Below are 51608 nucleotides of genomic sequence, written 5' to 3' on the forward strand. Positions count from 1 at the left end.
TACAATGATTACTAAACAACCACAACATTAAAATTCCATTTGCAAATACAGGTGCTACAGTAAAGAAATTTGCTGTGACGGGCGTATATTGTGACATTCTGGCACTCTTGTTTACTGTACTTTTAGGTTTTTGTTTATACAAAAACGTGTTAATATCTAAATCAGATAGCGTTGTCATCACTTAAATCGTTTTTGTGTGTTGTAAAAAAAAAACAACAAAAAAAAAAAAAAACACAATTAAATCCTGATTTCGAGACGCATAATCAAACTCTGTACATAGAGCGCCTACTTCATCCGATTTACATTCGGAACATTTTCACGCGTTTCGGGCTTTATCGTATGTTTAACATGGGACTGTTGAACCGTCCAAATACAGAACATACAGGATATTTTGTACGCGCGTGTGTCCAAATAAGAAAACACAAGATTTTTGTACGCACGTGCGTTCAAATACCATAATATATTGTACGGTCACATGTTGCAAATGAACGTTCGCGATTGGATAGATCAAATAGATATAGAATAAATCGCTATATATCAGTTATATCAGAGCACTGACAATTTTAAATTCCTAGTTCAGTTCAATTCGTTTTTTTCTTTCAGTTATAATGACATAACTGAGGTATAATAAATAACATACTCTACCGATCTATAATGAGGCTTATGCATTGACTAAATAATAAGTATGATATATGCTTTAAGCCCTAAAACATGTATCAAAGTTATATAGTTTTTAGCTCACCTGAGCACAAAGTGCTCAGTGAGAGCTATTGTGATCACCCTTGTATTTATCGGCCGTCGTCATTCGTTGTCAAAAATTTGGCTGTTAACACTCTAGAGGTGACAAGTTTTGCAAAAATCTTAATGAAACTTGCTCAAAAATATTACCCTCAATAAAATCTCGGATGAGTCCGATACTAGGTCATCTGGGGTCAAATACTAGGGTACTATGTCAATTAATAGGAAAACCTTATAAACACTCTAGAGGCTTTTTTATCACTTGTAAAGCTGTTTGTCTTATGGAATCTAGTTAAAATGGGTTACCTTGGGTCAAAAACTAAGTAGCTAGGTTAAATCATAGATAGACCTGGTTAACATTCTATAGGCCACATTTCAATTTGATCATCATAAATCGTTGTCAGAATGTTTGTTAAAAGATATAGATTCACGCCTGTGTTACCTGAGATCTTGAACTAGGTCAAATCATGTAAAAACCTTTTAAACACTCTAGAAGCCATATTTCCATTTCCAGCTTAATCACCATAAATCTTTGTCAGAATATTTCTCTCTACAAAATCTATGTCAATTTTAAAACGGGGTTACCCAAAGCGTACTAGGTCACTAGGTCGGATCATTGAAAAGCCTTGTTCACATTCTATAGAAAAAAAATAGAGAAAAGTGGAAACTTCACAGGTCGCTCAACACGACAAAAGCGAAAATGTTGCAAAGTATCAAACAGGGTATGCCACGCACCAAAAACGCAGCCTCCCCAAAACGAAATCTACAGCACACACACACACACACACACACACACACACGCACGCACGCACGCACGCACGCACAGACACACATGCGCGCGCACACACACAAAGCCAACACATGAGGACAAAACGAACAAACAAAGGAACACAGTGGGGCACCGCCTTGGAACGGTCAGTGGCAAAAACACCATTGGGGAGCTTAAACCGGTTTATGGTGCGCACCCAACCTCTCTCTTACCGCCACCATGTTCCAAAGCCACGGGACAGTGTAAATAAAAGTAATTCCCTCCAGGTGAATCTCTAACACACGTAATGGAAACAAAAAGGCATGGCATGTAAAACACAAAAATGCTCGTGTATAAATATATAAAAAGCAAACCTTAAGAACCAAAAACGTATGTACTCAATGCCTTTTCAGAAGACAGAGCAACAAGAGAAACACCCTTAAGGGCCCGATGAAACAGGCCAGAAGACAGATATCAAAACAGTTCAGTCCTGGTAGGATTTAAAAACTGCTTATCATAGAGTCCTCCCCCTCTTCCGTCAGACACAATCAAAGAGGGAAGCGTAGTGTACAACTGAAACGGGTTGAACACTAAACATGCGGTATGTCTCAAAACAGTTGGGTCGTAACCTCTTTTAATAAAACGTTATATAATTTTACCAAATACATTTGGAAAATTACCATGACCCAAGATCTTACGAAGTTTGTAAACCACATCCCCATAAAAACGGGTTTAGAAATACCTTCTCGCAGAAGTGTCTTTAAATAACTATTGAATTTTAAAACTAAATCAGAATTGCGATAGTAAAATTTAGCAAAATATTTACGCAATTTGTAATAACGGTAGCCTTGCTGAAGAAGTTTACTTGTAATATGTTGATTACGTTCATTGAAATGCTTGACATGGCTACACGTTCTGGTAAACCGAATTGATTGAGAAATATATACCCCATAAGATGTAGTTGAGGTACATCCCCATCCAAATGGGGAAAATTTACAATACTAAAATTAAAATCATCCCTCTTGTCATAAATTTTGGTATGTATAATATTGTCATAAATAGAGAGATGTAAATCTAAAAATGAAGCATCAGTATCCGAATTGTTAGTTTTAATTAACTGAAGCTCCATAGGATAAATAGTACCCACCAATTGACAAAAAAAACGGATTATCCATATTAAGAATATCATCCAGATAGCGTGATGTATTATTAAATGCAGTTATAATATCTGCCTGCGTATCTGGAGAAAGGCTCAACATAAAGTCTCTTTCATAACAATATAAAAACAAATCTGCGACAAGGGGTGCACAATTTGTTCCCATAGGAATACCAATTACTTGTCTAAAAACTGCATTCCCAAACCTGATGTAAATGTTGTTTAATAAAAAGTTAAGGGCTTTACAAACTTCGTCACAGGTCCACATTGTATAATGTTTAATAATATTGCTAGTAAAAAAGCTTTATCAAAATTGCAAGCGAGAAATGTAGCATTCTCTCTGGCCACATTTACGACTATAGGCCACATTTACGACTAAAGCTTCATAAAACTATCCATACAAAATCTATGACAGTTTCAAAACTTGTGTTACCCGAGGTCTTAAAGTAGGTCACTAGGTCGGAAAGACCACATTTACCAATTGATCTTCATAAACCTCTATTAGAATGATTGTCTCTTTGACAATTTTGTCAGGCTAAAATCTGGCTTTCCTGTTGTCTTGAATTAGGTCACTAGGTCGAATGTTAGACAAATCTTGTTAACACTGTAGAACCCAAATTTTCTACTTTATTTAATAAAACTGCCAGAATGTTTGTCTCTGTCAAATCTCGGTCATGTTCGATACTGGATTTTCTAGATCATAAACTAGGTCACTCGATCTATTGTTAACACTGAAAAGGCTACATGTTCTAGCAGATGTTCATGAGATTTGATCGGAATGTTTGTCTTAAAGATATAGATAAATTTGTAAGTGGGTCACTTGGGAAAATTTAGGTCATTAGCTCAAATCATAGAACCTTAGAGGCCACTTAGTTAACTTGATCATCATGTATCTTTGCCAGAATATGTGTCTGTGTGAAATCTAGATCAAGTTAAAAACTTGGTCAAATCCTTAAAAATGTTGTTAATAAACTACCTGATAAAATGTTTGACTCCATGAAATCTAGGAGATTAGATACTAGGATATCTGGGTTATAAATTAGGTCAGATGAGCGATATATGGCTATCATTTTTGTTTTAATGTTTGTGCATGCGAGCGAGCTACAATCTTGCAACAGTACACACTCAAATATGTCAAAATTATATGTTCAAATTTGTAACATTAAATTATACAAATATGACTTTTCGATAAGACTGAAATATTTCAACAATGTTCAAATATAATAATCTACTTGTAATTTCTGAAAGATACATTTTACAAGGATACTTACTTTTTATATTTTGCAGTATTACAATTCATATGCATGACATATTCTCATAGTGTAAGATATTTGGAAATCCGTGAGATTTTGATTTCATGTTCTTCGTTTATATTAGTAAAAAAGTCTTGAACGTTACCAAAAAAAACAACTAGTTTGATTAGTTTTAGAAACATATTTCAAAAGAGGCATTTTATTATAAAGTTAATTTAAAGGACACCACGTTCCAAACTTATCAAACTTCATTAATTCACGAATGTACGGTATTTTATCAGGTTATTTTAATATTATTTTTTATAATCATTTCATTTGAAACAAAATGATAAATATATAACTGATTATAAAAGTAAGCAATTGTAAACTATACAAGCATGCTCAGGTGAAGTTAATATAAAATATTATGTCTCATGTAGATGTTTGAGAGGTTTTGATTTCATACTTCATACTTATTAGAACCTGATGCCGGAGGTACATCTAGACAAGCTTGTTAGGGATTTTCTATGAAAACGGACCTCCTGTTTTTCCAGATTTCATAGGTTATATACCTCTTTAAACTAGTTGCAACTGAAATATAAGATAAGATTTCACAGATACCAGCGTTCACCCGATTTCGAAACGCAAGTATCCGAGGAACACCAAATAGATATACTGCTCCGTCCCGATTAATTTCTGTAGATTAAAGAAAAAAACAACACAAAAATGAATTTGTTACAAAAGTTACGATATGAAAAGGCACATGCACCGATTTATGTTGTCAATTTAACAATAACTTGATCGGCACAGAAAAATGTGTATTATAATCGAATTAACCGTCACGATCAAGCAATAAGAATTGTTTGTGAAATCTTCCCTTTTATCTGGGCCGGTGGTCTAGTGGTAACACGCTTGACTGCCAATCCAGAGGTCCAGGGTTCGAACCCCGGTCCAGGAACTGGAAATTTGTGAGATGCTCTTGAGTGTCTCCCACCTGACTAAGAGACCTGTACTTGTTCTTCCCAGGAAAGACGGCTTCGCGTGTATCGGTGCTATACATCGGGCACGTTAAAGAACCAGACTGTCTATTCGCAAAGAGCTAGGCTAAGTTAGCCGGACAAGCCTGAATCTCTCTCTGTTCTCTCTGTCTGTTCTGGGGGCTTTATCTCATTCTGTCCCTCTGGTCAGATCGCTCTGTGTCTGTACTAGTAGAGGATGAATTTCGCGCCCTGTGTGACTGCGTTTGATATATGTAAAGCGCCTTCGAACGTGTTTATCATGAAAAGGGCGCAATATAAATCTGATATAATAATAAAAATATCTCGTATTTAAAATGATCATCGAATGGAAAACAAATACTCCGATTTTTAAGAAAAACAAAACCTAACGTCACAACACACTTTAACATCATTTTGCCAGTTCTATTTGATGTTCAGCGGTTATTTACGTACGTTGCGAAAGAAAATGTAGACGCTTGTGACTGTGAACCATGCATTTAGATTCAAGTTTCAGGTGGATATTGATCAAATCTTATTCGCTATTTTATTAGCAAGAAAATTAAAGATGTAAAGCAGCTCGCAGTATCTGGAAAAAGAGTTCCCTACTCCTAGACAATCACTTACAGGCTTGTCAAAAGGTACGGACACGTACCTCAAGAATCAGATCAACATTAGATTTTTCCGTTTCCGGACTCTTAAGACACAAAGTATAACAGCTCTAGCTTTCAAATTTTACAGGGGCACTAAGCACTACTTTCAAAGAATCCCTATTGTTTTCGGGGTCAGTAAGTTAAACGTCAAGGTCACAGTGACCCGGAGGCTGAAAATAGTTTCCGAACTCTTACTCATAATGTATAACAGCTACGACTTTCAAACATCATACAATGATAAAGTACTACAAAAGAAAGATCTGCTTTACACACTGTCTCAATACAAATAAAGGAAGATCCGTACTGTTTTAGGAGTGTGTGGTTCGCAGGGACGCCACTTGCCCCATATTTATACTTTCACTTCAGTTTCTTTATACTGTATCTTATTATTTCTCATCTATCTCCTTCCACTCCCATTCCACCTCCCTGATCGTCACGCCTGTACACTGTATTTATCTTTACTCTACCATAATTCTTTTGATACTGTATCTTGGTATCCCCCATCCACATATCCCCACCCGTATCTGCCCTTGCGACATTTTTTTACTTTCATATAAGTTTCTAGACATTTTATCCTAGCATCCCTCATCCACATACCACACTCATCCCATATCAGCCAGATTACCGCCTCATATCCGTTTTCCTCTCTCTGCCTCATATGTTTACCCTTATTTCTTTCAGTTCTGTATATTGTATCCACATACCGCTACCTCATACATGTAAACGTAATGTTTTCAGCAAGGTACCCCTCGACTGGAGATGGGGTGGTACATATGACACCTGCCGCGGGTTCGACTGGTGTAAGAATCTTTTACTGTTGAAGGCGTGGAAGCCATCTGGCTCGAGGGTAACTGTTTAGGCGGTAAAAATGCGCTGTTTAGACTCTTTTTATTCCATATAGAGTTCTTCAATTAATAGAACAAATAAAATAGCACGATTTTAAGCAGCTTTAATGTAGTAGCATACGAATTTACGCATTCAATCCTGTCAGATATGTAAAATTTTCGTTCTGTTGCGTTGTTGCACATTGATATACATTAAAATCGTCGTACGATCGAGCATCCAATCACTAATTATTAAGTGTTTATAGGTTTATGTGTCATGAAACCATGCCATTTTGGTCAAAAAGTCTACTGTGCGTACGCTTACATTTAAAATGTACGGACACTTGAAAATATATAGGCGTACGCATAAATGTAAGTGCACGTGCATTATATGTTCACCTATATACTTCGTTACGCGTGCATAAACAATTTGTTTTTGTATACGTTTTTATTACGCGTACACACATATATATCATCGTTCTTCCATCTATACGTTTACACGTGACGCGCAAATATATACATCCGCGTGTTATGTTACACATGCACGCGTACATATGCACTTACAATGTTTACGCATGCAGGTATAAAATGCAAACGCGCATGTATATATTTACTATTGCATGCATATCTTCATACGTGCACATGAATCGAATGTCAGGCCCAAATTGTACAACATATGAATTGGTGAAATGTGCAAAACTACCGGTTTCTTTTTGACTGACTTCCTATACATGGTCTATTGCTATTTTTGATAAATTTATCGATCTAATTCTGTTTTATCATAACATATTTGAATTGACAAAATGATATGCGTTATGTCTGTACGTGTTGGACTTATATGTGTTATTGTACATTCGGTAACTTGTTCATGCGATAGATGTATCTTACCTTGAATTTGAATATGAATATATAAAGTTTACATGACAAGATTTTGAATGATTCTAACCCTTATCATGCTGGACACGATTAATTCTGCCTTTGCGACCAGTGCAGACCAAGATTAGCATGCACATCCATGCAGGCTGATCATGGTCTGCACTGTTCGCTATTCAGTCATTAAATTTTCAGTGAAAGACCCCTTGGAATAATAAATGGTATTGCACAAGTTGCATGATGGACCAGTCCATTGTAGAAATTTAGCAGGGTAAGGGCTAAGAAGAAAATGACGCTATACTTGCCAAACAATTTATTACATTTTATTACATTACATTAACCCGACTCGCAAGCTAGATCAGTTAGTTGTCTTTTAATAGTTTTAAGCAACGCAAAACTGTTCACCGTTACAACATGATGATTCGAAGCGATGTTGGCCAACTCCGCCTTGTCGACACCCGGTCCAATACCCACAGAGAGAACCTCCGCCTGTCTGTGTAGAAGTTGTGCTTCGTGTTTGGTTTGATCCTGGTCGTCGGATCGTCCGTCGGTGATGACTATAACAAACTTAGAGGAGTTTGTTCTAGCGCCATTCGTTGGAAGAAGAGTTTCCGTGCGCACAAAATTCAAAGCACCGGATGTATTCGTTCCTTGTCCTATATACTGAATGTTACGTATTGCATGAAGAACGGCGTTTCTGGAATTGTACTTGTTAAAGAAGAAATCATTACGGACATCAGAAGAGAAGGTGACGACGCTGAACTGGACGTTATTCGTACCAATTGAAAATTGGGCCGCAAAGTCATATACGAACTCTACCTCTGTCTTGAAGTTGTCAGCACCTTCACTGTCGGAAGAGTCCAAGACGAAGACGATGTCTGCTGGTTTAAGACCGCAAGCTGAAATACAACAAAGGAATGTCAGTAATATTTGCATTTTTCATGATATAGCTTTAGTGTACTTGTTATGTTAAAACACAACTTTCGAAACAGGAACACGATTAATTAGTATGCTTTTTCCCTATTTTCAATTTTGAAGAATAGACGGCTTTCATCAAATATGATATAATAGTTACTTTATTGTTGTGTTAAACGTTTTGAAGTAGAAATACATTTGTACAAACTGTCTGAAGTACTGATTGGTTGCCAACTGATTAGTCAATGTTAAAACTGACCTGCTTTTGTTGTGGTAGGAGGCAGTGTAGTGGTTGTTGTTGTAGTGGTTGTGGTGGATGATGTTGTTGTTACCCTGTTAGCAGCTGAATTAAAATAATATATGGTGATATTATATATAAAACAAAACATGTATCTAGTATTAGTATGGTATTCGTTAATGAGGTAACATAATATTTTAGCAATGACGATACTTCAAACAATTATAGCCTGAATGTCTAAATAAATGTAACTGTCATGAGTCGTACAAAAGTTTTACCTTAACGTTCAATTAATGCTGTAAAAAGTACTTTGATTCCTTTGCGATCATGGAGAATATCCATTTTACTATAATGGAATTCAGCCTAAGCCAGTGCTAGGGGTGTGAGGGGCGTTGCACATTTCATTACCTCTCATGAACAGACTCAGTCTGCTGTTATGTTTCCTTGGTTGCGGTTTATGCATCAAAAGGATCTTTTCAAAGATTTGTTAATAAGTAAACTCCAAGACGGGGAGACATTTAACAGCCACTATACAGTTCTTCAAGACCGCTTTTGTGATAGTTAATAAATTTTTGTGGGCGTCATGAAACAATAATATGCGTTTTAAATATATATTCAAATACATGTATTGATAAGAAAATCAAAGTCTGCAAAAAAGAAAAAAAACAACAGGTAAGGAATGATTGATGAAATCATTTATTTCTAACACTGTAATGCATTTTTATAGAAAATATGCTCAATCAAGCATAGTATGTATGCAAAATTATGGATTCGGGCTATTTCTGAGTTTATTAGAGGTGTACTGGTCAGGAACCCAGGCAATCCTTGCGTGTATCAGTGCTATACACTGGGCACGTTAAAGAACCAGGCTGTCTATTCGAAACTAGCTAGGCTAAGTTAGCCGGATAAGCCTGTATCTGATTTCTGATCTCTCTGTCGTGGGGGCTTTGTCTCACTCTGTCCCTCTGGTCAGATCGTTCTGTGTCTGTACTAGTAGAGGATGAATTATGCGCCCTGTGTGGCTGCGTTTGAACTATGTAAAGCGCATTGGGCGCTATATAAATCTGGTATAATTTAATGTACAACGCCAGTGAATATACTATGTGTAAAATTAGGCGTTTAATCAAATAAAGCAGTTTCAGTTTCAGTATTTCGTGTGAAAAGAATTAGATATCGGTAAGTCATGTATGACATTAGCCATTTTAATATGATTTACCAGTTAAACCCCCAACAGGAATATAAAAGGGAGGCAATGGCGGATGGGTTGTTTCCCTTACATTTTGAACATTTTTCAGTTCAGTGATGGTTTTTTATTAATTTTAACTTTAATCATGAATAAAAATTTTTTTTTTAAATTTGCACATAAACTTTAGCCTATTCTTATTCCTTTGTGAGTTATAAAATGACATTTTTTTGGAAAAAAGGTGCCTTTGAGTAAAAAAATATTGCACTGACAGTTTGAAATTTGAATTTTGTGGGAGGAGTCAGAATAATTAATGATCATGTGATCTGTGTTTGTAAACAGTAGCACATGGTATAGAGCAAAATGTAAACACAAGCACAAATCATGCAAAACTTACCAGTTTTAAGAGACAGCAAATTTTGTAAATCCATTTGATTAGTCAAAAGACATAAAATTCCATTTATACACTTCACATTATTCCAGTATATTGTATTACGTACATTATGATGTAACATTATTTTTGCAAGGCATTTATTCTTTATAGGATATATTATAGTAAGAACATAATCCTTTTCATTTTGCAGTATATATGTGTACAGATGTGAATAATATGAAAATATATTATAGTTATTTACACTATTACCTATACATGTATTAGTGCAGGAATGTCCAGTATATGGTACTCCTACAGGGTTTGGATATCGTGAGCGTACAAGTTCAAGAAAACAGTCTGGCATTATTTCACGTTGTACCCTTACAATGTCAACACTTAGATTGTCTTTTTTCATAACCTTTGCCTTGCTTAAAAATTATTTTTACTGCGCCAAGCATTACGACGATCCACGTTTGACAAAAAAAATTTAGAGCTGATTTTTCTTGCAATCCCTATTTTTTTTCATGAGGTGCTTTTCCCTTCCCCAGCCATGCTTGTTCATTTGTTGTCACACAGGGCAAGTAAAAACACTCCTTACACATTCCTTCTTCATCGGTATCATCATCCAAATCATCATATCATTTTCCTGAGAACTGGACATTCCTTGTGCACTGTTGTCTGCTCTATTTTTTTTGATGACCTTGAGCTAATTCACCACTGTTTTCACCTAACTCTCTTGATTGGTGTCTTTCAATAAATTCCCAGTTATTATGATTAAATAGTGCTTCAGTTGTTAATTTTTGTTCCTCAGTTACCAAAACTGATATACATTTTTTTTCTGGTTTTCCATTTTAATTTCACAATGAAAGCCTAAAGAATGCCAACCCGCCACTTTTTTTCTGGACATACTTCAAGGATTCCAAGTTAGGGGGATGTTACCTGTCGTAGACAGATTTTTTTTGTACATTAAACAGGGTCTGAAGTGCAATTTGTGCATTATACATTATTCTACTAAAGTTTTATTAAGTTTCTCTGTCAGAAATCTAAACATGAATCTGCAATTTTAGTGTGTTCGTTTTATTCTTTAGTTTGATTGCCCCTTCTGAAGAAATAAACTCAACCTTAGAAAACTGGTTCACTTGGTCAAGGATAAGGAAGGGCTATCGATTTAGGCCAAATAAACTTGTTTCCTCTTTATTTGAATAACAATAACTAGTAGTGGAAGTCTACATTCATTATATCAGAAAATAACAATAACATGGTATATAATTTAGCATCACCTCCAGTAAAAATATTATAAACTATCAATATTTTGCATTTCTTTTGTAGAACATCTGATTACCATTTATGAACACATATACACTGAGAAACAAACTGTAAATTTACTGTTACACTGCAGCTTCTGCCTCAGATCTTATCTAGATCTATCCATACTGTACTGTAATACCAGATGTTTACTTGCTATTTATTACTAATTGGTGCTGCTAAGTCAAAGATTAAAACAATATTATGCAATGGTCCATAAACTGGTCAAATTAGTTTACAGGGAGCTTGAATGGTGCATAAGATTTAAGAAATAATGATAATAAAATCTGTTAAAATGATAACATTAAATATAATTATATTGTTAAATTTTGCTGTTTCATAAACAACCTAAACATCAATATAAACCCCTATTTCAAACTGGGCTCTACAATTCAAGGTAAAACATGCTTGTGTTTACATCTTAGTTATAAATAGATAACCTCCACTGATTCAGCTGATAAGCACTGCCTACTTTATAGCTCATTTACATCCGATAGTCTGATCGGATGTTGGGGCTTTAAGCTCCTCTAATAAAATCCTTAAAGCAAAAACATATTTCGTTGATAAAATAATACATGCTATTCAGCGTGCTCCTCATTCAGCCGGGGTATGCGAAAAAACATAAGAAATTTACCTACGTAATAAAATTTTGGAACAGACCTGTAAACAGTCAGATATCACATTATTTGCTTTGCTCATAGATTCCTGGTACTGGGTAGATAAAATAGTATGTGCTATGTTTATAGACTGGTGTGTTCTTAGGCAAAGGTTTTGAACATACCTGCGCAGATTTTGTCGACAACATCTTGGTGGATTTGTGCAAGCTGATCGAATGTACTAACTTGAAAAACATGGTCGTTATCAGAAGCAATTACCTAAAAACATGAATATACCAATTTTAAACAAATGGTCGTTATCGGAAGCTATAATCTTAACACATGAATGTACCAACTTTAAACAAATTATCTATAAAAACATTTCGTTTATGATATTTGAATAAACACTCATCATCAAATATTAAGTTTTTTTTATCTTACAGCAGATATAGATGCCTTTTAATTGGCCTTAGAGAAAAATCTCGATCTCATTTCTCCAGCTTGTTATAAATTTATACTAAGGTCATGCGTTTAATCTTGAAACGTTTTAATATGTGCGTAGTGCCCGCGTACGGTCTGGTACGGCCTACGGGGCGATAGCCTGAATTTGCAATGCCTACAATACAAGTATCAAATTTAAGTTCATAAAATAACTTCAAATTATAAATTTCTGTACTAAATTGTTAATAAGTAAAATCAATTAAAACAAATTCTGGTTTTAAGATTGATATGATTCAAATGAACATCAGCACTGTATGCTCTTGTAGAGGAGTTAGAACTGAATGAATTGTAACATTAATAAAAATCTGAACATTAAGTTGGTGTCTGCTTCTGGGTAGAGCGTAGGAGAAACAACTGAAAAATACTTTTTAATTTACCTTTAATTCATTATTATCCACATGGTTACCAATCCCTACGACAAAGGTCTCAACGCCAGCTCTAAAATTATTCAAATAAAAGATGTAAACATAAATTGTTTAAAACATGAATTCTGCAGTTTATCGAATTTGTTTTAAGGAAGCTTTACTAGACAAACAAAATATATAGACCACCTGGAGATACACAAGCTTAACAACACATGAAGGGAATACCATGTTGATACTGTTGAACTAATTTTACGAATGTTGAGCGTCTATTTTGCTACAAATAGAAACGTTAAAAGGTTAAAGATTTTTTTTATACTTATGACATCAATGGAACCACATTAGGAATTACATTTAAGTGGCACAACTTTACTGTCATATAGGCAAGAACACTAAAACATCATATTATTAACGCTTTTCTTGAGACAAACTCTGTTGCTCTTACAGGACTTGTATCTGTCTTCATTCATCCTTCGTTTAACAAATGATGTTGATTATTATTATGCTAATATTAAAACTCTAATTCCATTATTTTGCAAATGTTTGAAAATGTTATGTTATGATATCCCCCAAAACTGAACGACTTATCAGCTCCTGACATCAAGTTGATAGGAGCTGCTATTTTGAAAAGTCGGCTCTAAACTCTCTATTTGTACCGAGATAAAGCATTAATGTACTAATGACCTTAAATAGAAAAAAGTGTTCGTAAAGAAAATATTCTAAAAGATGGTCTCCGTATTCTATTTGAAAAGCCTTCATGAGAGCGAGTACAACAGACCAAAATTGTTGCTCAATAGCAGCTCGCTAAAAGGTAATACTAAGATTTTTAAAAAGTCTATCATAACCCTGTTCACCTTAAAGTTTACTGTATTTATACACTATTCCCTACTTTAGAGAACCATGTAGGAGATTTGGAATGTTTGGTTAACGGGATATAACTTCTTGTAACTGCAAACATAAGGGCACAGGGGTCAACCCTAGCAGTAAGTCTGGTTCAAATGTACAATTTATTCCCATAAAAGTGAAAACTACTTCAGGTTTAGAGAAATGTATCTCATTTGCTGTTAATGTAATGTTTTCTGCAATTTCTATATTTAGATTTATTTTAGTTATATTGTGACTTAAGCTTATGTGTACCACTCTCGAGTCCATTTTCTGGAAAAAATCAGCACTTTTGTCATATGAGAAGGCATGGTCGTGACAAATGTAGGGGCCCTAACCCACGAGCCTTAGACTGAGCGGCCCGCATATATATAAATATATCCTATATTTGAATGAATGTAAGACTGTCCAACCTATGCAAACCATCTGCTGAGTGTTTTGTCCAATCTGGTTCAGTCGACCGTCCGTCTGTTAACACAATTGCTACTCTATTTCCATGACTGCGACGAAACTCAGATCGAGCAGCATCGAGACCAGTGTTTGTCATCGTTTCACCATTGCTACAAATTGAAATGGATCAACATTTACAGAAAAATATTTACATTCGCCCTATTATTTTCCATTGAAAATTATGACGTTCATTTTTGTAAGAATAGCAAAAAGAAAGGCGCCAAAATAACGACAAAGCTGCTTAGTGAGAACGGACCGCTGTTTAGACGACGTTCATATATAGTCAGAGATATTTGTTCCTCAGATGACGTCGCTGTTGTTCCGTCAGATGAAAAGAATGGCCGGGAAAGTGATTTTAATGTTACCAAAATGTGTGCAATTTATAATACAACATTGTTTACAAATGGAAAGGAAATAAAATGTACATATAAGAAGTGACTAAATATGTCATGCGAAATGAACGACAGAATAGGATCGGCAAATAGAATCGTGCTAATTAAACATGAATCGCTAGCGATTCATGATTTTCCGATCCTGTTCTGTCGTTCACTATGTGATATATTCTGTGACATTTTTCGTGATAGGGCAAATAAGTATAATCACAATTTACCAAACAAAACTTTAACGCGGGAAAGTCTACTTCTTTTACTACATGTATATTAGTTTTATGTATTTTAAACATTTTGGTACATTTAATAGACTCTTTAATTATTTGTTTTATATTTACAATGTATGTAAAGTCGATCCTTAACTACAAAGAGTGAATGTAACTACAAAAGATCATGTAAAGATACTTAAGGTATTGCAGTATAAGTTCCCAATCGTGGTTTATCGTAGAATAACTCGTGTTTTGAGTTCGTATACGTAAGAATACATCACGTGATATATTGTTTCGCATAAGAACGAAGAACTCGGGTTATTCTACGATAAATCACACTTGGGAACTTATTATTTCGATTCTAACACGACATACTAGTATCAACAGTGTTAGTTAAAATGGTAACTACTTTTTACGACCGTGCTACGCACCTGGATCGGATGACGTCATCGCACGTGCGTGGGTTATTGCAGAATAACCCGAAATAGATTTTGCCCTACATGTATGTAGGTTATTTGCTGGTCGTGTTAGAATTGTAGTTTATCAGCTCTGTTTTATATCAAATAGGATCTTATTTATGATCATGTCTAACATCCGAATATAACGTGTAGGCCTACGTCTTCTTCTTTCATTCATTAAGTAATTACCAAAAACGCTTTACTTACCTCCATGGTACTTTTAGAACATTTGCCATTATAGTTTCCTTGTCACGGTTGTTCTTCAGATGCAATTCATATCGTGCATTATTAGCAAATGTGATAAGGCAGACACGTGTCTGTGTGCCATCTTCGAACGAGAATTCATTGACAACCATATTTACAAACTCCAGCTGTTTGTGGAAATTAACAGCACCTTCACTACCAGAGGAGTCAAGGACGAAACAAACATCGGACTGGATGTTGTTACAAGCTGAAAATCAAAATGTGTCTCGTTGAATTTAGGGAAAATGTGAGGTTGAACAGGAATACATCGATAAAATGAAATTCTCTATTGGACTCAAACATGTATTTTCTTTTTCCGTGTGGAAATTAACAGCACCTTCACTACCAGAGGAGTCAAGGACGAAACAAACATCGGACTGGATGTTGTTACAAGCTGAAATAAAAGTGTGTCTCGTTGAATTTAGGAAAAATATGTAGTTGAACAGACATAAAACAATTTGAAAATTATATTCACTGTTTTAATAGCTGTCTAGCACTTAGGCAATACTTTTAAATAAGTATGTATGCGTGTTCAGCTGCAAGGACGGGTTAGTGTGTTTTATCCTACAGGAAGTAAGATCATCATATTGAATTCTCTGTCCCAGTTTCTGATTCAATTTAATTTATTTAGTTTATTTTCCTGTTCAAAACGTTATAATGATAAAAACTATAATTATGAAATGCAGAATATTTACCATTACATGCAGTGCTAGTGAGTTCGTTTTGAATGGTGTGGAGGGCATCGAACGAGCTGACTTGGAAGGTATGGTTTGAATCGCTAGCAATCATTCGTAGTTCCTTTGGATCTACTGAGCTTCCTATTCCAACGGCTATTGTAGTGACAAGTGGGTTTTTCTAAAATTAACATACATTTCTGGAGACATTTCACTTTTAAATTTTACGACTCTTTATATTCAAACAAAACTGATTGTGTCAAATGGATTTCTCAAAAAATAAGTTGCAATACACCTGTCTGTGTTCATATTCTAAAGTTGATTTTTTATATAAAAAAATGTATTTTAATTGTGGGTGACGATTCACCATGGTGTCATGTAAGCAATTTATATAGAGTCTCACTGTCGTTATACTTTTAAAATGGAAAATCGAACTTGTGAGTAATAAAATCTAAAATCTATAAGAATCCTGTTGAAGCATTAAACACAACTAAGCAAGGTAACATCAGATGCGGCTTGACTGAGTCAGAGAAACTCTATTATACAGATAAATTCCAAGGACTCGATGATCACAAAGGACCAGAAAATAAAATAATTCATGACATTCTTTAACTCTTAAGGAATCGTTAGTGAACTACTTAAATTCATTAGTCAATAACTTACATATTATCTCGTCGTAAAAACGTTTAAAATGTATATAAACCTTCAAATCACGGACAGAATGCTCGAGCCAGCTTGGTTCTAACGAATGTCCGTCTGTCAACACGATGACAAGCTTTGTCACATTTCGTTCAGCACCGTGTCTCGGAGACAGTGTATGACTACGCACATAACTGATTGCTGGAAGATTAACAGACATGCCAGATATGCTAAATGAGAAAATATAATTTTAATCCCGCGTATTGATATCAATTATCAGAATAAAAGTATGAAACGGGAAAGAATTTCACACATTAAATGGAGTCACAGGGGTTATTTTGTGTCAACCTAAACTTAATTATAGAAGTGCGGATCTATTGCATTATTGAACTAAACTTTCTAGTATACGGATATACACAATCTGCATTTATGTGGAATTCAACAAAATCAACACTGAAGATGCTTACACGAAAAACACATCATTTTGAACATCCAATAAGAACTTATTGATATCTGTATAGACATTAGACATTCGAATAGAAATTAAAAAATCGAGGCGAATGCCTATCTGTATAGACATTAGACATTCGTACCTGTAGACATTCAAAAATCGAGGCAAATGTCTATATAGATAGGCAGGATTCACAAATGCATAAACTTTAGAAAAAGTAATTTAATCCTTTAATATATGTAATATTAGCGCCCCGTCGAAATTGATCATCGCAGTCCTTTAAATCAATGTGCAAATGTTAATCTCTCCACAGGAGACATGAAAAATAATATAACATGTGCAGAAAACCAAAAATAGCGCTGTTGCGCATGTGATATAATACCACGGATCATATCATATGCGAAGAATTTTGCGCATAAGATATAAAATCCCTGGGGAATATGATATATTTTTCAAGTTAAACTAATGGGAAATTTGTATTAGGCAATTACGTGACGTATAATAAAACAAAGTATCGCACTGCAATGATAAATGGCATAACCTCTACTGTGAAGTTAAAACCGCTTTACTTGCGCCAAATCTCACGCCGAACCTAGCGTGATGAACACCTCACATACATAACACTCACCAAAGGACACATTGTAACTCGCAAACATTTAACAATCACTTAAAGTGACATTAACGTATGTACTCAATTGTTTTGCAAGTTCACTCTGCTACTTACCTAAATGTGTGTTTGTTTCCCCATTAGGATACCCTGCCTTTGCTATGTGTGAGAGAAGCTGTGTCTTATTGTAGTACCGGTTCAGGTCGAATACGTTATGAACTCTGGTAGCGAACGTGATCAACGAAACACGGGTATTATTCTCACCAATTTCAAACTGCTCGGTTATGTTTGAAACAAATTGAAGTTGTTTACTGAAATTTACTTGACCTTCACTGCCTGAACCGTCAAGAACGAAGACAATATCGACGGGCTTGAAAGGGCATGCTGCAATATGGAAAAAAAGAAAAGAAAAGGTGTTGTCTCACAAAACATTTGTCTATAGTAGGTATGCTTCAAATTCAAATTGATTTTATTTTTTCGTGTGAAGAAGCTGATGCAAAATGTTAAAATACTAATTAACCATTATTAACTGGCAACATTTTACGTTAATATGAAACAGATTTATTTCATTGCTTAAAATTAAAATAATTCTAGTGTAAATGTGTTTTATGAGATACCTCTCTCCGTTCGCACAGGTTTGTCCAGAAACAACCAACAGAGTGCAGCATGTTGTAAGAATCGTTATAAAAGTTGGAAGTGTTTACGACAAGACATATCAACACTTGCATACACAGATACTATTATTTCCTCACATGTTCAAATGCATAACATACATACCTTATAAGTGTACAAATTTAAAGTATATGTTGTATACAACTTACATATTAAAGGTATTACATAATATGAATTAAGGCACCGCCTAGCATGGGGATTTATCTTTTACATATATTCATTTACAAAGAAATATTCAACACTCAAAAGAAAGTGAAACTTCGCTCTAAACAGTTTACATTTAGAGTCATCATACCTTTTACAGCGAATATCATACTTTGCAAAATTTACGAGAAGCCGTGACGGTGACGTCATTCACCGCGTTCTCGCACTGGCTTTTGGAATTTTTATTTGTTTGTTTGCACTCCACGCAGAAACTTGACGGCCTTTTCACTTCCTTACTGTTTTAAAAGTGTTTTTCAGTTGCATGTATAGTTTTCATTACGAAAAAAGAAGCAAAATACTCATATTTGCGCGGTTTACGAATTTCTGTGACTGATTCGGGGTGCTCGGATGTTCATGCAGACAACCAGTCAGCGGTGTGTACATAAACCGGAACCGGAAAACATCGAAAAAATTGCCTCTGTATATGCAAACAACAAAGACGAATAACTATATACGGACGTTACCGTCTCGGGGATTTTCATCCCCTATAAATAGGTGAACTGACAATTATCACCTACAAACGATAACGCGAACTTCTGTTAAATCATCATCATGTTCAAAAAAGTATGATACACGGATTGCGCACATGTATTCATAGATTTGTAATTGGTAGCTGCTTGTTTACTCCAAAATTCGTATATTATTCCGTGACATAAAATTTCTTAAGTTTAAATGTGCAATCCTTAAGTGTATTTGGACATATAGATGAAAACAGTATAGACAGACGCAAACTTGGAAAGTAGTCACCTCATTGTACATTTTACCTTCGAGTAAATTAAGATATCTAGGTCAACAGAAGTGTTTTTCTTTCACATTTACAAGCTGTTCAGCTTTTAAGTCTTTAAGTGCAAGTTAACATTGTTGCAGTTCAATATGCAGAACAAAGATGACCGCCAACTGCAAATGAAAATAAAAAAAAACATAAACAATGTAAACGTTATATAGGCTTTGTATCAACTTGTATCAAATTTGTCGACCGGTACGGCCACATTTGTTTCCTACGAATACCAATTAAGTTGAGAATGAGGCATTCGATCCACTAGAAAAAAACGCGACAAACCTTTATCAATAGCATTGACACTGTAGCAAACTGTGCCAATGGCTAGAAAACACAGAAATATTCCATTCATTATTGTTGTATATGAGTTTTCATCCTCAAATTTGTCGACACTCTTTCAAATATCAAGTTCTACATGCCATTAACTGATAAGGAAATCTCACGACTGATTCCTTATAGAGACGTTTCATCTCCAAAATGACACTGTGCAAAAACTTCAAGTACAGTAATTGTTTAATATATGAATAGAGAAATTGGCTAAAACTACAAATAAAGAAACTTTTTAAATTTTAGAAAAGGGGAACATCTGAATAGTTATAACACTAAGAGCTAAGAAGGCAAATTGTTGTCACCAATATGAGTGTGTCATCAGTCATTAAATGCGCGATTATTATTTATCCTTGATCGTGTTGCTAGCACGAAGATAAAAGCGCCCTCTTCTGCCATAATGAGAGATGTACACTATGGTAACCTTATTTTGCATAGTGATGTGCTGCATTCTGCAGTCAGAAGGAGGATGCGTGGGCTCACATGTCTTAAACTTAAAATTTAAAATGGAGAATATTTCTGCCAACTGTTCATGCGTACGAGAGAGCACATTCACCCCTTCCAGGAACCACTTTTATTCATATCATCAATAAATATAATACATATATATAACAGACATGGTGAAGAATTGTAAGTTTACCACAGTGTAGCATAAAATCTGGAAAATAGATCCCTCGGAAGCACCGAGAACAAGGCAAACAGTGAAAATTGCAGACTCGGTTTCCGCTGTGGAGTTTCCACTTTTTCTATTTATTATCACAGCAGCGTTGTTTGTGCCGTGTGGCGGCCGTAAAAAGTCTCCCCGTACATTCAATTAGGGCTGTTATATTTCAATCTTCTCAGATCGTTCAGCACGACTTTTATGTCGTGTTATTGGTACTGTTTAGTTTCTGAACATGAGCATTTTGGCCTGGGTGGTTCCAATACTCCCGCTTTTATAGCTTTGGGTATTGTATAATCACCCCTTGGATATGGCGCCTGCTTTTTAATTTTGTCTTTTGGCAGTTCCTGTGATATGCAGGCTCCATAACCTTAGATCCCCTTTCTAAATTCCAGTTTGTTTAGTTCTGCTCATTGTTTTCTCGTTTAGGGCAAACCCATTATTTTAACTGGGGACCATACACCGCTTTTCATGGAATTACACACTAGTGTAGCATTGAAGGTTCCATGTGCACCACCGTATGAACACATCTGCAAACTAGCGAATGCACAATATGCATTAAGTAATGTACCGGACACAATTAGTAAATGTATATAACAAATTGTTTTATCTACATAACAAATTATCTACTGTTTTATCTTCATAACAAATTATGATATATACCAAACTTGTTGGGAAAAGCAAATGACGAGCTATTGATAGGACAGCATTAACTAGTAAATGTACAACACAAACTAAGAAATGTACCTGACATACAGGTAGATGTACATGACGAGCTATTAATTGGACAGCACAAACTAGCGAATGCACAACATATACTAAGAAGTAGTAAATGTATATAACAAATTGCTTTATCAAAAAGACAAATTATGGTTTTTACCAAATATATTGGAAAAAACATGACGAACTAATAATCATCATATCAAGACTGTCTAGGGGTTACATACCCTACACCAAAGACTCTTTTTGGAGGCCCGTGGGTAACCCCGCTTATTATTTGTTTATATATAAGTATGTTCAGAATTTTTTTATTATTTTCACTAAGTTAATTATAAGCAACAAATACAGTAACTTGTATTTCTTGTATGCCAGGCAGGGATTTCCCATGTTCTTGCTGGTGCTAGAAAAAAAGCGTCTTACACTCCGGGGTGTAAGATGACTCACGTGCTATAATTTACGAGTAAATATGTAAATTTATAAGCTACTATAATTGAATAGTGCTTAAAGACCCACCACAACCTAATGACCTATTGTGGGAACATGAACTTCGTGAATATCATTCTGGTAATACTGGTACAATACATATATATTGCATGATGACAATTTAAGCCATCCCTATATTAAAGTGCATTTACAATTTCATCTGCAAACCTGTTTAGTCAATCTCTTTTCAGTATAGATTCAAAAACATAGATAGATAACTACCTTACCCTGTAGAAACAAAGTGTGCTCATAATTCAGCTTAATTTATCAAATACTGTGCATATTGCTACACATTAAACATATTGTCTTGACCTAATATATGTCACTGTCAATTTGTTAGTGGTTACTTTTATCTCTCATTCTTTTCATGCAAATCATGTATAATTACCAGTATGGAAATACAATAGAATACAGTTATTCTGTGGCGTGTCTTTAAGGAAAAACGTTCATTTATTTTATTTCTTCCATTAATCGAAGAATACGACATACAAGAAAAAAGAATATATCACTTGTTTAGGTATTGGACCCCTAATAGTTATGTTTTAAAAATGGCATTTGCTTGGTATATTCTTAAAGTTGACCATGTTTTGCACTGTGTTGCAACTTTTAAAACACCTTTTACCGTGCCGTTTTTTTTGTGTATAAATTTTGTATAATTTATGGTATTTCCTCAAGCTCAAGTAGAGACAAATTTCTATGTGATTGCCACTATCTAAAACGTTTGCAGAGAATTTATTACAGCATTAATTTTGATAAAAGAAACATCGAACTATTGTTAAACAGTTATAAAACACAAAATAAAACTGCAGATATAATATTTTTTAGGGTGCCTCGAGTAAACAGATTTAATGAGACAAAATTCTAACTCCAACATTGAAAAATTAAGGTCTAATCCTGTGGGTCTGTTTTGAATGTTGCTCACTTCATTCAAAAATAACCTTGGGGCAGAAGTAAAACCTACCTGCATTTCTTCCACAATATGTAATCTAAAGAATGAAAGCAAAATAGAGAACGTTTACCGCATGCAACTCAGTATTTTAAAGATGTCTAACTCTCCTGATTCAGAGGTAAATTCACTTTGAACAGCAAGAAATCGGTTATAAAATGAAAAGTTTCCACTTTTGTATAATACATCCATAATAAGTCTTGAAAGAAGTAAAAACTTACTAGAAAAAAGGAAAATATGGAGAAAACAAATTGGTCCCAGTGGGGCTTGAACCTACGCCCCTCTGAAAATTGCAGTCAAAGTAGGTTTATGGTAGGAATTGAATACTCTTCAAAAAGGAGGTACTCTATTACCTTAAAGGTACGGATGGAAATAACCGGCTTTTAGGTAACTCTTTTGTGGTAACATGGCAGAGCCTTGGTACCGCTTACACAGTTACCTTCAAGTTAAATGTTTCTATACGTACCTTTCTCCAGTTGAATACTTTTATATCATGACGTTAACGAGCAACGAATATGGGGAATTACGAATATTTTTTGAAATATACCTTTTGAAGCGGACCTTATTTTTTTAAACTCATGGAAACTGAGACAAAAATGAAGAAAATGAAATGAAAAAAATGAAACAAGAGGTAGCATTCTCCTGCTATCACTAGATTTAACGGATCAGTTTTTTTAACAAATGCGGGTATTTTATATCAGTGATTTTAAATTAACAATTTTTTCAGGATTTAACTTTTTATATATCCATGATACAGACCATCGTTTCTTTTGCTTAAGTTTTATAATAATCTTGTAGAGCAAGTTCTTGTATCCATTACATATTATATCTTTGTTTTCATGCATTATAAATTGTAGAATATACGCCTTGCTATATTAGCTATTGTGAAAATATATGATACATTAATCGAAACTTTATAATTAAACGTCCGACAATAAAAATCATTATCATTATTTTAGCAAAGAAGAACTGTTAAATTTTGCATAAATGACCTTATGTACTTCTGTACATAATTTATGGTAATTAACATGGGACATTAATATAACAATTATTTTTCTAAATGACTGTATCTCTCTGATAACATTCCTTCTTAAACATCTCTTGTGGACTTATGAATGTCATTTTGCCCAGTAAGTCTAAACAACTTTCTGAAAGAAAAATAATTATCTGTTAAGAACGTTTAAGTAGTAATAGTGAGAGAATGATCTAATCGATACGAAACAAGTAATTTGCTGAAATACCATTGACTTGTCCGAAACGCGAAAGCTGGCAAGGATAAAAAAGAAACAAAACTGTATTTGTATTGAAACCGAGTACTTCTGAGTTGCGGGCCTTCGTTAGTTAAAACGTAATGTGATTATATTATATCCTGCACAAAAATGTTTTCGCGACTCTCTTGTCCTTTTCCATTTTTTTTTCCATTTATACTCAATTTGACCTTTTATTAATATTGAATACTTTTCTGGAAACGTATGCCATTGGCTGACATGTATCATTTTGTTTCCAATTATTGAGCCCATTCGTTGCAAAGATAACCATGTTCATCAGGCTGATGGTGTCAGAGTACACAGAAAGGCCAAAAAAAAACCCACAAAAAAATAATAAAATACAGCAAGTTTATAATAGTAGTATCTAACGTTGTAATATTGTTATTTAGTTTCTGTTCTGTATATTTCCAGATATTTCGTGCGAAGGTGCATTCTCTAAATAAGTGGACTAAGATTTATCTGTGTGATTTACAAATACATGTAGAATATTTCCCGTGAGATAGATTCATAAGATAATGTTTGTGTCAGTAGAAACAACATTGTGAACACATATCTATTGAAATCGTATTGCTTTAGAAGATGAAAATGATTGTTGAATTCAGCCTGTATTTGTGCATGGATCAGTTATGTTAAGTGCATTCTATCATTTGCTTGCCGTTTTATTCCAGACTTGAGATATTTGTTTCAATTTGATGTTTTCTGGTTTTATCACAGTTTGTGACCTTATCTTGAATACAATGCCTTCTAAGTAATTAATTGATTTTTTCCGCATTATACTTCAAAGTCTTTAATACGAGTATAATTATGTATTTTCGGCAATCAAATTCGGTTTTTCATTTTCGAATACAGTTTTGTTTGTTTAATTTTTTTTCATCAAAATGGCATTTTTGTCTATGTTTAAGAATCCCTATTGTTTTTGAGGCCAATAGGTTAAACGTTAAGGCTACAGTGACCCGGAGGGTGAAATGGTTTCCGAACTTTGACTCATCAAGGATAACAGCTACGGCTTTCAAACATATACAAGGATTAAGTACCACAAAAGGAAGGTCCCTATAGATTTAAGGGTAAAGGTTTATTTCTGGTATTTTATATTTCCTTGCTCTAAGAAAAAAATATAATAACTACGGCTTTATAGCTTTACACACTGACTCAGTACAACTTAATGAAGATCCTTATTGTATTATAAGTGTGTGGTTCTAACCAAGGTCACAGGGATGCTCCTTACCCCGTATTTATACTTTCACTTCAGTTTCTTTATATTGTTATTATATTCTTATTATTTCTCATTAATTTCCTGTCGCCCACATACCATCTTGGTATCCCTAATCCCCCTACCCGTCTCTTCCTTTGTAACTTTTTGTTTTACTTTCAAATACGTTTCTAGAGGATATATACCAATAAAAGAAACTGTTCTTTGTTTCATATAAAATTCAGCTACTTCAGAACAATTTTGTTACAGTTTCTAGATTTTCACTCCGTCGTAGACCTATTTTCCACAAGATATACATACATTTGCTTCAAGAAAACGAAAAGGAAAAGGGTTATTGAATCGTATGCAGTGAAATGCAAGTCAACTGAAGTCAGGTACCCTCATATTGCCGCATTTCAGAAAGCGGTCCGCAGAATAAACACCCTACTTTCGTTTTCAAGTAAACAACTCGAAAACATGCGAAAATTAGCATGAAAAGTGTCCTATTTTACGTAAAATTCATTCCACGAGTGAAATAATGCCCATTTGGCCCCGATTTACGCGCAAATGCGCGAAAAATGGAAAAATTAGAATCTATTTATTAGGGACTTCTATCGACTATACCACGGAAGCACATTTTTGACCGAATTACTACATTATAACCTATAAGAAATATTTTTTTTTATCAAATTTCATAACATTTTCATGTCTATTTTCAAGAAAGATGTAATACCGAACATGTTAACAAGTTTCATTGTGAAAATTCGAGATTTTAGAGAAATATAGACATTTAAGTGAGGCCACCCCTACCCATTTTCTGTGCTAAATTTAGGATCTATGATCGCTTCATTGTAAATTTTGGTAAAAGTTTCACCTGTATGCATTATTTTTCACTTTGATTCTGAAATATTATTCATTCCGTCATAAATATGACTCAAATGGATGCATTTTGTGCATTTTCACACATTCTGGAGACAAAATATTGGCCTTTCTATTGCAGAAATTGCTGCAGAAATAGGCGCGTCTACTCAAAATATGGTCAAAATTCAATTTTTTTTTCAAATTTAATGAATACTTTGCATTGGAAACATCATTTTATAACTTATACAATCGATTTATGACTATTAAGACTAATTGTGATGTGTTTCGAGAAAAGTCTTATTTCAGCTCTTATAGACCCTCATCGACATACCACACCCATCACCCCATAATCCACATTCCATCCTCACACCCCTGTCCCTCTCCCTGTCCGATTTTCTTTTCCCGTTTTTCTTGCAGTTCAGTTTCTTGATACTGTATCTTCGTATCCACATACCGCTCACATATACCTACTGTTTTCAGCAGGATATGGGGAACTACATATGACATATGGTATAAGAATCGTTTTTTGTTGAAGAAGCGGAAGTTATTTGGCTAGAAGGTAACTGTTCAGGCGGTAAAGAGACTCTGTTTAGATTCTTTTTCTTGCATATAGAATTCTTCAGTTAATAGAAGAAATAAAAATATAACGATTTTAAGCACTGTTTTATTATAGTAGCATACCAATTTACGCGTTCATTCATTAATTACAGCACATTAATCATCTTACACCCCGGGACAAAGTGTGTTTCTAGCACTGACAAAAGACACGGGAGAATCCTCGAAGTTTCTTTCTGTTGCGTAATAAGTTTTGTTTCGTTGTCAAGCTTTCATAATTTCGTTTTAACGCGTTGGCGGCACATAAAGATATAAACACACACATATATATTTAAAGCTAAGTCATTTAAAATGTACACACTGATATACATTAAAATCACCCTACGATCCATTTAACACCCATTTAATCACTAATTATTAAGTGCTTATAGGTTTAAGTGTTATGTTGCCAAGTCATGAAACCCTACCATTTTGGTCAAAAGGTCTACTGTACGTACGCTTACATTTAAAATATACGGACACTTGTAAATATATAGGCTTACGCGTAAATGTAAGTGGACGTGCATTATGCGTTCACCTACATATTTCGTTACGTGTGCATTTACAATTTGTATAATTTTTTATGTATACGTTTTTATTACGCGCACGTACATATTATCGTTCCCCCATCTATACGTTACACGCGCCGCGCAAATATAAACGTCTGCGTGTAATGTTATACATGTACGCGTACATATGCACTTACGATGTTTACGCGTGAAGGTATAAAATGCAAACGCGCATGTAATATTTACTATTTGCACGCATATCTTAATTCGCACACATGAATCGAAGTTCAGGCTCAAATGGTACAACATATGAATTGGTAAAATGTGCAAAACTGTCGGGTTTTTTGACTGACTTTACGAAGAGGCATTCCTATATTAAGTCTGTTGCTATTTTTGATAGATTTATCGATCTGATTATGATTTGTCATAATATACTGTTTCCTTTCAAATGACAAAATGATATGCGTTATGTCTGGACGTGTCGGACATACATTGTGTTAAGGTACATTCAGTAACATGTTCATGCGATAGATGAATCTTACCTTGAATTTAAAACTGGAAATATAAAGTTTACAGGACTCCAAGACAATGACATTATACTTGCCAAACTTTTTATTACATTACATTAACCCGACTCACAAGCTAGATCAGTTAATTGCTTCTTAATAGTTTTAAGCAAATGAAAACTATTCACTGTTACAACATGATGGTTCGAAGCGATTTTGGCCACCTCTGTTTGGTCGACACCCGGCCCAATACCCACAGAGAGAACCTCCGCTTGTCTGTGTAGAAGGTTTGCTTCGTGTTTGGTTTGATCCTGGTTGTCAGATCGTCCGTCGGTGATGACTATAACAAACTTGGAGGAATTTGTCCTCGCACCGTTTGCTGGAAGTAGAGTTTGTGTCCGCACAAAATTCAAAGCACCGGATGTATTCGTCCCTTGTCCCATATACTGAATGTTACGTATAGCATGAAGAACGGCGTTTCTGGAATTGTACTTGTTAAAGAAGAAATCATTACGGACACCAGAAGAGAAAGTGACGACACTGAACTGGACGTTATTAGTACCAATTGAAAATTGGGCGGCAAAGTCATATACGAACTCCACCTCTGTCTTGAAGTTGTCAGCACCTTCACTGTCGGATGAATCCAGCACGAAGACGATATCTGCTGGCTTGAGGCCGCAAGCTGAAATACAACAAAGAAATGTCTGTAATATCTGCATTTGTTCACAATATAGCTTTAGTGTATTTGATATGTTAAAACACAACTTTCTAAACAGGAACAAGCTAAATTAGTATGCATTCTCCCTGTTTTCAACTTTGAAGATTTTTCATCTATTTAAACGTTACTGAAATACGATATAATGGATACTTTAATGTGGTATTAAATATTTTGAAGTAGAAATAACATTTTTTAAAAATTGTCTGAAGTATTGATTGGTTTGCCAACTGATTAGTCAATGTTAAAACTGACCTGCTTTTGTTGTTGTAGGAGGCAGTGTAGTTGTTGTTGTTGTTGTTGTAGTAGAAGTAGTTGTGGTGGTGGATGTTGTTGTTGTTACCCTGTTAGCAGCTGAATTAAAAGAATATATGATGATATTATATATAAAACAAAACATATATCTATTATTAGTATGGTATTCGTTAATGAGATAACATAACATTACAGCACTGATGATACTTCAAACAATTATGGCCTGAATGTTTAATTGTTTAATGTAACTGATCTGAGTTGCATAAACATCCAGTTAATGCTGTGAAATGTCTTCCCGTACTGGAACTCATTGTTTTTACATTCCAATACTTTGGGATCATGGAGAACATTCTGTTTTACTAAAACAGAATTCCGCTTAAGCCGGTGCTAGGGGGCGTGAGAGGCGTTGCACATTTCATTACCTATCATGGAAAGACCCAGTCCAACCGAGTCTGCTATTATGTTTCCTTGGTTGCAGTTTATGCTTCAAAAGGATCTTTTCACAGATTTTATCTTTCAGTTATGTGTGCAACATGTATGTGATATGAAAGACAAAACATAAACCATGCAATGGACATTTAAAGACGTACGATAGCAGTCTCTGTATAAGAGATGGGCGAATGTTTTCCCAATAATAGAATTTCTTCAAACTTTGGATATTGAAGGACAATCATCCAGGAAACAAAGATGCGTAATAAATGTCATAGGTCACCACTACTGAAAAAGAGTTATCTGCCCTTGAAAACAGCATTTTTTGAGGAAATGCCATTTCAAGGTCACATAATTATTTTTCAGTACTGGTGACCTTTGACTTTTATTGCATATTTAAGAAATTCTATTATTGGGAAAGATTTCGCCCACCTCATTAACAGAGAGTCCTAGCATACGCCTTTAAGTTTATATTTACAGAACATAGCGAACTCAATAGAAGTATGGTGATGACATGTGAACATACCGAAAATTGTGATCCTACTATGATGAAACACAAGGAATGTTATGCGAAGTGCTACGTATAAATTATATTGAAATGTGGTAGTAGCTGATATTCATATTAATGGTAAGTTCATACATTATATTTATATCAATGATATAACATTGGAAGTTTTTTCCCCGAATTCGATAAATACGTCAGATATATCTTTATCGTTTGTGTTTTTTGTATCCTTGCACTGGTCATTTCAAAATTTACTGTTTCTTAATTCATTTTTTTTTCGCATACCGCTATGTCGGCTAGATTAATACCGCATTGAACGGTATCATTTTTTTAAAACAAACGTTTTTGCTCTATGTATATCTTTAGCTGAGTTAAATAATTTAAAATGACCGTTATTTGACATTATTTATCAAGTTCTAAATATAACTACAGAAACATAAAGAATTAAACACCAAGAAACATATAGTTCATTTCGCTTGTGACTGATGTATTCTTAATTCAATTCGACTGCTATTATCAAAGAATAATATCACATTAATTAGGTAAGTTATAAAATCTGTGAAGCAAATAACGCAACCAAGCAACATAACAGCAAAGTCGGCTTTATTGAGTTGTTCATGAGAGGTAATAAACTGTGCAAAACCCCTCATGCTCCCCGGGCTAAGAATGAATTGGACGATCCCGAAATACCAGAAAATATTACAACATTGAGTCCAAGGACGGGGAGACATTTCACAACCACTATACGGTTCTTAAAGACCGTTTTTGTGATAGTTAATAAATGTATGTGGTCTTCATGAAACAATAATCTACGTTATAAAAATATATATTCAAATATTGATCAGAAAATCAAAGTTTGCAAGGAAGAAAGAAAAGCAGGTAAGGAACAATTTATACATTTTCCTAACACTGTAATACATATTTATAGTACATATGCTATATCGAGCATCGTATGTATGCAAAATTATGGATCTGGACTATTACGGAGTATATTTTGTGTGAAAAGTTTTCCTTATGTTTCTTGCGATTTAATGCATGAAATTTCTAATACAAGAATTGGTTATCGATATGTGATGTATGACATTAGCCATTTAATATGATTTACCGCTTAACTCCTTTAATAAAATCGTTAAAGCAAAATCCTATTTCGTTCGCTAAAATAATACATGCTGTTCTGTGTTCTGCTAATTTAGCCGGGGTATGCAAAAACTTATAGGAAATTTACCTACGTAATAATATTATTTTTGAACTGACTTGTATACGATCTGATATCACGTTATATAGTTTGCTGACAGATTCCTGTTACTGAATAGATAAACAAGAGCTGTCGGAGGACAGCAACGCTCGACTATTCAACAGCCTTGTCAATTGAATGAATACAAAAGTTGAAAAAGGGGCATAATTTTGTAAAATGCAAAGTAGAGTTATTGAACCTCTGTACTGCATGTCATATCATGACAGTGAACAAGTGTGTGAAGTTTCAATCCTTTCCAATTTGTGGATACTGAGATACCAGCTTACATACAAAAACTGCTAAGTCAAAGGGGCATAATTTTGTAAAAATGCCAAGTAGAGTTATGGGACCTTCACAGTGCATGTTAGATCATGACAGTGAACAAGTGTGTGAAGTTTCAATCCATTCCAATTAGTGGATACTGAGATATCAGATTACATACAAAAATTTAACCAAAAACTGCTAAGTCGAAAAAGGAGCATAATTTTGAAAAAAAAGAGAGTAGAGTTATGGGACTTGCTTAGTGCATGTCAGATCATGATAGTGAACAAGTATGTGAAGTTTCAATCCATTCCCATTAGTAAGTACTGAGATACCAGCTTACATACAAAACCTTAACCAAAAATTTCTAAGTCGAAAAAGGGACATAATTTTGTAAAAAAGCAAAATAGAGTTATGGAACCTGTGCAATGTAGATCAGTTCATCACAGTGAATCAGTGTGTGAAGTTTCAATCCATTCCCACAAGTGGTTACTGAGTTACCAGCTTACATACAAAACCTTAACCAAAAATTTCTAAGTCGAAAAAGGGGCATAATTTTGTAAAAAAGCAAAATAGAGTTATGGAACCTGTGCAGTGTAAGTCAGTTTGTCACAGTGAATAAGTGTGTGAAGTTTCAATTCATTCCCACAAGTGGTTACTGAGATACCAGCTTACATACAAAACCTTAACCAAAATCGGGACGCGGACGCGGACGCCGACGCCGACGCATGGATGAGTGCAATAGCTCACTATTCTATGAATAGTCGAGCTAAAAAGTATGTGTTATGCTCATAGACTGATGTGTTCTTAGGCAATGTTTCTGAACATACTTGCGCAGATTTTGTCGACAACATCTTGGTGGATTTGTGCAAGCTGATCGAATGTACTAACTTTAAACACGTGGTCGTTATCAGAAGCAATAACCTAAACATACAAATGTACCAACTTTTAACACATTCTTATTATCAGAAGCAAGTATCTAAAACCATGAATGTACTAATTTTAAAAACATGGTTATGCGTTTTATTTTGAAACGTTTTAATATGTGTATAAATACAAGAAATTTGATATGTTTGCAATGCTTCCACAATACAAGAATCAAATTTAAGTTCATAAAATAACTACAAAATTTAAATTTCTGTACTAAAATGTTCATTAGTAAATATAAATTAAAACAAATTCTGCTTATCATTGATGCATATGGAACGTCTGATTTTAAAATTTGTATGATTCAAATAAACATCAGTCAACACTGTATGATCTTGTAGAGGAGAAAGCACTGAAAGAAGTGTAACATTCATAAAAGTCTGAACTTTAAGTTTGTGTCTGCTTCTGGGTAGAGTTCAGGAGAAACAACCGAACAGTATTTATTAATTCACCTTTAATTCATTATTATCCACATTGTTACCAATCCCTACGACAAATGTCTCAATGCCGGCTCTACAATTATTCAAATACAAGATGTAAATATAAATTGTTTTAAACACGAATTATGCAGTTTCTTGAATTTGTTTCAGGAAAGTTTAAGTAGACAAAGAAAAAAATGCATATACAGATCACCTGTAAATATACCAGGGAAGCCCATGTTGATATTGTTACACTAGTTTTACAAATGCTGAGCGTCGTTTTAAGCTTCCAGTAGAAACATTAAAAGGTTAAAGTTAATTTTTTATACTTACGACATCCACGGAACTGCATTAGGATTTACATTAAAATGGTACAACTTTACTGTTATATAGGCAAGAACATTAAAACATCACATTTCAACGCTTTTCTTGTGACAGAACACTGTGTTTTGTAAAGACTTGTTTCTTTGTTTGTTTATCCTGCGTTTAGCAAATATTGTTGAATATTATTTTCTTTATATTAATACTCTTATGTTATGATATGATATCCCCTAAAACTAAACGACTTATCCGCCACTGATATCTAGTTGATATGAGCTGCTATTTTGAATAGTCGGCTCTAAACTCTCTTTTTGCTCCAAGATAAAGCATAATGTACTAGTGACCTTAAAAAGTAAAAATAATGTTCGTAAAATTATTTCTAAAAGATGTTCTCCGTATCATATTTGAAAAGCCTTCATGAGAGTGAGCACAACAGACCATCTGAGCTTAATGAATAGCATCTAATATGACTTACCTATTATCAAAATTTAAAAAAGGCTATCATGTACGTTTAGCCTTGTCCACCCTAAAGTTTACACTATTCCTCATCTTAGAGAACCTTGTAGTAGATTTTGAAATGCTTGATTTAGTGGGTATAACATCTTGTCATTTCACACTTAGAGACATAAATTAAATTGAAGACATATTAAAATTCTGCGAAAGCGTTTCCTCAGACGGGAAATGTTTAAAAGATGCAGTATAACATAAATGCATAGGGGTCAACCCTTGCTGTAAGTCTTGTTCAAATGAAAATGAAAACTACTTCTGAATCAGTTTGTAGAGAAATGTAGCCCAGAACTGTCATTTGCTGTTTATGTAATGTTTTCTGCAATTCCTGTATTCAAATGTATTTTAACTCGACTGTGATGAAAACTTTAAGCTTATTTTAATCACTCTCGAGTCTACTTACTGAAAAAAAATGTTCTGGTGTCTTATGAGAAGGCATGGTCGTGGCCCCAGTAGGGGCTCTAACCATTTGAATGAATATAAGACTTCAAACCTGTGCAAATGATCTGCTGAGTGCTTTGTCCTATCTGGTTCAGTCGACCGTCCGTCTGTTAACACAATTACTACTCTATTTCCATGACTGCGATGTAACTCAGATCGAACAGCATCGAGACCGGTGTTCGTCATCGTTTCACCATTGCTACAAATTGAAATGGATCAACATTTACAGAAAAATATTTACATTCGCTCTATTCTTTTCCATAGATAATTACGACAACACTGTTTAGTGATAACGGACCGCTGTTTTGACGACGTCCGCGTATAGTCAGAGGGAACGTTTCTTAGATGCAGTTGTTCTGTCAGGCGAACAGAGTGACCGGGAAACTGATTTTAATGTAAAATGCATCAAAACCTGTGCAATTTATAATATAACATTAAGAAATATAATAAGAAATGAGTTGATATTTTTCGGAGTTCTTAAACGATAGAATAGGATCGGCAAGTTACACATGATTCATGGATTTTCCGATACTATTTTGTCGTTCATTTCACAATTTAATGACTTCGATAAGTATTATGACAGTTTACCAAACCAATATTTGACGCGTGAACGTCTACTATATTTATTGTTAGCTTTATGTATTTTAAACATTTTGGTACATTTTGATTTGATTTTGACTATTTTTTTTTCTCCTTACAATGTATCTAAAATCGACCCTTATATACAAATGAGTGAATGAAACTACCAAAACGTTTACAAAGTAAACAAAAGGTCGTGTAAAGATACTCAAGGTATTGAAATATATTTGTAGTTAATCAGTTCTGTCTTAAATCAAATAGGATCTTATTTATGATCATGTGTAACATCCGAATTTAACATGAGCATTTTTTTCTTTACCTAAAACGCAATACTTACCTCCATGGTACTTTTAGAACATTTGCCATGATAGTTTCCTTGTCACGGTTGTTATTCAGATGCAGTTCATATCGTGCGTCATTAGCAAATGTGATAAGACAGACACGTGTCTGTGTGCCATCTTCGAACGAAAATTCATTAACAACCATATTTACAAACTCCAGCTGTTTGTGGAAATTAACACCACCTTCACTACCAGAGGAGTCAATGACGAAACAAACATCGGACTGGATGTTGTTACAAGCTGAAAATCAAAATGTGTCTCGTTGAATTTAGGGAAAATGTGAGGTTGAACAGGAATACATCGATAAAATGAAATTCTCTATTGGACTCAAACATGTATTTTCTTTTTCCGTGTAGGTCCGCTTAACCTGCTATCAATAACTGTCCCAGGAGTGACGAATAATACCCCCACAATACGGGCTTGTCGCAGAAGTAAGGCAACAATAAGAAAACAATGACTACAAGAAAGTGCAATTTAAGTTGTTTAACTTGAAGTTTTTTTGTCCGGAAACCATTTGTTTGGCAAAGTTTAAGTTGGAAAGGGATAATAACTACGTCAAAAAATGGTGGTTTATTGCCAAAGTCGAACTTGACCTATATTTTATAATATTAAACCCGTTTATCAAAAATATTTAAATATGTCAAGCCTTTCATAAGTCATTGTCCGGAAACCATGAGTTTGGCAAATTTAAAGTTGGAAAGGGAGCATAACTACGTCACAAAATGATTGTTCGTAAACAAAGTCGAACATGAGCTGTATGATGTTACACCTGTGTACCACAAGAGTTATTGTCCAGAAACCATGAAAACCAACGGACCGACAGACCGACCGACTATATCCTTCCCAACACTTCGTTTGTGCGGGTATCATAAACGTTCTTTATTTCATGCTTTAAGGTAGTTCTGCACGTTAGGATCAAAAAATTTTCTACAATGTAGAATTTGATTAAACTCTGATTTTTCAAAACTGCGGAATGTACTAAGAAAATTCAGCAAATAAAAAAGATAGGGTCGTGTGCATGATTTTTTGCTAGACTGATTTGAAAAAGTTTGACCTCACGCAATTTTTCATAATGGGAGTCTATGGGAAAAACGCAACTTTTATAACTTTTTCGCGAATAGAATTTTTTCTACAATGTAGATTCTAATGAAACTTCTCACAGTCGTAAATAAACGTATGGCCTATAATATCGTGAAATAAAATGTATAGGTCCGTGAGTTTATTTTTGAGATATTTGGCTATCATTAAAGTGAACCGTCTATTTCAAGCTAATTTTAAGACATTATTTTGAATTATTTAACGTGTTAGATGTTTTAATATCATATTTTAACTGTAGAAAGATAGAAACAGTGCCATTTTAATACATTTATTCACTGGTTGTCCTTAATTCATAAACTGATTTTCGTTTCCGTACGCCGAATCCAGGCATTATTCTACGTTTTCCGGATAAATGACGTTACGCCATCACTTCCGGTATATCAAACGTGCAGAACTACCTTAACGATTTCAGTAGCCCGCGGGATTGTTGCTGGGTCGGGTCATCAATATATTTCAATGACTTCTGCAGACGTGTATATGTCTATTCTTGCATTAAAGAGACATGGCCTGATGAATAAATGTATTTTTTATAGATGGTTACTTTACTACGATTCCCGTACAATTTTCAGCTACTATTCCGTTTTTGAAACGGTCAACATGTTATCCATAACAGGGGCATCCAAATCAACGACACTAGCTAAAGTATGTATTCAATGTTTTCTGAAATGATCCTTTTCATTTTTTCGTTATTACAAACATGACATTAACCATGGAAAGGCTTGTTTGCATGCAAGAATTTGTAATACGACGTTTACAATGTTATTTATCGTTGTTTGTTATATTAAAGTTACTTTGCTATTCAGATGGGTTTTTTGTTTTCATAATATATTTACGACGCATGGGAAACTTGGAAATATTGTTTGTGGTAGAAAATCAGTAATAGGATCCCTAGGTTTATAGTTATAGCATTTGTTTAGTTTAATACTTTCAGGCATTATGTTTGAGATATAGATTTTTAAACGAATATTGTTACAATTTGAAAATTATATTCACTATTTTATTAGCTGTCTAGCACTTAGACAATACTTTTAATTAAGTATTTATGCGTACTTAACTGCATGGACAGGTAAGTGTGTTTTATCCTGCAGGACGTAAAATCATCATCTTGAATTCTCTATCCCAGTTTCTGATTCAGTTTATTTAGTTTATTTTCCTGCATGATAAAATATTTACCATTACATGCAGTGTCAGTGAGTTCGTTTTGAATGGTGTGGAGAGCATCAAACGAGCTGACTTGGAAAGTGTGGTTTGAGTCACTGGCAATCATTTGCAGTTCTTTTGGATCTACTGAGCTTCCTATTCCAACGGCTATTGTAGTGACAAGTGGATTTCTCTAAAACAAAACTAATAGTGTCAAGTGTATTTCTCAAATCTCAACGGACTTACATTTCGTTTGTAAGCTGTTTCACTTTAAACTACTATGCAACAATAATAGTGTCTCGTAGATATTGAACACATACTTCTGGAGGATGTTTTCCCAAAAATTACAATGAACATTTATTGTACTAAGCAATTAACTTTAAACATTCAATCTGCACTTGATAAGTGTGTTAATGAACTTCCAACGAACTTGAGATCATGATCCTTCTAATCAAACTATATTGTTTAATTCTTGTGAGGAAGATAAGTATAAGAGGTAATTGTTTGCATCTATGAAGTGTTTGCAAAATTTCAGGCTACAGGGCTACAGATCGCGGCAATCCGTGTCTGACGCAAACAAATTCCTTAACTTTTAAACAAGTTGCAAAACACCTGTCTGTTATATTCTACAGTTGATTTTTGATATAAAAATGTATTTTTAAATTGCGGATGACAATTTACCTTTGTGTCATATTAATGGTTTCTGGAAAAATCCATACTTTTGCTCACTATCGTTATACTTGGTAAATGAAAATGGCAACACTTGAATCACTGATAGACATAACCGAATAATAAAATTTATAAGAAAGTAACCAAACAAGGTAACTACAGATTCGGTTTGACTGAGTCAGAGAAACGCTAACATACAGGCATATTTCACAATCATGATCACAAAGGACCAGAAAATAAAGTAATTCATGGCATTTTAACCCTTAGGGAATCTTTAGTGAATTACGTAAATTCATTATTCAATAACTTTCTTATCATCTTGTCGTACAAACGTTTAAAATGTATATAAACCTTCAAATCACGGACAGAGCGCTCGAGCAAGCTTGGTTCTAACGACCGTCCATCCGTCAACACGATGACAAGCTTTGTCACATTTCTTTCAGCACCATGTCTCGGAGACAGTGTCTGACTACGCACATAATTGATTGCTGAAAGTGTAACAGAAATGTCAAACATACATATGAGAATGTAATCTTGACCCGGTGTAACGGTCAGTATTTCCCCAGTCAGTTTTTCCCCTGGAAAAAACAACAACCGGTAATTGGGGTGGTGGGGCGGTGCGGGCGGATGACTGAGAAAAAAAAACCAGGGTGGGGCGGGGATTAAAAGGCAACTGGTTATTTTCCCGAGGAAAAACTGACGGGGTAGGGGCGGGGCTCTTACACCGGCTTAAACAGAGCTTAAATAATATTCAAGAATAAATAGCAACCCATATACTAATTGAGAAAACGTCACCCTCTTTATAATGATCAATTATCAAACTGAAATTTGAAACTTGAAGGAATTCCACATCTCATAAAACTGAGTCACAAGGGTTATTTTATTTCAGCATAAAATGAGCTTTCAAATTGCGGATCTGTTGTTCATTGGCAGATCTCTCAAAACTAAACGTTCTAACCTATGCATTTAATCTGCATCTTTGCAAAAATCCTTTAAAAATAGATGCTTACGTGAGAAAGACATCAGTTATTTCCATAACATCCTTTATGGCAACATATTTTTCAATTCAGCATAGGTGGAAATCAAAGCTATGACACTGTTTCGTTGACCGTATTTTCTTAATTGAAAAATAAAATTCTATCTAGTAAAATGCCCAGAACATGCAAAACTACGATGTATGTTAAGTCCCGTAAAATATCATTTTCAGTATTGTAAAAGTAGTGCATGAAATTACCCCTTATGACAAACAGATATTAAAACAAATATGTCACATAAATACTAGTCCCTGTACGTATTCAATGAATTCTGTGTGCATACAATGTATATCTGCTTACAGACTACTCCAATAAATATGCGGACAAACAGAATGATACGAATAATAAAAAAAAAAATGCAGAAGTATGTACTAGATTTAAAACATTCTTGAACCTAAAATACAATCAGGTATCGCACTTCAACAGTATATGACAAAACCTCTACATTGAAGTTTAGACCGCTTTACTTTCGCCAAAACCCACTCGAAACCTAGTCTGATGAATGGACTCGCAAACGTGCTAAAATCAAAACTTAAAGAAATGTGGCTTATAATTATGTAATCAATTGTTGCACGTTCACTCTGTTACTTACCTAAATGTGTGTTTGTTTCCCCATCCGGATACCCTGCCTTTGCTATGTGTGACAGAAGCTCTGTCTTATTGTAGTACCGGTTCAGGTAGAATTCGTTGTGAGTTCCGGTAGCAAACGTGACCAGTGAGACACGGGTATTATTCTCACCAATTTCAAACTGCTCGGTTATGTTCGAAACAAACTGAAGCTGTTTATTGAAATTTGCTTGACCCTCACTGCCTGAACCATCAAGAACGAAGACAATATCGACAGGCTTGAAAGGGCATGCTGAAATATGTAAAAAATACAAGTGATTGTTTAACAAACCATTAACTTTGTCTAAGGTATACATGCTTCAAATTTTCTTTCTTCGTGCGGAGAAGCTGGTACAAATGTTAACACATGTCACCAAAAGATTAATTAGCAACGTTTCTGGATGTTTGTGGAAAATAGATTCTTTCTATTTCTAAGAAATTAAAACTAGTAAAGTTACAAATGTGTTTTTGAAACACCTTTCACATAGAGTTTTTCAAAAACAACCCACAGCATCCAATAAGGGGTGAGGAACGTTTAAAATTTGAAATTGTTTAACAGCAAAACATAAGCAACATTTAGCTTAAAAGATATTACTGCTTTCTCGAATGTTGAAGAGCATAACATATATACATAGTACCGGTACCCATAACTTACAGTTTTTTTCTGTACACAACTGTCATAATATAAATAGCTGAAATAACAATACTATCTACAGACGATAACGCAAACTTCTGTTTATCTGTGTATTTTACGTTTAACGTTTACAGAACTGTGTTTGATATTCAGTAACAATGAAATGAAATGATGTTTAGTTAACCTATTTAGTATTTCTATTTGCAGATTATATCAGGCATTAATGTAACTAGTAAAATATAGCTACAGATGGAAAATCAGAATTCTGAAATTACTCATAATATATAATTCATTACATCTAAATTAGTAAATCCAGGTTTACCTAAACCTACAATTTAAAGCTCCATTGGCTTTATGTGAAATATAGAGTACTGTAGAAATGACTTAACGATCAGCCCCCTGCCAAGTTAGGGATAGAATTATATAGGCCGCTCAAACATATACTGTTTCAACTAATTGTTGAAAACTTTCCACTAAGTATAATGCATGGATGGCGTACAGGTACGCATTTATAATTGGTAGTTGCTGATTAAAAAGTATTCCGTATAATATTCTACTCTATAACATTTCTTATCCTCAACTTTGAATGTGCAATCCTTAAGACACTACTTAAATGGTAGCACAGGATAAAATACTTTTATCGAGTATTTGGGCATTTTGATGATATAGACAGACGCAGGATTGGAAAGAGGAACACGAAAAAGTATCACGTTAAATGTAGTCGTAGTCACTCCAGGATCAATTTTAACAGCCCTACTAAATTAAACATATCTAGGTAAACTGAAATATGTTTTTCTTCAAAATTTACAAATTGTTAGCTTTTAAATGCAACTTAAGGAAGAAAGATGACCGCCAAATGTAAATGCAAATAAAAACATATACGAAATAAACGATATTATGTTTAAATCGACCTATACGCACACATTGTTTTCTATTTATACCAATTTAGTTGAGAATGAGACATTCGGTCCACTAAGGAAAAACAACAATATATTTGACAAACCTTTATCAATAGCATTTACACTGTAGAAAACGGCACCAATGGCTAGAAAACATAGAAATATTCCATTCATTATTTTTCTATATGAGTTTTTATTCTCAAAGATAAAGTGTCCTTAAATGTGTCGACTCTCTTTTAAATATCAAGTTCTATATGTCATCAACAGATAAGAAAATCTCACGACTGATTTCTTATAGAGACGTCTCATTCTCAACATATTATTGCCTTTAAACTTTTAAGTACAGTAATGACATACTTGGGTTTGATATGTGATAATGTCCCCATGTAATCTACCACCGACATAAGTTTGAAAGCTTATCTGAAATGTCACTGTCAAAAACTTGCAGATATTTATTCATATAAAAGTTTGTTTTCTATGGGCTGTCTCTCAGTACTACTTTTTCGTCGTTAAAATAAGTACTGAAAATTGTAGAATAAAGAAATTGATTATATCTGACACTAAAATATTAGATTTTGTTTTTAATTTTTGAAAAAGGTCTTCACTCATTTGAATATTCATGTTTTCTTCGGACTTTCTCGCAATACTACCTTTTCTTTGTATAAAGAAATACTGAAAATGGGGAAGAAGAAATTGATTAAAACTCAAACTAAAAATAAAGAAATTTCATAAATTTTGGAAAAAGGCCACACCTAAATATCCATAACACTAAGAGCTAAGAATGTAAATTGCTGTCACCAACATGAGCTAAATGCGCGATTATTATTTATCCTTGGTAGTGCAATACTCATTTCAATAAGTGTCATCTTATATACTACTCAGGACATTTGAAGCAACGCTTTTTGGAAGTAAGAGAAAATAAGATTCCTTCATTTTTCTGCTATTACTTTATATAATTTTTCTTTCTTTCGATGTCAGATAGTTTTCGTTATTATCCTTATACTCAGATATGTGACAGAGCATGAGATTTTGGGTCCAAATGCAATTTTGGTCAAAAATGGGGTTTTGGGCTAATCTGACAGACTGACCCATTCTAAATAAAAATCTTTAATTTGACAACAATTATCAGTCGTTGTCATGGAGATATTACCACTTTTCAGACACCATGTTTTTGTCTAACTGTATCAAAATTGAGGCAGTATATCTTAATAATGACACCATATTTAAATAATATCAAGATAAAATACATGATAAAGTAACAAAAGCAACATGCAATTAATGGAATGTATTTCTTTTTGTCTCTTTCTTTCATGTAGTATAAAAATATTTATGTTCTAAAAATCGTTTCTATAGCAACACTGTTGTTTAACCTCTTTTTTAACAGTCTCTTGATGAATCTAGCAATAAATTACATTGAATGTGAAATAAATACACAATTAACTTTTTCTAGTGTGCAAACAGTTTACAGACAACTGTTTTATGACATTCTTTTGAACAAGATACAGAATTTATTTGATATCAAATTAGACAACATCCCAAAAACAAGGATATTAATCTTATTATTATAGACACCTTATCTATTAAACAGTAAGAAAGAAAATCAGGCAAGAAGATATAATTATTAGACTGTTATTATCAACTGTGAGTTTGCTAAAATTTCAAAAGACTTAGCTATACTGATCAGTGAATCATTACCATGGCAACGATGTGGTATTTTCTTACAAAAATACTAACATTACCATGGCAACAATGTGGTATTTTCTTACAAAAATACTATTAACATTTTTGGCAATTTCTTTGTAATAAATTGAATATTGGAAGTGTTTTTCCATAAATTTACATCAAAAGCTGTCTGTTTTCTTATCTAAAAGTAAGAGAGTAGACATTAATTAATGAAAATTAATGTAATATGGTTTGAGAAATACATAATTTTCAGATACACCTCTCTCAGTTACAACTATTGCCATTTTAAGGCAGGCTTGTGTAATAACATAGTGCTTTGTTGATGCAATTATTACATATGAAAATATATTCACTAACATAATACAGCTTAACATATATAACATATAAACAAGAAAGATGTTGTTTACATAGGATGATATCCAAAATAATTTAAAAGTTAAATTAATGTTACCATGGCAACAATGCACTATTTTCTTAAAATAGTAGTTTTTTGTAAATTTTCCAGAAAGAATCAAAATATTCGTTTAGCATCTGTTCAGTATACATTTGTTTTACACCACAAATGGTCAATTATGATCATTTATAAAAAACAAACATCATTTTATGTAATATAACTTGTCTTTGAGAACTACATATTTTCCTGATATGCCTACCTGCATTACAATTCTGCCATTTTATGGCAGATTTGTGTTATGAGATGTTTTGTTGATGCATTGAATGGTTGCACATTAAAGATATTTTCTTGCAGAACATAAACAAGACACATGCTGTTTACATAATCAAACAAATCTAAATTTAAGTCAAATTTGTGTTACCATGGCAACTCACAATGTTTTGCAAAAAAATTAGCTATTTCTGCAAAGGTCATGTCATGTAAAAATATCTTTTAACACAATTATAACCATGGATTAACATGATTAATTCTTGAAATAAGATATATTATATTCAGCCAGTAACAAATATTTTCTGCTATATTGGTAGTTTTCTGTCATGGCCATTTCTGGAGAAATCCTTCCTAAACTCACACTGGCAAGGCAGTTTTTATTGTAAAAATGTTTCCTCCAAAGGTTGTGCTTTAATGTCACACATGTTGTAGTTTTGAAACAACTAGGATTCTTTCAACAGACATGTCTTAGTATTTCATGCATGCAGTTTTGGAAAATTTATAAGTTAAATTCTGTATTGTTAGAACAATTAGGATAGTGCTTCTCAAACAACTTCACAGCTGTCATGACATCAAACACTACTTTTACCCAATATTTCTCACAGTTGACTAAGTTTTACTTTTTCTTGAAACACATGTAATTTGAACTAGAATTTTAACTTTTTCAGGTCATGAGGGCAGGAAACATGACCTTATTTGTGCAATATGGAGTTATTTGCTCATATCAGTATTTGTGACATGCACTCTATTCCACAGGCATGATTTCAGCTGGATGATCAGTAGAACATATTAATTCCTTCTGTTTCATTTCCATTTACATATTCATAGTTCTTTCACTGCAAAACAAAAATTCACCAACATTTGAAATTTTATTTTAATAAGATTAGTATTATGTTACAGAATATAAGACTGTAAAGCATCATTTTAAGCTTAAGAGAGTCTTTTTGTTAAAAGCTGAATGAAAGCAGATTTGATATGTATAAACTCATCCAAGAATCTTACAGTATTCAAGCAGAAAAAGTAGCTTTTCAAGAATACATAAACTAGATAAGATTCCTACAGACTTGACATACAATTCATGCAATCAAACTTAATGTAAACACAAATAGTGTAAAAATAATTTTGAAAATATGAAAAAATACATACATGATATATTCAATTATTGTATATCATTACTTATTCACTTCTTAATATATTACACATATTTGTTGAATGGGTCTATAATCAAAATCATTTCTCTTAAAATGTTATGAATGAAATAGATCATTTATGTTTATGCTACTTTAATGTATTTATCTTTCTTAGAATAGCAGCATAGAAACTGTAAAAATGTATGAAGAAATTTACAAACCCCAATAAAATCCAGCTTGTGGGGTATAGACCTTCCTGTAAAATCATTTCACTGTTTAAGGTCATTGCATCAAGCCAAACAATCCTCAGTGGTTGATCTGTAAAATGAAAAACAATACTGAAAAAGGCTGAAATGTGAGATTAAAATGCCATGGGCAGTTAGCTCAGTACATATATTTAGCACAAAGACTTCTATAAAATGAGTAATAGGTTTGAATTGCTGGCAAAACTTTCAAAACAAAATGTATCTAAAGTTTATTTATTTTACTATGTGGTTTTCAGTCACTTGCCAAGAACAGTACAAAATGGTGAGGAATCCAGAAATAATGGCCAAGTGAACAGTATGCAAATATAACATGAAAAGCTTTGGAAAAAAAACTGTCTCTTTCCAAGTAAAAACAATATTTATGCCTTGTAGAAGTTTTATGTATGGACTGATTTGACATTACATGTAAGAAATTAGTGGTTGAAGCTGACAATAGATGTGTTTCAACTATTCCTGATCAGTCACTTTCATGGCATGGCTATATTTATAAAATTATCAGGGCTTTAACTTTAATATGTAACTAAACATTATGGCTGACTGTTATAATTTTGTCTAGCACCAGAGTCACTTGTAAGGTCTTTATGTACAGTAACTGTCTTGCATACTGATTCTACTGAATACTTCTTGTAATTGTCTTGCATACAGATTCTACTGAATAAGAGTCGAAATCGATTAAAAAAAGTTGAATTCATGGCAGATTTATTAAATAAAATACAGTATAGTCTACAATATATTGACACTTGTAAATAAAATGTGAACTGCGCTAAATCTACCTCGAATCTGTCATTAAGGGGACGCATATTGCTACATTCACAGTTCATACAGAAATGCGGAAGGGGTGCATATTCAAGAAATCGATGGTGGGAAAATAAAAAACATATTCCTAAACTGATATAATACTGATGGACACCTGTAATATTCAGTATTTTGTGGATAAGGATGTGGTACTATGAATGTAATAGGAAAACAGAGATCTTTGTGAAAGTACATTCAACACAAAATATTAAGCTTTTGTATAAGGAAAAAACAGGTTATTTACAATAACAGTGTTCCAAATAATGTTGAAGGGATGAGATTTTCTTTCTAACACACCAGGTTTGCTCAAACATGTAAAAATTTAACGCCACGTCATTTCAGCTCGGGATGGACGCCATATTTCTCATTGATAAAAATGTAAACAAAAAAATCAGAGTGGGATTAGCATTGCAAGGACATAACATGACATTCTACACAATGAATACCTTAGAACAGATATCTAAGATGCTACACAGGTCAGGCGGGTTAAATGCATAATGACGATCACTTGAAATTCATCTTGAAAAGGTGGTTAATTTTAGTTTATTTACATTGTTTTTAATTTTCCCACGACTTCTCGGCGATTCACTGCAAATGTATTATTGCGCCGGACGAAAGGTAACTCTAATAAACAACGGGAGACAACTTAGGTGTCAGCACGTGTACGATTTTCAAAAAAACATGTCGATGATTATAATTTCTTATCAAATAATGAATCCTATTCAGATATTCGTCTTTAATATTAGAAAATTATTAATATCTGTGGACATTTGTCAAAAAATATTACCTACATTGGACTACTTTGCGCATCAAACTGGTTTCCGCTTCAGTTGTGAGGCACTTCCGTTATACTTTTTGACAACAATAACAAATCAATAAAATCACTTATAAACCGACTGCTACTTAAATCAGTGTAAGTAAAGTTACTACATTATACATGTTCGTTACGTTATGAGATAAAGTTTATCTTGAACTGCATAATCCATTAATTACGTTTAGATGATATTGCATTTACAACTTATTTGACCCCATTTTTTACGTGAATGACAGCATTCTCGTGCAACTCGTGCAAACAGAATTATGAAAAGTATGGTGGAGAATTCAAGGACAAATTATAAATGACATTAAAGTGAGGATAACTGTATATTCGTCCAGTTTTGATCATTGACATGCCTGCTGTGTATTAGTAACTTTTGTGAACAAGATTAGAATGTTACTTTTGCACATATACACATTGATTGGACCTCTCAACCAAATTTCATACCTTATTTTAGCGATTTTTAAGACAATACATTTTCAAAAGTTTGTTGAATGTGTTTTGATATTTAAGTGCATTGTAGTTCATGAATACCAAGTTAAAAAATAATAATGGCAACATTTCTAGGCCCTTATTGTAAGCCACTAGACTTCTGTAACGATAAATGTTTAATGTATTAAGGGGAATATACTCTTTTAGTTTTGGAATGTGGCATTCCTTGACCACCGTATCTTTTCTTATGCACTACTTAGTAAACAAACTAAATAATGTATTTTAGCTTACATATGCGAAATGAAAAGCAAGACAGTGACCATATTTCACATTCTTTCTTTAAATTAGAATCTGTAGGACATTGATAAATGTTTGGACAAGGTGAAGCACTATTATTTTCGCACCAAAAAGTCTTAATTGTTGACTTTGAATGTACACAGTAAGTCTTATGTAATTCAACAATAACTTTCTTGTTTCAGTTTTCTCATTTTTATTTTAGTGAGCAATCCTTTGTGTACTTATAACAGTTGAAACAGTATCCATTTCATGTACCAAAACCTTGTGCTTTTTTGCAGGGAAATTTTATCATACCCCACCCACTTTTTTCTAATTTCAAAGTATGCGTCCCCTTAAGGTCAAATCCGGGCTATTTTTGGAAAAGATATCGGACAAAACTGTCGATACGAACTCAAATAATATTTCTAACACTACATATCGCTTAAATACTTACTTACCTAGAGATTTGCTAACTGTCATTCTTTATACAATCGAAATAATCATCAAATAATTGTTTTTGGTAGTTTCATTTTCTCCGCGACCTTCGATGTTTACAAATGGCGTGTCGATTCAAAGGGCGATAAATTATCAATCATTTAAATTTTTTAAAGAAATGGAATTGCAAAACACGGAAATGATTATAAATGTCACTTCAATTTTTTCTTGTGGCAAGGTAGAGTATTATTGAAAACAAGAAATGCATTAATTGCCGCGAACACGTGGTAACGTCCACCATTTTTTTTTATGACGTAACTTTAATCGATGTTTTCTCAAATGACGTAACGCCGAATTTGGACCCAAAATGTCATGGTGCGTCACACATATCAAAAAACCATGTAAGTAAAGTACAGAATATAATAATAGTATTTCCAAATAACATATACTCTGCTTTTGTTCAAGGGAGGACACTTGATAATGTTGTTATGACTTCTAGCCCAACCATTTTCTATATATCTATAATTAGTGTACATGAAATGACACCCGGACTAGTGAACCCGTTAATGCGTATTAGTAATCGCACGATTTGTGACTATAATTATAAAATATCTAAAGTATAGACTTATCTCTTTAGTTTGCAAGCCGTTAAGTTTAAGCTAAATTTATTTTCAATGCTAAGAGATAACATTTTCTATTTAAGAGGTAGCACTTCAATTGTAAGAGATACCTGTACAATACTGTTTTGAAGATATATCTTTCCGCAAATATGATTTCTTTTTATGTCTGAAAGCTAGCACTGACAGAAAGCTAGCTTGATTGATATCTCATTGTCGTATGCACGAAAAACAAAAGAGTCGCAGAACACATATAACTGTTCTAGAGCACTCCTATGGCTATGACTAAAGACATATCGCTATAAAACAAACTTTTTATACATCTATATGAAACGTAAATACATGCTTGCTAGCCACATTTAAATTATGTATCACACACGCACACGCGCACGCGCACGCACACGCACACACACACACTCACACATATATATATATATAGGTCTCTCGTAATAATATTTCTCGATGTATTTCTTTTATAGGTTTGTAAAGCAGGGACTAAGATGTAACAAAAACGTACAGTCAACTGTATTTAGGTCATACCATACATTAGCAAAACCATATTTACATAGTAAAATCCTTTTTTACAATCATCTAATGCTTCAGTATAATTCTTTCATTATCATATGATGTGTATTTAATAACCTTATCCTGTATTTCACAATTCTAACATATCTAGTGACGTATAATTGGTACCTGCCCAATTCGCCTTAAATACCTGTTAAACATGTGCTTACTCTTGAATTTAACAACTGCTTACAAAATTTAAGTTGAATTTGTTCAAATTCTTTTGATTTAGAATCCTCTTTCTCTCTTCCTCACCCTCCCACTTCTCCCCCCGTATTTCTGACACATTACTCAGAACAGACCCATCAAAAGCAATAAAAAGTTTAAAGTTTTCAGTGCTTTACTCGAAAGATGTTGTTGATTCAGATCAGTATAGTTAAAAACAACACCTGAATATTCAAAATCATTTACGACGTCTAACATAATCCCATATAAGTCTATTTCTCTGTTGGAAGAAGACCACATGCTCAGCAGCACTGTCAACTTTGGGGAGTTTGGACTGTTGAATTTTCGTTTTATCTTCTTTTTTGGCAAGTGTATTTAAATTGTGTGTAAAGAAAAAACTATCAAATACACAGATAAAACAAAGAAATGTACTGGACAACACCCCGGGGTGTAAGATGGTGTTTTCCAGCACCGGTGAAATCACCAGAAATCCCCGTCCGGTATGCAAGAAAATATTGCATCTTCCTTTGTTGCGTACGCATGTCTGTTTGACAAGTTGACATTCGGAAAAATATCTTGCATTCTTAGATGTCCGTGCCTCTATTTGGTATTTAGGTTGGTCTGATCGTGCTTGCTACATTTTGCCCAGTTTCAGTAGCATGGTAACTGTAACTTAGCCTTTTATCTACTGACCTCTATAAAAAACTATAACCTGCCTACCAAGTTTGAGGTTTCTAAACCAAAGCGTTCTTTAGTTATCGATCGGAAACCAAGAGAACATAGGGACAGACAGACTGTCCGATAACTATATGCCATCCCGTTTCGGTGGCGGCTTGTTGGCATAAATGTTACTAAGCTAAACTGTAAATTCTTGGAAGACAAAAAGCACATTTGCAGACGCTAGTATCTTTCAATCACATGGTTTACCAAGAAGGGAGCGTAATTCCAAGAAGAAGGTTACTCAGACTGATACAGGTTCCTTTAATCAGGTGGATGGAAAAGTGTTTATGTAAGACAATGGGAAGTTAATTTTCAGGTGTTCAGGGAAATACTTTTTGATAATAAAAATAGTTAGGCAGAAAAGGATTGTGATTCTTGCTAGAAATCTGAAGTCAAACTTCAGTTACAGAAATAGGATAGTGTTCTACTCTTTCTAGAAAATATTATATTTTGAAATGTATTTTTTTTTCGGGAAACGTTTCAAACTTTAAACGTCAAAAAATGTTTAATAGCGAGTGCTATAATATAATGTCATGGATAATTACTCATAGTTTTGATATGCTATTGAATTTATGATTTTGATGTGAGATAATTAAAATACTTCATTTCATTTTTTTTTAATCTAGACATACATTTGTAAATGAATCAACAGTTAATTATATTAATAAAAAGCGTTCGATAGTCTTATCAAACAAGAAATTCAGTTAGGTACAAGTATACATTTAAAGGTGAATGTTTTGGTAAATGCAAGGTATGATTATTATTTATGTCATTGATTGATCTCTAGCCTATATACTCCATACTAGTAAGCGGTAGGAGAACTTGGTATACTTTATATATAGGTGTTTTAATATCCACATTTATATTTAACGAATGAATTTCTAATTCTGAGTATGGTTTACTAGTACATGTAATTAATTACTTTAAGAAAATTTGAATTTCCATACCTATAAAAGGCGTGGTAAAATATTTCCCATGAACAGTTAAAGGAAATGTTAGTGTTGTAAAATGAGAGTGTTAAAATTTTTAAAACAAATTATCTGCTAATTTGTCAGATTGTGCAATCAATCAAACGGGTAAACGTCAGAGAAAATAGTATCCATAGGTTCGAAACAGAAACAGGTGGATACATAAATACCTCTAGGTTTGCAGTTAAAAAAATGAAATTCACTTTTTATTTGAGTGTAATGCTTATGATATTATTCGATACATACTTATACAGGGTAATAGATGCAGGATGTACAATTTAAACAAATGTGTGGGGTGGAGTTGGGTTGGGTGGAGTTGGAGTCGTTTTGGTTGTTGCACTCTACACATAATCTCATCGCCACCTACCTTATTCCAAGTTTAACGTCAATATCTGGTATTAAGTTATGCTCCGACTATGGAATACAACGGGCAAATTTGACAGTGTGTGTCGATGAAGGGGGAAGGAGATAATATGCGGATGGTCTGGGGCTAGGGGTGGGAACTATTATCGAACTATTTTTTGTTTATGTTAGGTTTATCCGTTTCAGTGGTGGAGAAAGACCTCAAGTGCTCCGCCAGCATTGATTCAGGCATCGGAGAGCACCTGGGTAGAAACAACGACGTTCAATTATCCTCCGTCTCATCACATGAACAAATTGTCATCCCATTAATGAATTACCATTTCAGTTTAAAGGGACTATACTTTAATTGTTCTGTAACTAAACAATCATATAATATTTCCCTCCCTTAGATTTGCAGGTAAACCGACCATACAAGTAAATTTTATTTATTTGTTCATTCGTTTTTATCTTTGAGCTAAACTGGTGCTTTCGTTTCTGGACCATTAATGATTTCATTTCATTGTTAAAGAGGGACACATACAACACAAAAAGGCAGTATCTCAGAATTTTGTTATGCGAGGTTAGTGTGCGCGTCCGCGATCGTAAAGAACTATTTCATTTATCCGCAAATTTATATTGCGTCAAGTAGAAAGTCTCTTTTACAGTACTAGATTTGTAAAAGGAAAGATACTTAATGAAATTAACAACGAATGTTTAATTACTTTTATCACTTTTTTTACCCATCGAAAATGAGATAAAGCCATGTCATAGTTTCGGTACTACTCTACTCGCCAGAGACGACAAATTCATACGGTAATGTAAAAAGCCAAAGAAGTGATTTGTTTTCAGGATTGAACAGTTTTACTCTGTTTACGGTATTTTATTATCCCCGACGAAGTCGGAGGGATATAGTTAGGCGTTGTCCGTCCGGAGTCATATCTAGGAAGTGGTTGAAAATATTTATATAAAACTTCATATACATGTTCACCACTTTGAGGTTATGCGGCCTGTCAAGTTTCAGCCAGATTGCCCAAGTAACACCAGAGTAATGACCTTTAGAAATTTCTTGTGTTAACTATAAGGGTGCTATAAATATGGCAATTTCTACTTCATAACTTGTGATATATTTGACCTAGAACTATGAAACTTAAACTGAATTTAGATCACCATCATGTGGTTGAGCATACACAATACCGTCCGGATCTCTTTACTAACTTCAGAGTTATTGCCCTTTAATTGTTTAAAAAATCACCAGATTTGTACATAACAAACCAACCAATTGGTGCCTGCATGCTACTGAACAAGTTT

The 51608-nt window shown here is 33.9% G+C and overlaps 1 protein-coding gene across 1 annotated transcript; it reads right to left on the reverse strand.

Moving 5' to 3' along the window:
- Window positions 1-7519: 7519 nt before the first annotated feature.
- Window positions 7520-40690, reverse strand: LOC123557973 (collagen alpha-3(VI) chain-like). The gene is made up of 20 exons (XM_053544778.1): window positions 40531-40690; window positions 38880-39146; window positions 37605-37741; window positions 36618-36777; window positions 34343-34586; window positions 33479-33625; window positions 32191-32251; window positions 31642-31735; window positions 28383-28481; window positions 27537-28094; window positions 19631-19672; window positions 17812-18078; window positions 16701-16837; window positions 16019-16178; window positions 15288-15531; window positions 13988-14134; window positions 12708-12768; window positions 12015-12108; window positions 8394-8477; window positions 7520-8118 (listed from the first exon to the last, which is right to left on the reverse strand). Exons 1-20 carry the CDS (start codon window positions 40598-40600, stop codon window positions 7556-7558), a joined length of 3636 nt encoding a protein of 1211 aa, XP_053400753.1. The 5' UTR covers window positions 40601-40690; the 3' UTR covers window positions 7520-7555.
- Window positions 40691-51608: the final 10918 nt, after the last annotated feature.

The sequence above is a fragment of the Mercenaria mercenaria genome, chromosome 5 (assembly GCF_021730395.1).
Source record: "Mercenaria mercenaria strain notata chromosome 5, MADL_Memer_1, whole genome shotgun sequence".
Lineage (NCBI taxonomy): Eukaryota > Metazoa > Mollusca > Bivalvia > Venerida > Veneridae > Mercenaria > Mercenaria mercenaria.

Coding starts and splice junctions, on each gene's coding strand:
- LOC123557973 (XM_053544778.1), bottom strand. CDS start 40,600: ATGAATGGAATATTTCTATGTTTTCTAGCCATTGGTGCCGTTTTCTAC. Junction 16,838..17,811: donor GGAAACAAACACACATTTAG/GTAAGTAGCAGA, acceptor TTAATCTTCCAG/CAATCAGTTATGTGCGTAGT. Junction 12,769..13,987: donor TCAGCAGATGGTTTGCATAG/GTTGGACAGTCT, acceptor GAATAATTTTAG/AGCTGGCGTTGAGACCTTTG.